The sequence below is a fragment of the Corvus hawaiiensis genome, chromosome 24 (assembly GCF_020740725.1).
Source record: "Corvus hawaiiensis isolate bCorHaw1 chromosome 24, bCorHaw1.pri.cur, whole genome shotgun sequence".
NCBI lineage: Eukaryota > Metazoa > Chordata > Aves > Passeriformes > Corvidae > Corvus > Corvus hawaiiensis.
In genome coordinates this window covers 2,435,393-2,504,183 of record NC_063236.1, presented here as the reverse complement: position 1 = coordinate 2,504,183, position 68,791 = coordinate 2,435,393, and the positions used below count along the sequence as shown (strand labels likewise).

General features: G+C 53.6%; 2 protein-coding genes and 2 long non-coding RNA genes across 4 annotated transcripts; 3 read left to right on the top strand and 1 right to left on the bottom strand.

Moving 5' to 3' along the window:
• The first annotated feature begins 7,225 nt into the window (after nt 1-7,225).
• On the top strand, nt 7,226-10,798 carry LOC125338024 (serine/threonine-protein kinase pim-1-like). Its single transcript, XM_048328335.1, has 8 exons — nt 7,226-7,573; nt 7,856-8,050; nt 8,122-8,231; nt 8,539-8,806; nt 8,898-8,948; nt 9,264-9,630; nt 10,032-10,208; nt 10,531-10,798. Exons 1-8 carry the CDS (start codon nt 7,226-7,228, stop codon nt 10,632-10,634), a joined length of 1,620 nt encoding a protein of 539 aa, XP_048184292.1. The 3' UTR covers nt 10,635-10,798.
• Nucleotides 10,799-28,832: 18,034 nt separating this feature from the next.
• LOC125338022 (zinc finger protein with KRAB and SCAN domains 1-like) lies at nt 28,833-32,712 on the top strand. Its single transcript, XM_048328334.1, has 4 exons — nt 28,833-28,919; nt 31,977-32,055; nt 32,241-32,600; nt 32,693-32,712. The coding sequence occupies exons 2-4, from the start codon at nt 32,004-32,006 to the stop codon at nt 32,710-32,712; spliced, it is 432 nt and encodes a 143-aa protein (XP_048184291.1). The 5' UTR covers nt 28,833-28,919; nt 31,977-32,003.
• Nucleotides 32,713-38,171: 5,459 nt separating this feature from the next.
• On the top strand, nt 38,172-40,939 carry LOC125337870. Its single transcript, XR_007208148.1, has 3 exons — nt 38,172-38,378; nt 38,718-38,878; nt 40,048-40,939. It is a non-coding gene; the product is annotated as an uncharacterized LOC125337870 (long non-coding RNA).
• Nucleotides 40,940-61,849: 20,910 nt separating this feature from the next.
• On the bottom strand, nt 61,850-62,517 carry LOC125337572. Its single transcript, XR_007208101.1, has 2 exons — nt 62,479-62,517; nt 61,850-62,135 (listed from the first exon to the last, which is right to left on the bottom strand). It is a non-coding gene; the product is annotated as an uncharacterized LOC125337572 (long non-coding RNA).
• Between the last annotated feature and the right edge of the window lie 6,274 nt (nt 62,518-68,791).

The window sequence follows — 68,791 nt, the reverse complement described above, 5'->3', positions numbered from 1 at the left end:
GCGACTGCGCGGTGATGTCACAGTGCTGTGGGCCAGGACAGCCGTGTGACATCCCAGCCCTGCCTCTCGCCAGCGCTCAGCCCCTTTGTGCCGTCACAGCCCTGCCTCACCCTAGCACTCTCCAGTGCCACAGGAGGAAGAAAGGGGCTCCCTGTGGGCACTTGAGGGCCCTCTGGAGCAGAGTGGGTGGAAGATTCTTGTCTAAGTAGGACACAGGGATGAGGAGGGGAATGATGATGGTGTCACCTCCTTGCTGGCAGAGCATGGGACATGGATTGTCCCATGGGACACTTTAAAGTCCGTGGGGAGGGCAAGCCCTGCTCAGCAACATCCAAACCACTCACGTGCTATCCACTGCATTTCCATCCTGAATCCAAATCCAACTCTATCCCACTTCCTGGGAAGAAAATGGATCCTATCCCATTGAAAACCAGTACATCAGCCAGTTCTTCACCCAGCACACCCTGTCCCTGCTCATCTCACATCTGGACACCTGCTCCAGAAGGATTCTGTGAGGGACAGAATCAAAACTCCTCTTAAAATCCTGAAATACAACCTGCAATGCCTTCCCATCACCCATGAGACAGGTGACCTTATGGCAGCAGGATAATCAGTCAGTTAGACTGGAATTTCCCTCTGTTATCTCACGCTGCCCCTGGCTGAGCTGGCATTGTCCTTCCATCACTTCCCAGTAGTGCCAAGTATGACCTTCTCCACCATTTTTCCTGCTATCAAGATTAGATTAAGAGGGCTGGAGTTTCCTGGAAAGTCCAAGCCCTTGCTGTCCAGTCGCATACAGCTGGAGAGCATTGAGCCAGCATGGACCTCCTTGGGCTTTCAGGAGCTTGGGTAGATGATTTAGGGGGTTCCTGCTGGGACATACTGGGATGAATCCCATCCAATGCCACAGCCTCATGGATATTGTTCTGGTCCAAGCTGTCCCCAGCAATCCCAAATGGAAGATCACTGTCCCTCGCACCACTTTGCCTCCCCCGTTGGACACCCTTCAGCACCCAGAGAAGCCGGTGGTACTTGGCAGAGCCAGGGTCTGCTGGGACAAGGACACTGGCAACAGCTAAAAGCAGAGAGGATGCCCAGAGAGCCCAATTCCCACAGGATTCTGCCATCCTGAGTGGGTCAGCCTGTCCTGAGAGGTGCCATGGCTTTGGGCATCGCGGTCCTGCTGGCCCTGGTGGCTGCACAGCCACGGAGGGCTGAGCTGAGTGTCAGCCACAGAAAGCTGGGAGAAAGACTGCGGACAGGACGTGGGATCCCAGCGACCTCCCACCCCCAGTGCAAACGTGGTGGCCACACCTGTCCTTCCAGTGGCCCCGCAACAACTGGTCTTCCAGTTGCTTCAGTGCCTGGAGGGACCCCTCAATCCCAACAAGGTGCCAAACCCCAGCGTCCTGCCATGGACCTGTCCAGGAGTAGCCACCGAGAGTCCATCCATAAGCGGCTGCTCCAGAAGGTCAAAGAGGAGGCAGTGAGGAGAGCCCAGCAAGGCAGGGAGGGGAGGAGATGAGGGGCTGGGAAGGGAAAGGGAGGACCACGCACTTGGTCTCAGAGGACCAGGCACTGCAGGCTTGGCACTGCTGGCTCTCAGGGTGCCCTGGATGGGCAAGGTGGTGCCAGGTGCCATCCCACCATGTGCCCCGGCTGTCCTCTTGTCCCCATAGCCATGACCTTGGGACAGATGGCTCTGCACGTCCTTGCCCTCCTCTTCTGCCAACACAGTTCAGGGAAAATACTTCCACTACTCCACCTCAGAAAGGGTCCCAGGTGGCTCCATGCTGCTCAGGGTGCTGGAGGTGGAGAACTCTGAAACCTTTAGGTGAGAGCCAGAGGGGCTGTGGCAGTGGGGTTGGGCATCCCACCACCCAGCCCGGAGCCCTCTTCCTGGCAACTTCTGGACATCCTGGGGCCCCATGGTGGTCTCCATCCACGAGCTGGCTTCCAGCATGGATGACAGGACGTACTGGCAGTGCCACAGTGCTGGGGACACCCTCGATGACGATGGGTGGCCCAGGGTGGGGGAGCACCTACAGACCACCAGCTAGGGAGCGCATCCAGGCCATCTTCAGCTCCTACTGATGCCACTGAAAGACACTGGGAGCCGCCATGGAGCAAGGAAGTGTCATTCCAGCATGTCCCTGGGTATCTCTGTGTGGCCCTGGGAGTGGCAGACAGTGCCACAAAGTAGGAGGTCCCTTGTATCCCCAGCTTCCAGGGCAGAGAAAACAAGGAGGTATTGTTCCTACAGTCCCACCCTGGCATAACTGGAGGGGGAACCCAGTACAAGACACGAAGAGCCCCTAGGACACAGGTGGCAGGGATCCAGCAGATGACCCTGCACCAGATTGGCTTGTGGGGCCAGGGTGGAGGATTTGGGTTATAAACCTCAGGGATCGAGGGGACCCCCAGGATCCAGGGGACGGGGTGGGCAGCACAGAGCAGAGCCGATCGAAACCGTGATGGGGAAGGGATCAGTGCCATCTGCAGGGCAGAAGGACACTGGATGCGGGAGTGACCGCAGAGCCACCGTTTGATGGAAATGGATTGTTAGGGGTGTCAGGGGCTGCCATCGTACCAGGGACTCACCACACTGGGGCCCTTGCTAACAGGCAGGGGGGGTGTGGACAGAGAGCAAGTCAGTTCCCTGGGACACACGGGACCTCTCGATCCACTCGCAACTTTAGGCCTAAGGGGGGAAACTGTCAAGAAGTTCTTTGATTATTCAGGGACCAATTGGGATAGAGGAGCAGGTGCATTTTATTCAACCACTATTGGTAAATGTGGGGGATAGGTTTGAAATGCATGAATTTCTGTTTGTTCCTGATTGTGATTGTAATTTACTGGGAAGGGATTTGATAGCTAAACTGGGAATGTAAATTAATATTGTGAAAGGTGATAAGGAAGCTACCACTGCTGTAACTGTCTGTCAAATGCCGGAGAAGGCCTATGCTGAACTAAACCCAGAAGTGTGGGTAGTGTCAGGGAAATGTGGAAAATTAGATATGGAACCTCTCCAAATCACTTTGAAGCCACCAGGACAAGTGGTGTTTAAAAAGCAATACCCTCTTTCAGGAGGGAAGGAAGGGGTTACAGCCTGTTACTGAGTCCCTGTTAAAGGCAGGTCTTTTGGAGCCACGGATGTCTCCCTATAACACTGCTATCCTGCCAGGTGAGAACCTGGCAGAATTTTAAAGTGTTAAAAAGCAGATGAACTGAGGCTCCTGCCCTAGCCCTTCCAGACAGGGAAAAAGTATTTGCATTTTATGTGGATGTTGAACAGGACCACACCAGAGGAGTTCTAGTGCAAGAACACCACGGGGCAGTACTTGAAGACCGATGGCCCATTCTTCTGAAATGTTAGACCCCTCGGCGAGGGGTGGCCCCATTGTTTGCAAAATTGTGCAGCCACGGCTTTCATGGTAACTGAGGGCGGCAGGAGGCTCTCTAACCCTTAAGCTTCACATCAAGTTAAGGCTTTGTTGACCAAAAGAGCCTCTCATGGAACAGGAGGATTTAGAATTAAGTAGGGGGGAAGAGTTTAACCCCACCTCCTGTTTAACTGGTCCCGAGGGAGGAGACCTGAAGGAAACTCATGACTGGATTCAGGTAATAGATCTCCAGATGCCAAGGAGATATTCAATTATCCCCCTTGGAATTAATGTTTGGGATTTTTCTTTTTCTGGAGCAGTAAATCAGGAGGTCTCTGGTTCTGTTCCCAACAGGGCAGCCATTTGGCGCAGCCCATGAACGCGGCATCGGAGTCCATGGAGGTGTAGGACAGATCTTTCCCTCTCCCACTCCCCACTGCCACCAGCTCTCCCTGGGCAATGAGGGGGCTCCCGGCTGAGCGAGGGCAGCGCGAACGTGCAGCAGCTCAAGGATCCGCTCCCTGCGCGCTTCCCGGCACAGGGCTGCCCTGGGCCTTGGCATGGACAGAGGGTCCCCCTTCTCTGCTCGGCGTGACCCTCCTGCCCCAGCCTCGCTCAGTTCGATTCATGTGCCTCCCGTGAGGGACACCCTCCACACAGATCCTGCTTCTGATTCCTTGGATCCACGGCACTGTTTTTCCTGGATTTTAGCCACGGCTTCCCCTGTGTAAAGGAGAGGGATACATAGGAGGAGTGTGTTGGGCTCCCCTCCACCACTGTTAGTGGTTTCAGGCCTCCAAGAGCTCTTGTGTCTCCCTTTTTCCCAGCAATATCCCTCCGTCCCCCCCTTCCCGACGCTTCCCCTCAGCAGCACCGAGCCTTTTCCCGCCCTTTTCCCCTCAGCGCTGGCCCCGCCCCCGCTCAGACCACGCCCCCTCGGCGCCGCTGAGGCCCTGGCCACGCCCCCTCCCCGCCCTCCCCTCCCTAATTAGCGCCCTTAGTTCGTCCCTCGTTAATACGTCACTAATTAGGCCCCTGGCGGCCAAGAGCAGGGGTTTGGAGGAGCTCTGCGGGACACCCTGGCTGCGTGGGGCAGGCCAGAGACGCCCGGTGTTGTCCCTCCACTCAGGGCAGGGATCCGGGGCACCGCGGCCACCCGGGGAAGATGCTCCGTTCCCAGCCCACACCTCCACGAAAGGGAGAGGAGGAAAGCAGGGTGCCAGAGACACAGAACCCCTCAAGACTTCCCCAGCTGGGTCTTCTCCGCCCCGCCCCGCTCCGCCCCCTCCAGCTCCATGCCGTGTTTATAGGAGCTCAGAAAGAGGAAAAAAAAGAGAAACGAGCTCCACAGTGAATTCCTGAAAGAAAAATCCATCAATGGCCAGGAGGCTCCTGTGGCTCCTTCCTGAAAATCAGGGCTGTGGGGAACAGGGCGCAGGGTGTCCCAGGACACAGAGCTGGACACTGATCCCTCCTGGATCTCCTTGGCACCCCTGTCCCAGGCAAGGATGGTCCTGAATATCCTCCTGGAGCTGTCCCAGGAAGGTCCCTGCTCCCTGGTGCGGGATGGGAGGGGTAGAGGTGGTCCTCTCACATCCCACTCATTCCGCCCTGCGCTGGCGTTGCCCCTGGGGTGTTGACCCCCCTTTTTAGGGTGTCCAGCCCTGTTCCCATGGGGAACCTTGGCAGCACCCATGGGCATAACCAACCTTTGTGGGAGGCTGGGAGCACTGGTGAGGGAGGGGGCTGTTCCTGGTGACCTGGAACTTGGCTCCTGCTGTGAGCCAGGGGCTTTCTGCCTGCTGGGCTGGGGGAACACCCTCTCTGAGCTCTGTGACACCCCCAGCCCCACAGCCACTCCTTGCCACAGCTCCTCCCAGACAGCATCCACTACGGACATGTCCCCCGCTACCATCCCTTGGCCAGGGGCCTTGTGGCTCATGCCAGACCCTTCTTCCTCCCCAGGGAGCCTCCTCCCAGGTAAGGGGGGAGCCCCCCACAGCCCAGGACTCTCCAGCTCAGCCCCCCTGGAGCCAGGCCACCGCCTGAGTCCCACATGCCCTGAGCCAAGTGGGGACTGGCGGCCGTCTTGGCCACAGCAACCACAGATAAATCGAGTTTCCAACCTCTGACAAGAGGAAAAGGGCCAGCAAAACCTCAGCTCAGGGCATGAGGAGAGCAGACTTCAGACTGCTCAGGGAACTGGTAAGCAGGGTCTCCAGGGACAATGTTTTTGCAGATGCTGGGGTCCATCAGTGCTGGTCAATTTTGACATCACCTCCTAAGGGCACAGGAGCAGGCGATTCCCAAATGTCGGAAGCCAAGCAGGAGAGGCAGAAGGCATCTTCTCTGGGAAAGAGGATGGAAAAGAAAGCTGTGTGCTCAGTGGAAGCAAGATCAGCAGAAGAATACAGATGTCAGGAAAATTAATCCACAAACACCACAGGTTTATGTCCAAACAAGAGACAGAGCAGTCCTGTTACTTTATTTGAATCAAGGGAGAGGTCATGGGCATTTCCCATGTGATCTCTCAAATTGTTAGAGGACGCAGCTTCCTTTTTCTCCTAATTTCCCAGCTGCATTTCCCTCTCTCTTTCCCCACTGGCTGAGGTACTTGAGAGGTACAGACTTCCCAAATGGCTTAATACAAACCCCCTTTCTAATGTGTACCCCCCACCCTCATTCTTTTCCTCATGTCTCTGTTCTTTTGCTCTAAATCCAGGGATTAGCAGAGTCTTGAGTGAGTAACATTCTGTGTCAATTAGTGGAATTCCTATGGAATTTATGGTTCCTCTCTTTGCTTCTTTCACCTATCAGTATCTGGCTTTATCTACCATCAGGCCCACAGATAGTTTGTAAAGACACCTCTTTCTCATTCCTTCCTCAGAGATGTCTCTTGCCACTGTAGGGAGAACTTTGGTGCAGTGAAAGCTCAGCTGGAGAGGAAGGTGGCCAGAAATGTGGGGCACAATAAAAAGAGTGTTTTAAAATATATTAATGGAAAAAAACATTGTAGAAATAACATTGTCCCCTTCCAGGATGTGGATGGTCACCTCACAAACAGGAACAGGGACACAGCACAGGTGTTTAATGCATTCTTTGCCTCTGTCTTCAACACTCCTCCCTCCCTTCCCAGTGGAAAACATGCATTGTACCAAGGGACACTGCAAAGTCCTTGAAGAGGGCAAGCCCTGCTCAGCAGAAACCAAACCACCCCTGTTTGATCCACAGCATTCCCATCGTGAATCTGAACCCAGCGCGTGCCAGCAATTGGGAAAAAAGGAACCCTATGCCCGTCAAAACCAGAGCAGTGGGAGCACCATGAGCGCTCCTTGGGAAATCCTGACTTACTTAGAAAAGAGGCAATGCAGAAGTTGGTGAGCTGTTACAGAAAACTCTTCCTGCCCTCAACAGCCAGTTCAGGAGAGCTCCCCAGAGACACAAGAACTTCAACTCCCTTTGTCTCTGGAAGATCTTCTCAGGCACAGAGTAGTGGAAGTTTCCAGTTGGTATCGCTGCAGTGTCCTGGGAGCCATGGGCTTGACATTGGTGGCAGCAGCACTCTTCCTGATGTGCCACTTGCTGTAGGGAATGACTCACTGCAGCAGGCTGAGCTCCTGTTCTTACTGCCAGGCTTTTTCTGGCCATGTGCATCTCCAGAGATGAGCTGGTTCTGCTGATCCCTGAGGTGGGCACAGGGCTGTGATGGCACAAAGGGGCTGAGCGCTGGCGAGAGGCAGGGCTGGGATGTCACACGGCTGTCCTGGCCCACGGCACTGTGACATCACCGCGCAGTCGCTACGTAACACAGGCCAGCACCTACAGCTGCCAGTGCAGTCGCGATGGGACGTGCCGGAGCCATGTGTGACGGTGGCGTCCTGGTGATTGTGCTTGTCCTGCTGCTGGCCACTGTGGCTGTCTGGTGGGCCGTTGGCCACTGGCAACCACGGAGGCGACAGGCATGGACATCGAAGAGACACAAGCGCCCCGGGGTGCAGCCCAGAGGCTCACGGAGGAAGCGAGGAGCCCCTGTGGCTCCCAGGTCCTCCAGGCCTCGGGCGACCCCTCGCAAGCGGCCACGTGCTCCCGCGAGCCCCCTGGACAGCCCCTGCAGCTGCGGCCCCTGCGTGACAGTGGCCCAGGAGCTGCAGGAACTGATGCTGCTGCTCTGGGCTCGCAATGGGACATGGGTGCCGCTCTACTCTGAGATGTGGCAGGCGTTGTGGAAAGAACTGGAGGAGCTGCTGAAGCGAGGCCACCTGCCCTGCTGTGGCTCATCCAGCTCCTCCAGGAGCCTCCATCCCTTCAAGAGGCTGCTCCCAGCAAGATTCTCCATCCCTGGGAGAGCCTCAACCCTTGTAAGGATGGCACACCACGAGGGACCCGCCATCCAGGCAAGAAGCTCAGGCTGTCAGAGATCCTCCATCCTGCCACAAGCCTCAGCTATCTCTGACAGCCTCCATCCCCCGCAGACGCTCAGTGAGACCTGTCAGCCTGCAGAAGGTGCAGAGCCTGTGGACAGGTCTCCCAGCTCCCTTGGACTCACGGACTTCAACAACACTGGCGCAACCCTGACAACTGACGTGGCCAGGGAAAGCCCAGAAGTCCAAGTGGGAGCCCAGCCCGATCCAGGGGAGCCTTCTCAGGAGCAGGCGGCGGAGCAGCAAGTGAGCTGGAGCCAGCAGTTGCCGGCCCACAGCTCCCAGGACGCTGTGCCGGCTGTGCCAGCTGGCAACAGCCCGTGCCTGGCGGCGGAGACGACCCTCAAGAGACCCTGGAGGTTCCTCCATCTCCAGGAAGCTGCTCCGAGACGGCCACCGACTACCAGGAAGGCCTTTCTGGTAGCAGGTGAGATCTTCTGAGGAGCTGTCTGAGGCTCCCTCGGGGCTCTTGAGGGGCATCCCCAGGCCAGGCCAGGGCCCTTGAGAGCAGCAGAGTCTCTGGCTGTTTCCAGTGCTTCTGAGGCCACGGCTTCAAAAAACCCCTCCCTGGTTTGCAGCTGCTCCTGACAACCCCCTGTGCGAGTCCTCGGGCTGTAGCCCCGGCAGTCCTCAACAGCAGAGTCCAGCCCACGACGCCGGGGACAGCGACGGTGCCGCCCTGCCCCGCTGCCCTCCGGCTCCTGCAGCCGCCTCTGCGCGCTCCCCTGCCCAAGCTCTGCCGCTCGCCAGCCCGACGGCTGCAAGGCGGTGGCCGCTGCCCGGCGCGCAGCAGGAAGCAGGTCAGAGCAACGTGGCCCGCGGTGGCTCGGCCCGCTTCACTCGCGGGCACTTGGCCGGGGGGGCCCTGGGCGCAAGGCTGATGGCTCGGTCTCGGTCGCAGGGCAAAAGAAGCTGCAGGAGCTGTACCAGCTGGGCCCGCAGCTGGGCAGCGGTGGCTTCGGCACCGTTTTCTCGGGCATCCGCCTCTCGGACGGGAGCCTGGTAAGTGGCCGGGACGGCGGGGCGCGGGAGGAGGGCCAGGGGCGGGGCGGGGCAGGGCTTGAGCTCAGCCCCGTCTCTCGTGGGCTTGCAGGTGGCCATCAAACGCGTGGCCCGGGAGAGCGTCCTGCAGTGGTACGAGCTGGTGAGTGAGCGGGGCCACCGCGACAGAGCGGGGCGCGGCGGGCAGGGATAAGGCCGGGCCCCGAGGGCGGGAGGCGGCGCAGGGCGGGGGGAGCGGGCGTGGGCTCAGCATGCGAGCCGGAGCATGGCGGGCCCGGGGATGCCGAACACCGGAGGTGGGGCCGGGCAGGGGGGCACCCCCCAAGCATCCCCTGGGCGGGAGGAAGCCCAAGCACCAGGGAGGCTGCCCAAGGGGGCACTGGGGCATCCCAGGCACGGGGCAGCGGAGCCACAGGGCGGCATCAGGCCTGCTGGAGGCACTGTCTCCTCCTCACAGCCCGACGGCACCCGTGTTCCCATGGAGATCGTGCTCATGGAGAAGGTGGGCTCTGGCTGCCACAACATCATCCGGCTCCTCGACTGGTTTGAGCTGCCTGACAGCTTCTTGCTGGTGATGGAGCGTCCGGAGCCATCGCAGGCTCTCCTGGCCTTCCTGCTGGAGCAGGGGTTCCTGTGCGAGGAGATGGCGCGCTGGCTTTTCTGCCAGGTGCTGGAGGCCGTGCGGCACTGCACCGCCTGTGGCGTCCTGCACCGGGACATCAAACCGGAGAACCTCCTCGTGGACCCAGAGAGCGGCGACCTGAAGCTCATCGACTTCGGTTGCGGCACCTTCCTCCAGGAGCAGGCCTTCACGCGATTTGCCGGTGAGCCCACAGGCCGGGCCCTGCTCCCAGTGCCAGGCACTGCACGGCCCCATTCCCTCCTGGGCTGCGGGGTGCGGCATTCAGCCGGCTGCCGGCTGCCCTTTGGCATGGGGCAGATGCTGTGCCCCAGGAGCCGGCTGCCGGCCCTGCCCACAGAGGGGGGCTGCAAAAGCCAGGGCCTGGCCGCTCGGCTTGGCAGGCCCGCAAGGGCTTGGGCTGCTCCGCTGGCCTTGTTTGCCTTGCGGAATGGTTTCCTGGCTTTGGCCAATTGGCTGGGGGACGCCGGGTGGCCTCGGGGGAAGTTGTGGCCACCGGTGCAGCCCCTGCTTCCACCAGGAGGCTGGCACCCAGCTCTGGAAGCCAGCAGCCTGCGCCTGGACAGCGCCGCCTGTGTCCCCTAGGAACACACATGTACAGCCCACCCGAGTGGATCTGCCTTGGCTGCTACCACGGCCATTCAGCAACTATCTGGTCCCTGGGCATGCTGCTGTATGTCATGGTCTGTGGGAACATGCCCTTCCTGGAGGACCGTGACATCGTGTCGGGGCAGCTCTTCTTCTGGCAGCAGGTCTCTCCAGGTTGGTGTCCGGCCTCAAGAAGGCAGGCTTTGGCAGATGGCACCACGCAGCCCAGCGTGGCCCTCATGTGGCTGCGTGGGAAGCCGATCTGCCCTCAAGGGCTGGCCGCAGGAGGCAGCCCGTGATGACGTGGTCGGTGTGGCCCGCTTGGCTGAAGGAGGTGGCCCGTGTCCTGCCGTGCCACTGTCCCGCAAAGGGCAGTCAGCCGGGAGGCCGGCACAGCTCTGAGCACACGCAGCACGGCTCGGGCCCTGCGGGTGCCGGGAGCAGCTGGGCAGGAGCCTTCTGCAAGTGACCGGCACTTTCTGGCTTCTCTCCCCAGAGTGCCAACATCTGATCCGCTGGTGTTTGTCCAAGCACCCCGCGGACAGGCCAGCGCTGGAGGAGATCTTGCGCCACCCTTGGGTGTGGGGCAGGCGTCTTTGATGCCTTGCCGGAGCCTCTGCAGCACCCGGTTACCGAGTCCCACGCAGGACTGAGGGCTCGAGAAATAAAACAACCACAAACCCATGCCGCGGTGTCAAGTCTGGTCCTGGTTAGCAACTTCAGCTAAAGAAATCTCTTGGGAAAAAGGGTAATCAGAGTGTTCCCTTCAGCCTTTGTCAAGCTTTTGATGCCTTTTCTCCAGGACGGTAGTTCTGTGTCTTCAAGCACAGGCTGTAATACAGGCAGGAGGGGCTGTAACCAGCCAAGAAAGGTAACAGTGAAACAACAGCCGCCCTTTCCAACTGACGCAGCCACTTGGGTTCACCAGAAGAGATACATGGGCTCATGTGTGCATTCCAAGGGCCAGCGGGTGGCAGGGACAGAGATGCTGCTCAGCTGCCAAAGCTGTGAGAAGAAGCAGAAGCGCCAAAACATCATTTCAGGTCAAGCCCTAATGAACTCTTGCTCTTTCTTCCCCTCACACTGGCAGCAGGCAAATGCAGCCCGGTCTGCCTGGATTCAGGGGATAGCAGCATCTAAAGGAGCTGTGCAGGGATGAGCAGATGCTGAAAGAGACTCTGGGACAGATGGACACGCTCCAGCAGGCTCAGCCTCCCACGCTGGGGCAGGGAAAGAGCGTGAGGAGACCCCCGTGGCAGAGGAAGGAGCGGCAGAGAAAGTGATCCCTAGGGACTCCAAGGGAACCCCCCTGGTGTTACCAGCCTCTAACCCCGTCTCACATTCGGGAGTTGTGTTACGTAACGGAGCGATTCTTGATAACTTTGTTGCACCGTGTAGCCCAGAGTATAGAGAATTGGCTACGTGACCGAGGACATGTAGACCCTTTGCAGCTTACAGAGCATGATTTAGCAGAATATCGCACTCATCTTGTATAATAGCTGAGCTACATGAGAAAGGATGCATGGACCCTCTGCTGCTGACCAAGGCCTTATGCTGATACAGCGGGGACATGCTGGCCTTGGTGAGCAGTACAGTTAACAATAGATAGCTTATGGTCAGGGCATGGGAAAAAGAGGGACTTAGGCATGGGAAAGAGGAACTTGCTGACCACAAAGGTAGAACTAGAGGGAGGGGTCGGTGGCAGTGCCGTAAACCACTCAGCTTGCGCCTTTTGGAATATGCATAAGCCTCATTAGTCACACTATATCTGTTATCCACGACTGATCAATAAACGGAAGCTTGTTGATCACTCATATTGAGCGTCCGGGCTCTCCCTCCGTCGCGACACCAGAGCTTCAGAACACTGGGTGGAAGGAGTGGTATTTCTCCCCAGCTCCCTTCTGGAGACTTTGCTATGCCAACAAAGAATCACTGAATGCTCGTAGCACCTCCTGTCCAGCAAGGGAGGGTTCTCCCTGCACTTGTGCACCCCAATACGGGATATTTTTGTCAGCTCTGAATTTTCCCTTCTCCACCTTCAGGATGAGAAAGAAGCCTGACTTTGTCTCTTAGCTTTCCTGCTCATTCACAACTGAAAGCTGTTGACATCCTGGACTTGCTCCCATGGTGTTGGGCCCATTGTGCCCCTCCCAAATATCTTCTTCTACCCTAAAAACAACTGATGGAGATGGAAAGTGCAGTAACCAGTGTAGTTACAGGAACAGGCCCGGGTGTCAGCTACAAATCTATGCTACCCTCTGTCTACTGCCCTGACCTACCGAAACAGGGGTCAGTAAAAAAAAGGGTTTTTTCATAAATGCACCTGCTCTTCCATTTTTCTTTTCTTTTCTGAGGGCTGCCAACCCTCTTGTGCCCTGAATGGCTCTCCAAGTCTCTACCCAAAGTCCTGACCCGAGCTGTGATGCTTCCAGCCAGGATCCCACCGTGAGGAGATAGCGAGAGTCCTGTCAGCCCTGGTCTGGAGGCTGAGCTGGGGGTGACAATTATCCCTTTTCCGATGGCCTGTGAGCGGTGACTGCCAATTCTCCAAGGGCCATGGCACGTTTCCTCTGGGAGCAGGAGGTCCATTGTTACAAAGCTTCCATTTTTACAGAGGAAACATCTTCAGTTTCATTTTCTGCCTGAAGTGGAAGAAGAAACATCACTTACAGCTACTATTGTAAATAAACCAAAAGCATTTCAGACAGATTTGTTAAGTAGAAGCTTCTACTCCTCAAGGCACAGCCCCACTCTTTTTACAAGGTTTCCATTGAATGCAGTGTGGAATCTGCTCAAGTAGGAACTGCTGGGTGATGCTTATTGAGATGTATTTTTTCTTTAGGATGCGACTGTCTCCAAACTGGAGGATATTTAACAAATGGTAAGTAAATCGGTGTTGTCTCATTTAAGGTATGGAATGGCAGAGCGATGCAAAGAACTGGTAGAAGCAGGATATGATGTTCACCAACCAGAAAATGTGACTCTTCTTCACTGGGCAGCAACAAACAACAGAGAGGAGCTGGTGAATTAAGCCAGGAGTCCCTGTGACAGTAACACAGGGTTTCTTTAGATGTGAAATCATGTAGTACATGAAATCATGAAATGTTCCCAGGTTTGGTTTTTATTAACAAAGTGTCCTGTTTTAAAAGTTAAATGTCTGCTAAGGAAGTGGGAACCTTCCTGGAATGGCAAGAAGACCATTTTCTCCAAATCATTATAACTTCGAAAATTATGGGGCTGAAAAAATGCAGGAAAGGAGTAGCAGTTCTGTGAGAAATGAGACAACTCTTAAATAAAAAATTAATTTATTGAAAACAGAAAAATTGAAAAATTACAGAAATTAGAAAAATATAAAAATTTGGGATCCTATGGCTCAGTAGATGCTATGCCCCAGGAGCGCAGGGATCTGAGATCTTCTGGCTGAGACAGCACTGGACCTCAGGTAGAGAAAAAGAACTTGCAGTGCTGGGCTGGCTTTTGGCTGGTCCAAAAGTAAAAAAATTACTAAAGGCTCCTTAATAGGAGTAAGGCTTTTAATGCCCAGCACCGACGTCCACCACAGCCAGCCTGCAGAGAGAAAGAGAGCCCGCCTCCCTGTCTCGTTGTTTTATAGTGCCTTTGCTCCACCCCACTCTGCCCACAGCCCGCCCACAGCCCGCCCACAGCCCACCCCTTCGGTTTAAAGTGATTGGTGCTTTCCCTTTGATAGATCATCTCCGTCCACCAATGGCTCATCGTTGTCAGAGGGGTGGTATTAGTTGAGATAAGGGTGCTAAAATGCCTTTATTAAAATTCAGGTTGCCATGGAGCTTGCCTACAGAGTAATGGTTGTGGGGCTAAAAATAGCTGCTGGCTGTTAGAACTGGGGTTTTTGGCCTTGGAACCAAAGTGCAAGTAGAAACACCTAAAAAAAGTATTAAAATACATCCAACACATTTTAAAACACTTGTAAAAGTATACAGTAAACACAGGAAAGATAACTCTTATGGTGTACAGGTGGTTTGAAGTTTGAAAAGGGGAGCATAAGTTGGGATTTTTAACTGGGGAATTTTTAACTGGGAAGGGTGCAACTCTCTTAATAAACTACTTTGAACAATTGAAAACACTGATAATGGAACTTGTTTTTTGTACCTGGGTTGATGGGTTAATTTTAACATTCAATTTAAAAATATTTAACTCAAAATTAATTAATTAAAGCACTTAATATGCAAAGACCAAGCACAAATAGGGATTTCATGTATGACAGTTCTTTAGTATAGAATATGCACAGAACAAACCCCAGCACACGCACAGGAGGTTCCCCCGCCCAGGGCCGTGTTTGCCCTTTGCTGCAGTTACGGCCACGACCGGCAGGGGCCGCTGGCGGCTGCGGCGGGCGCGGGGCGGGGCCGGGATCCCGCGCGGCCGGCGGGGGGCGGGGCCGGGGGCACTCGCGGCCGGCGGGGGGCGGGGCCGGGGGCACTCGCGGCCGGCAGGGGGCGCTCCGCTGCACGCTCGGCCCCTCAGCGGGGCGGAGGCAGTGGCGGCTCGGACACAACGGAGCGAAGGGAGCGATTCCCCGGGCACTCAGGGGACGGCGGACACAGCCCCGGCTCCAGGCGAAACACCGTGCACCGTCTGTGCATTCCCGAGCGGCAGGGAGGCAGGGAAAGCAGGCACATTCGATCACATTGCCGAATTGCAGCGTAGCAAAGTCCCGAAGCCGAATGCACAAAAGCTCCCGCAGCAACCACGCAAGCGACTGCCCCGATCCGCCGGCGGAAGGGAAGCAGGCAGTTTTACACCGCAGTCACTGAATTCCAGGATGCCCGTAAGTCTCGCGCAGAGCGTACACCTTTTGCACAATGTGCGACTGCCTGGGCAGCCTTTAAAAACACCTGCCCTAAAGCAAAGCCCTCCATCCTCCCCAAGGTTTCCCGGCTGCCAAACCTAAAGATACAGTGACAATCTTCTTGGCGCAAAAGATCATGGGATAGATACCTTATGGTTAGGATTCCCCACCCAAGCCGCTGTCCTTCCAGGGAGTTGGAGAGAGAGGGAAGGTCCTCCCCAAGCCTCCTTTTCTCCAGGCTGAGCCCCCCCATCTCCCTCAGCCGCTTCTCCTCAGACTTGTGCTCCAGAGCCTGCCCCAGCTCAATTCCCTTCTCTGGACACGCTCCAGCACCTGAAAGTCTTTCTTGCAGCAAGGGACCCAAAACTGACCCCACGATTCGAGGTGGGGCCTCAGCGGTGCCCAAAACAGGGGGACGGACAGTCATTGCCCTGGTCCTGCTGGCCGCACTGTTGCTGACCCAGGCCAGGATGCCAATGTCTTTCTTGGCCACCTGGGCACACCTGGGCTTGTGTTCAGCAGCTCTTGGCCACCACCCCCAGGTCTTTTTCTGCGGGGCCATTGGAAATTGCACAGAACGGTCAGTGCAACGTGGGGAGTTTAGTAACAACTCCAGGCAGCCCAATCGGATTTAGGGACTCTGTGGCCGCTTTGCTAGCAAGTCAAGGCGGCCCAGTTCCCTTTAAGGGCTCTGTGGCCGCCTAAAGTAACCAGCCCGTAGCGCTGCAGGGGGATGCTGCGAGCCAAGTGCAGGTGTAAACTATGTCCTTGGACACCAATTCCCACTCTTGCAGAACGTTTGGGTTTCTGCAGTGATCCCTCTCCTGCCCGGTGGCCGAAGTGCCTTCACCAATGGGGAGCCGCGGGACGGGCGGGGCTCGGCGAGGATTGGCCGGGGCCGCGGGGCGGGGGCGGGGCCCGGAGGGGCCGGTGCTGCTGAGGGGCCGTGGGTGCGGCAGAGCGGGAGCGGCGGCGGCGGGGCGGGCGTGGGGAGCGGGTTCTGGTTCTGGTTCTGGTTCTGGTGGGGAGTGACCCCCGGCGAGGGAGTGACCGGCCCCCGGCGGGGGACTGACAGAGCCCCGGTGAGGGAGTGGCCCCGGGCGTGTGGGTGGGTGCGTTCCTTCCTTACCGTGGGTGGGATCGGGCCTGGAAGGGAGCCAGCCGTGTGGGCAAAGGGGAGCGGCGAGCCGCCTTCCCCTCACATCGCTTCTGAAAAGAAGCCTACGGGCTACTAGAGGGAGTGGCCTTCAAATGAGACAGTGGGGATTCGGATGACATATTAAAGGGTTTTTTTCGCTGTTGGGGTGGTCAGGCGTTGGCACAGGTTGCCCAGGGAGGTGGTGGTTGCAGAGGGTACGGTCAGGCTCAGTCAATGTCCAGAGAATGGATCAGGGTGGCGGCGATGAGGCACAGCGAGCCGGGAAGTCAGTGCGTAGTTCGGACTATAGGATGATGATCTTTACCGTAAGAAGTGTTTGATCAGACCGAAAGAAAGCTGTAGTGCATGTTGCACAGAGAGAAGCAGGTGTTGCCGAGTAAGTCATTCTCCATTCCCACTGATTTTTGCTTGGATAGGATTCTGTCTTGTTTTCTGTGGTGTAAATGACATATATGGAGCAAGGAGTCTGGGCAAAAGCATCCAATTGGTCCAGTACAGGTAATGTTATAGCAGTAGCAATTTCTCAAATTAAGAAAGGCAGTTAAGTATACAGGACTTTATTTCCAGAGGTTTATGAGAATGTGGTGAAAGTTGTTTTTTCCTTTTGCCTGTATGTGTAAGTAATGAGCCGTATAATATCTATGCATCTTCAAAGAAATTTCCAGTTAGCAGGAAGTTTAAGGGATTACTTTGACGTCATTGAAGTGCTCCAAGCAGTGTCCCACTAATGTCACCCTTGAAAACTGGAATGTGAAGGACCAACAGCTTGCTCATCTTCATGCCTGCGTCACTTTGTTGCATTCATGGCAGTGCTGTTAAATTTGTTTATTCCAGAATAAAAAAAAATTTTAAAATAATTGGAGGATTGTTGGGGGTGTGTATTGGATTAACTTTTGTCCTGATATTTCCTATTTATTGCTACTCTGTGGTCAATGTCACCTCTCAAGTTTGAAGATCACCTCTCAAATCTCTGTAGTATGCTGGGAATTTCAAATATAGAAGTGTCAATATTTGCAAAATATTGGGTTAAATAAAATCGAATGGGAAAACACAGCCAAAGCTTCTGGTAATTACTTGGAGCAGTAACCAAGTAGTTTGGTTGGATTATTGTAGGAAGAAAAGTTACAAATGCTCCCTTGAGGAGGGTACAAGAGGCTGAGCGACTCCCAGACTGCCTTAGATCTGCCTAAGGAAAAGAATCCATGCCAGTGTTGTAGTGTGTAACCTTTATGGATTGTCAGCATTCCATTTCCGGATGGAATGGAGTGGGGAGAGGGGAACTTGCAATACCTCTGGGAAGGGAGGATGCCTTCCCACCTGGGAAACCTCTGTCACAAATGGCATTGCTGAGCTCAGGGCTCCATCTCTGCAGCATAAGGGTGGTTGCAAAGGAATGGGATTGCTCGGTTCCAGTTTCACTCTGACCGTGAGAATGTCAACAGGACAATGTGCTGTTGCCTCGTGGTGGCAGCCAAACTATTTCCTGCTCTTCCTTAGCAGTCTAAGGTTCTGATCATGTGTTAACTAGAGCTGCACTGCCTCAGTTGGTTCTATTCCATAATGCAGAGCCTTCACTCAAGGTTAGAAGTGATGTGCAGTTGAAGATAAAACTGTAATAGCATATTTTTTCTGCTTTATTTCCTACAGGATAAAGTCTCAATGTGTGTATCAAACCAAAAGCTGGCTTTACTTTCAGATGATGGATACAGATCTATGTTATGGCTACTGGGGAGGTAATGAAACTAATTTTTTAAATTATGCTCTCCAAACTTTAAAAATATTTTTTCCATTAAAAATGCAAAAAATTTTTGCCATCCGAGGAAATGAAAAATACGTGTTTTATCATCTTCCTGTAGTATAAATCAAAACAACAAAAATTATCTAATAAGTGTCTGTTGCACCAGCTACATCTCGATAAAGTAGCATGGAAAGATTGGAGAATCAGTACAAGAATAAACCAAAGGAAAGGTCTTCTGACAAGAGGGAGTGAAAACAGGAAACAGATGAGTTCCGAAGGGGAAAATATAAAGGAGAGAAACAATTGCCAATGTGTTTGCAAAAATAAAAAAGGACAAAGATGTGTGGTTACATCTTGTAGCTAGAGGATATTGAGAATTGTATTGTATATTTTAAAATTCTAATCTGGACAGAGACGATGTGTAATCCAGGTTATGAACTAATAAGAGTTGTAAGAGTTATGAGGCATAGTCACGATAAAAGTTGTGAGAATGAGCTTAAACAAACTCTGTGTCCACTATAAAAGAGTTACAGAAGAGATGATGCACTCATAGCTGGCATAGAGCAGTCAAGTTACGAAGCCTTTCTTGTTTCAGCAGGATATAGAAAAGAGGAGGCCTCCAGTAAGGAACTCCCAGAAGCCAGAGGCAGAGCAGCGATTGTCCTGGAGCCCCCAGTTCCCAACCAAGGTTCCAAGAACGATGTGGCAGTACCAGAGGAGAAGACTTTTGAGTGTGGTGCTGGACAAAAACCTCCAGCAGCAAAGGCAGATGTACGCATCTGCAGGGCACTTAGAGCCATCAGCAATGGAGAAGAAGGATGAGGATGAATTCCACACGTCGGATACTCCTGGCAGAAGACTTGACCATACCCAGTACCCCTGTGAGAGCTGCAGGACTGGAGACGGAGGAAGCCCTTTGGACAGGACTCGCTGCTCTCTCAGAGCCGCGGCTCTCAGCAGAACCGTGTCATTGCTGAGGATGCACCTGGCCAGGAAGAGCCTTGCAGAGGAATAGGAGGCCAGCTCATTGCAGTCAGGGAATGGCTGACGGATGTTTCCCAGCAGAACTTTCCTGAAGGTGCCAGTTCCAGTCCGTGACTCTCAGGATGCTGCAGCGCTGCCATAGGAGAAGGCCTTTGGCATGGTGCTAGAGAAGATCCTCAAGCAGCAAAGGCAGGTGTTGGCAGCTCCAGGGAATTCCCTGACGTCAGCAGTGGAGGAGCAGGATGAAGAAGATCTCCACCCTTACCCCTCCTCATCCTCCACCACCTCGTCCTCCTCCTCCTGGTCCTCATCGTCCTGTTCCTCCTCCTCCTCCTCCTCGTCCTCCTTGTCTGCCTCGTCCTCATCTTCGTTCTCCTCATCATCGTCCTCCTCCTCCCCCTCCTCATCATCGTCCTCCTCCTCCCCCTCCTCGTCCTCGTCCTCCTCGTACTCGTCCTCTTCCTCCTCCTCCTCCTCTTCCTCCTCCACCTCCTCCTCGTCTTCTTCCTCCTCCCTCTCCTTCTCCTCGTCCACCTTGTCCTCCTCTCCCTCCTCCTCTTCCTCCTCCTCCGCCTCTCCCTCCTCCCCCTACTCTTCCTCACCCTTGTCCTACTCGTCCTCGACCTTGTCCTCCTCCTCCTCCTCGTCCTCCTACACCTCATCCTCCCCCTCCTCCTCAACCTCGTCCTCCTCGTCCTCCTCCTCATCCTCCTTCTCCTCCTCGTACTCCTCCTCATGCTCTTCATCCTTGTTCTCCTCCTCCTCGTTTTTGTCATCGTCGTCATCATCGTTGTCCTCGTCCTCCTCCTCCTCCTTGTCCTCCTCCTCTTCCTCCTCCTCCTCCTCCTCTTCCTCTTCCTCCTCCGCCTCCTCCTCTTCCTCCTCGTCATCCTCGTCCTCGTCCTCCTCCTCCTCCTCTTGCTCCTCCTCCTCCTCTTCCTCATCCGCCTCCTCCTCCTCTTCCTCCTCCGCCTCCTCCTCCTCCTCCTCCTCCTCTTCCTCTTCCTCCTCCACCTCCTCCTCTTCCTCCTCATCGTCCTCGTCCTCATCCTCCTCCTCCTCCTCTTCCTTCTCCGCCTCCTCCTCTTCCTCTTCCTCCTCATCCTCCTCCTCCTCCTCTTCGTCCTTGTCCTCCTCATCCTCCTCCTCGTCCTCATGTTCCTCCTCCTCATCCTCGTCCTCATCCTCGTCCTCGTCCTGGTCCTCCTCCTCCTGCTCCTCCTCCTCTTTCTCTTCCAGGTCCTCCTCCTCGTCCTTCGTCCTCCTCCTTGTCCTCTTCGTCCTCCTCCTCCTCCCTCTCCTCCCCCTCCTCCCCCTCGTCATCCTCACCCTCCTCCTCCTTGTCCTCGTCCTCCTTCTCCTCCTCCTCCTCTTCCTCCCCCTCCTCCTCATCAAAAGAGAAAAATCACCCCAGGTACCTGATTGGGGCAGTCTTGGGATCCCAGCTGGGATATAAAGCGCCTAAACCAGAGATGGAAAGACTCTGGGAGATTCCAGGAGGAGTTTCCAGTGGACCTTGGAACAGAGAGCTGTTTGTAATCACAGGGTTATAAAAGGCAGGATGGGCATTCTGTGGGCGAGCCTCTGGCACCCAGCCACGCTGCCAGCGCTGCCCCTTTTGTTTTGCCATTTTTATTGAGTTCTCAGTACATTTTAAGAACTCATTTCCATATCAGATCTGGGTCGTTTATAACAGTTCCAGGGGCCCCCGCAGTGTCACAGTGCTCCTTGCGCACCCTGAGGCCCCACATCAGCCAGCCCAGGCCATTGCCACGCTTCCAGTCACTCCCAGCACGATCCCAGTGACTCCCAGTCTCTCTCAGCATATCCCAGTTGCCCCCAGCATGCTCCCAGTCATTCCCACTTCCTCCCAGTTGCTTCCAGCATGATTCCAGTTGCCCACAGGCACTCCCAGTCACCCTCAGTGATGTCCCAGTTGCTCCCGGTATATCCCAGTTGCCCCCAACATGGTCCAAATTGCCCCCAGCATGCTCCTTGTCACTCCCAGTATGATCTCAGTCACCCTCAGTGCAATCCTAGTTACCTCCAGCATAGTTCCAGTTGCTCCCAGTTGGCCCTGGTATAGTCCCAGTGTCTCAGTTTTGAAAGACAAGTGTCTGCTAAGGAAGGCAGAAGCCTCCCTTGAAGTGGCAGATATAACCCCTTTTCTCTCTGAGTTATTATATTTTGAAATCAAGGGCCTTTAGGCAAAGATGTGGGAAGTAGGAATAACAGTTCTTCACTATATATATATATGTATAACCAGACAAACAAAACAACAACAACTATGGCAGTAACAGCAATCACAAACCCAGTGCCAGCTTTCTTGGCTGTCAGGCCCTTTCCCCTCGGGTGCAGTTCCGCTCGCAGCCGGCAGGGGCGCTGGCGGCTCCCGGTGAGCAGGGCAGGTGCGATGGTTCCCCCGCGGCTGCAGGGGGCGCTCCGGAGCGAGCTCGGGGAACACGCGGCACCGGTGCCCCGGGATCCCGGGAAGGGATGGGACAAAGGCTTCACAAACCCCTGGGCAGCCGATCCCGGACTCTCAGGAACAGCAGGCTGGAACGGCAGGCTGGAACGGCAGGCTAGAGCAGCAGGCTGGAGCAGCAGGCACAAACACAAATCCCGGGTGGCAGACGAGATGTATCCAAAAGGGGAACCCCCCGGAGGTCCACGCAGGCAGGGAGAGCACAGCTACAACGCAGCGAAAGCTCGAAGCAGCAGCGGGGCAGGGCGGCCACAGCCTGGCCTCCAGCAGGGCAGGGAAAGCGGCTTTGGGATCCCGGCATTGTTTCCAGCAGAAAGAAAAACGGTCGAAAAAAAAGAACCAGCAGCTCCTTTCTTTGCAGCTTCTCTCTCCAGACACTGAGAGCGAACTGACCCCACACCCAGGTGTAAACAAAAGAGTAGCCAGGCCCGCCCCACTCCCCTTTTTGTCTTTCTTAAGTACAGCTATTTGTCCCCTAGCAACATGCATATGGGAGAAAATTCCTTTAACAGGAAAAAAAACTAAGACTAAACTAAAACCCCAACACCCAATCACTGCAAGTATGACCTCAGTGGCCCCCAGCACAGACACAGTCACTCCCAGTTGCTCCCAGCTTCCCCCAGCATGCTCATTCCCAGTCACCCCAGTTGCCCCAGCATGGTTCCAGTTGCCCCCAGCATGATCTCATTCATTCCCAGTATATCCCAGTTGCCTCCAGCACACACCTGCCATTCCCAGTTGCTCCAGTAGCTCCCAGTAGCCCTCAGTGTGGTCCCAGTGGCTCCCAGTATTTCCATGGCCGTGGTCCCAGTGCTGCTCCCAGCCCTGATCCATGGGGATGGGAATGTCCCGCTCCCTTCCCGGGACAGGGTCACACCTGAGCCAGGTGTGCAGGGCAGGACCTTGCCCTGAGCCCAAGCCCTGTCCCCCCTGCAGGATCTGCTTCCCATCGGCCTCTTCCTCCTGCGGCCCCAAGCCCAGCTCGGTGCTGAACGAAGGGCGCTGGGCCGGGGTCATCCCCCGGTGGGGGCTGCGCACCCCCTCTGCCCCCTCCCCAAATTCCCTCCCGGGGCAGCAGGGGCTGGCTCAGGAGCCCTGGGGCTCCTGGGGCTCCATGATTTCCTTCCTAAGGAAAAGAACCGTCCTTCTCCTCCAGGCACCCATGGCCAAAACTGAGATTCTACCTCCCAAATTCTGTCTATCCAAGGATTGCTCCCAGACAAAAGCTGCCATGAGAGACAGGTCTGGCTGCCCTCGCCCATGGTGGCCACCTCTCATCTTCTCCCAAAACACCTGGACTTTGTGCTTTTCTTTCATGTGGAAAAACCCCATCCTTCTCAGCTGTTGCTATGACCCAGCCCACTGCTGGGCTGGGGCAGCGAGATGCCGATCAACCCTGGACCCTCCCATGGATCGAATTTCCCCGGGACACAGACTCGCAGGCTGGGTCGATGGACAGCTCAGAAGCTTAAGCCGCATCCCCCCGGGGCTGTGCCAGGCTCCAAACTGCCTTTCCCTGTTCGGGAGAATTCCCTCTTACTCCGTTGTTCACTGGTTCTTTGTTGTGTCTCCCAGTAGTTCTTGTTGAATTGTATCCTCTCCCTAGCTTGTAACTCATTGGCTGTTTTCCCCTTTCCCCGCAGTTTTCAACCCCCCTCTAAAACTGAAGGAAAAGCCTCTCGGCGGGATCCCAGATCATTGCCATGTTCTGGTTGCTAAACTTCTGACAATAAACCTGTTGGAAGCCAGACCAGAACCCTCTCTCTCTTCCTTTATCTCCAAACTAATGTGAGCCGATATCATCAGCTCCTGCTGTGTCTGCTCTGCAAAGAAGCCAGCGAGCTCAGGCAGCAGCACTTTTCCTGATGCCAAAGTTGCTTCTGCGACGCACAGAAGTAACGCAGCTGGACTCTCTCTGACTGAGGGCACACCAGAGCTTGTGCAGCGAGCACAGAACTGTTACTTGACAAGGTGCCCATGGCCAAAACTGGGATTCCACCTCCCAAATTCCCAATATTCAAGGGCTGCGCCCAGACAAACCTGGCAGGACAGACAGATGTGGCTGGCCTTGGCCTCTGGTGGCCGTGTCTCATCTGCCCCTGAAACCCTGGGGCTCGGTGCTGCCCTTCCTCTGGAGACCACTGTGACCCTGCGTGGCCTCGTGGAACCCAGGGGCCGTTGTGACCCTGCAGGGCTGGTGGCACCAAGGGGACCATTGTGACCCTGTGGCGTTCCATGGAACCAAGGGGGCACTGCTGGCCCCAAAGAACCGAGGGGCCTTTGTGACCCTGCAGGGCCCACGGAACCAAGGGAACATGGAACAGCTCTGGCTGCCTTGGGCTCCTGGGGCCGCCTGGCAGCTCTGGCTGACTTTGACATGGAGAGAGCTGCTTCTCACCTGCCCTGGAGCGCTGGGGTTCCGTGCTTTCCTTCCTGTGTGTGTTGGTTTGGCACGGCCTGGTTTTTGGTAGTGGGGGGCCACAGAGGTGGCTTCTGTGAGAAGCTGCTGGAAGCTTCCACCATGTCCGGCAGAGCCAATCCCTGATGGCTCTGAAGATGGACATGGCACTGGCCAAGGCTGGGCCACTGAGAGAGGCTGGTAATGCCTCTGTGATAGCAGATTTCAGAAGGAAATGAAAACAAAATGGGACACAGTGTTTTTGTAGTCAGAGAAGAGGAGGAGGGAAGAACATGTGAGGGAAACAACAGGGAGACACCAAGGGCAGTGGAGAAGGAGGGGGAGGAGGTGCTCCAGGAGCCAGAGCCGAGATTCCTCTGCAGGCCGTGGTGAGACCATGGTGGAGCAGCTGTGCCCCTGCAGCCCATGGGGATCCACGGGGGATGCAGAGATCCACCCGCAGCCCCTGGGGATCCCCGGGGGATGCAGAGATCCACCCGCAGCCCTGGGGATCCACGGGGGATGCAGAGATCCACCCGCAGCCCCTGGGGATCCATGGGGGATGCAGAGATCCACCCGCAGCCCTGGGGGAGGTGCCCATGCCGGAGCGGGTGGATGCCTGCAGGAGGCTGGGATCCAGGGGCAGAGCCGCTGCAGAGGGGCCCTGCTCCCAGGCTGGAGCAGCCTGGCCTTGAAGAACTGACCCCATGGAAGAGTGACCCACGCCGCAGAAGTTTTGGGAGGACTGCTGCTCGTCAGATTGGACCCACGTCAGAGACGCTCACGGAGAACTGTCTCCCGTGGGAAAGGACCCCACGGTCTCACAGGGGAACAACTCCTCTCCCTGAGCAGCGGGAGAAGCCACAGGAGATGAACTGACCACAATCCCCATTCCCTGTCTCCTGCGCCATCGGTGGGAAGGATGGAGGGGAGGGGGAAGGTGTTTTGAAAGCTCTTCTTTCACTTCTCATTATCCTGCTCTGATTTTGTTATGAATAAATTCACTTGATATCTGTAAGTTGAGCCTGTTTTGCCCAGGACGGTGTTGGATGAGGGATCTCTCCATGGTCCTTATCTCAAGCCATGAACCCTTTGTTATATTTTCTCTCTCCTGTCCAGCTGTGGACAGGAGTGAGAGAGCAGCTTTGGTGGGTGCCTGGAGTCCAGCCAGCATCAATGCACTACAGACCTGAACAAAAACTCCCTGGGCAATGATTCCCCTGGGATCTAAAGCCCCCACCCCTCACACGACAGCCCCGTCCCACAGAAATGTCAGCCACTGAGCCTCTCACTCTCCACGGCTTCACTGCTTTGGTGCCCAGTGGTCGCCACAGGGCCACCATGGCCCCTCTGAGCTGGGTTTGGGTGGGGTTTTGGTGGGTCTGCAGTCCGTGTTGTAATGTGGTTGTTCCAGTTCACAGACCACGATCTCTGGGCTGGCCACTCTGGGGATTTATTTTTAAGTCATGTTTAAGCTGCAGCTCTGTCCATTCTGTTATTCATGTTTAGGTTGGCAGCTCCAGGACTCACTGTGATCCACCTGTGACTCACATGCCAGGGCCATAAAATTCTGAAAAACTTCACTGATCAGCCCAGCAATTCCAGCCATGCTGTCTACTTTTAAATAACACAAAACTGTCAACCCCTCCTGTGCTCACAGGAGCGCCACAGAGCAGAACAGCAGCGCAGCAGCCAGAGCTGAGGACTCCCGCAAGGACAGAAGGACAGCGTGGAAGGACAAACAGAGCAGCTCTGAAAGCCCTGGCGGGGCCGGAGGCGGCTCTGGGGGCGGGGCCGGGCTGGGGGCGGGGCCAGCGGAGCAGCGCGATGGCTCCAGCGCTGGGGCCGGGGGCGCCCCTGGGGGCGGCGAGGGGCGAGTGGGACCCCCGGCACGGGAACCCCCGAGCCGCAATTCCCGGGCACGGGAACCCCCTGAGCTCCCATTTCCGGGTACTAGAACACCCTCCACCGCCATTCCCGGACACTGTGACCCCCCTGCCTCCCCTTCCCCAGCATCAGGACCCCCCTGTTCCTCCTTGTCTGGCCCCGGGGCCTCCCTGAACCCCCCTGAACCACCATTCCTGGGTACTGTGACCCCCTACATCCCCCTGCCCAGCACCGGGACCCTCTGTTCCCCTTACCTGGCACGAGGACGTCCCTGAAGCCCCATTCCCGGGAAGGGGACTTCCCTGAACCCACATTCCCCGTCCCAGGACACCCCCTGAGCCACCGTTTCTGGGCCCCGGGACCCCCCTGAAACTCTATCTCCGGGCCGGGGACTCCCCCCTGTCCTCCCCGTTCCCGGCACCGGCACCATCTGAGCCCCCATTCCCGGCACTGGGACCTCTTTGCACCCCCATATCCAGGTCTGAACCCCTACTCCCGTGCACGGGGACCGCCCGGCACCTCCATCCCCGGCGCTGAGACCCCCCCGAGCCCCCTTATCCCGCACCGATACCCCCTCGCACCCCCTCTTCCCCCGCCCCCGCGCTCCCTCGGGCACTTCCGCGGCTCCCAAGCTGCGCCACCGGGATCCGCCCGGCGAGCGGTGACTGCCCCCGGCACCGGGACCCCCCTCGCGCCCCCGGCTCCTCCCGAGGCCTTCTGGAAACAGCAGCGGGAAGAGTTCAACAATTCATCATTATTTCAATTGATTTCGTTGGTTTCCCGGGGACAACCGGGGGGAGAGCACCTCACCACAAACCTCCGGGAAGGAAACAAAGGCGGGGGGGGGGGGGGGGGGGAACAGAGGACAAAACCGATGTAATAGAAGGAAAAAAGAAAAACAAAACTAAAATTAAAATAGATTTTACAGTACAATAGCATAAAATAACTATGGGGAAAAAAGAAAATAATAGCAGAGCTTGTTCTGTTGGGACTTTGGGTCTCTTCTCCAAGCTCCGAGCTGGGTCTGAGCCAGGAGCCGGCGGGCTGGGAGACATCGCTGCTGAGGGGCTGAATATTTCCGAAACTAAAGTATCCAGTGACACCTTGAGGTTCCAGTAGTCCCCGCGCACACGTTCGATTCCCTCCTTTCAAGCTGAAAGCTCAGCTCCACTTGTGACTCTGCTTTGTAGCGATGAATGGAAACATTCCCCGCAATTCCCGTAGAAAGAGCCCGGGAAGGTTCGTGTCGGGAGAGCTCCCTCAGGACAGCCCCGGCTCCTGCCCTGCTTGAGTCCCTCTCGAGCCCGCTGTGGTTTCCAGCTGCTTCGCTCCAGCTGCCCCAAATGCCCGTGAATTGCACGGAACTGGAACAGATCCGAGTCCTCGTGGCTCGGGCTAAGGGCAGGGAGAGGTCACTCAGGGATCGCCATGGCGGCCACAAGAGCCCCGCCGTGGGGAAATGAACTGGATTTGGGACGGAGCGGATCAAAACAGGAGAGTGAGGAGTAAAATAAACCCTGGAAAAGAACCTTCTCGCGACCTCTTTCTCCTTGCCGGAGTTCACTTTATCCCCGGCTGTTCCCTGCTGTGCCCAGCGGGGCAGGGAGAAGGGATGGGAGTCGCGGTCAGTTCGTGCCGCTGCTTCTCCCTCGGGGACAGGAATCCTTCCCTGCTCCGGCCAGCGGGGTCCCTCCCATGGGCTCAGTCCCTGCCCTGGCCAGCGGGGGGTCCCTCCCCAGCCGTGCGGTCACTCCCCGGCCCGGCCCTGAGGCGCGGGGCAGTCGCGGGGCAGCCGCGCTCCGGCCCCGTCAGCGGCACCACCGCTTCGTGCCGGGCAGGAGCGGCAGAAGGAGCCGGGCGGCGGCGGGGGCTGAATACCGGTAGCAGCGAGGAGGAAGAAGAGGAAGAAGAGGAAGAAGAGGAAGGGGCCGGGGCCGCCTGCGGTGTCCGATCCCCGGCAGCAGCGGGGAGGCCTCGGGGAGCGGCGGCGGGCGGGGCCCTTTGGAGCGGGGCCCCTGAAGGAGCCGCTCCGCGGGACGGGCGGGCTGGGAACGAGAGAAAACCCTGAGAAAAGAAGAAAATCCGATCAAAGAGCCGCACCGAGGGGCGTCTCCGGCGGCCCGTGTCCCTGAAGGAGCTGCACCGTGAGACCGGCGAGGAGCCCGGCGCTGAAAGAGCCGCGCAGGAGGGCGTGGGATGGGAGGTGCGAATGGAATAAAATAAGGAGAATGGAATAATAAATTCTAGAAGAACTGCACGGGGAGTGGCGGCTGCGCAGCGACCGAAAGAGCTGCAGCGAGGGAGCGTCGGGGCAGCAGCGCGGGCTCTCGGCCGCTCCGTGTCACCGAAAGAGCCGCAGCGAGGGACGGGCGGGGCGCGGCTCGGATCGAGCCCTCCAGCTGCGCGAAGAGCGGCGACCCCGCGGGACCGCGCCGGGGCCGGGCGGCGGCGGCAGCCGGAGCCGGGGAAGCGGCTTCGAGCGGCGGAGACGAGCGGGGTGTTCCCGTCAGCTCCGCTCAGCCCTCGGGCACCGGGGGGTTCCGGGGTTGTTCCCGTCAGCTCCGCTCAGCCCTCGGGCACCGGGGGGTTCCGGGGCTTGTTCCCGTCAGCTCCGCTCAGCCCTCGGGCACCGGGGGGTTCCAGGGCTTGTTCCCGTCAGCTCCGCTCAGCCCTCGGGCACCGGGGGGTTCCGGGGCTTGTTCCCGTCAGCTCCGCTCAGCCCTCGGCACCGGAAGGTTCCGGGGCTTGTTCCCGTCAGCTCCGCTCCGCCCTCGGGCACCGCGCTGGGGCCCTGCGCACTTTTCCAGCCCGGCCGCCCCCACGGGCGGGGCCCCGCGGCTCCCGCTGCCGCCGCCTCGGCCCCGCCGAGCCCAGAAATCCCGAAAAATCACTCTCATGCGCTAAAGAACCTTTTCGTGCGCATGCCAGGGGCGCAGAGGGGGGATCCTTATGAAGTCCCCTCCCCTCAGTCCCTCCTGGGCACGGCCGGACATTAGCGCAGCTCCCGGGGCTGTGTCCCGGCACCGGCTGCTGCCACAGGGCACGGGGCTGCCGCGCTTGGGCATTAAACGCGACCGATTTGGGGAGCAGGGACAGCCACAGAAACCCGAGGGGCACAAAGGATGCCCTGGACACAGCGATGGCCCCAGCAGCGGCTCTGCCCCCCAGCACGGGGCTGTGTCCCAGACCCCACGGTCCAGCCCGAGGTTTGGGGACGGCAGCGGAGCTGCTGGAAGGAGAACAGACGGAGGAGCAGGAGCGGGAGGAAGAGGAGAGATAAAGAGGGAGGGGCGGGAGGAAGAGGCGGGACAGAGGAGGCAGGAAGAGGAGCCTCCACGTGCATCCATCGCTCTCTGCGTCCGCAGCTTTCGGCGCCGGGAGAATCGCTCCCCCCATCCCGCAGGTGACCGGGGAGGGGCAGCTCGCCCCAAATATCTTGGGCGGTGCCTGGGTTTGTTTTGGGAGAGGGGATTTTTGGAGCTTGGAGGACTCCAGCACCGAGCCCCAAATATCTTTGTTGGTTCCTGGGGGAAGGGGGATTTGGTGGGGCGGGGGAGGGGAGGCGGATGTTTGGATCTTGCAGGACTCCGAATGTGAGTCACAAATGCCCCTTGGGGGATATTGGGGAGTCCCCGGCACGCGGGGTTTTGGGGGTGCCGGTGGCGGCTGCCGGGAGAAATGGGATGGGGTGGGATGGGGCCCGGGAAGGGTGGGATGTGGATTGGGGTGTGGGATGAAGTGTGGCGGAGGGGGATGGGTGGGATGGGGCCTGAGATGAGGCAGCCGAAGGTTGGGGATGATGAGGCCGGGGGGACCCCACTCCTCAGGGGCCTGCGGGGTATCCGCCAGCTCGGAGGGAGTTTTGGGGCACCCCTAATCCTGAGGGGGTGGTGCTGGCAGCGGGGGACACGTGGCTCCGGCAGCTCTGGCCCCAGCTGAGCCCCCCCCGCCCCCAGCGCCCCCCGGAGCGGAATTTGGGGAGGGGGAGGTGGGGGCGGCCAGGCCGGGCCCCCCCGCGCTGTCCCGGCGGGGGCCGAGTGCGGGCGGGAGCCTCGCGGGGCCCGGCCCTGCCCGGGCACGGCTGATGCCGCCCGCCCGCGCTCCGCACTGGTCCGGACTGGTGCTCCCAGTGCCGTGCGGGGCGGGGCCGCTCTGGGGACCCCCCAGGGCACAGCGCGGCTGCTTTGGGGCTGTGGGCACCGCCCGGCGCTGGGCATGGGGCGTGTGGGGGCAGCTGGGGCCGCACTGGTGGCACTGGTGGTGCTGGGAGCCCCCCCGGCCGCGGGCGAGGAGCTCTGGGGTGAGGGGAGCGGTGGAAAAGGGGGGACCCGTTGGAAAGAGGGGGAGAGCAGTGAAAAAGGGGTCGGACTCCTCAAACTGAGTGGGAGAGGGGACTGAGAGCCCCAAACCAAGCGTGTGGGACACTGAGGCTTTGGGGGAAGATGAGAAAGGAGAGGGGGATGGGGGAGAGAGGGAGGAAAAAGCGAGTGGGATCCTTCCCCTTAGTGGGGTCGGTTGGTGGATGAGGATTGGTGGATGATGGGAAAAGGGTGGAAGAGGGGAAAGAATAGGGGGTGGGACCTCCAGATATGTGGGAGGTTTGTGGAGAACCCCAAAGTTGCTGTCATGGCAGGGGACTGATCTCCTGTGGGAAGAGCTTTGGCCGGAGCACGGAGCTGATCTCCCAGCGCAGGATCCAAGTGGGGGAGAAGTCCTGTGTCTGCCCAAGCTTTGCCCAGAGGTCCCATCTCGGGGGAGAGAGACCCTACAGGGGCCAGGAGTGCAGGAAAAGCTTTGGTAGGAGCCCCAACCTCAGCAGGCGCCTGTCGATCTGCACTGGGGAGCCCCTATGGATGCCCAGACTATGGGAAGGGCTTCACCGTGAGCCCCAAGCCCCTGGAACACCTGTAGGAGCCACCTGGAGGAGGGTCCCTACAAGTTCTCGGCTGCAGGAGAGCCCCAAGGAGCCCAGGTCCCCCCAGAACCACCACCTGAAGCAGAAGGTGGTGACAACTCTCCATCCCGGGGCCCTGGGAACACTCTGAGGTCTCCAGGCTGACCCACCCCAACCAGGGGCTCACACCAGCCCTCGTCCTGCCCCTAAAATCCCTTGGGATCTCCTGTCAATCTGTGCACTCCCTGCTCCCGTCTCCATCCTGAGATGAGACCAGAGGGGTGGAAGTCCCCACCCAGGATGACCACAACCTCCAAATTTTGATTTCCACCCACCAATTTTCCCTCTTTTCCCCTATCTGGATTCCTCCCCAGTGGGTGGGAGCAGCCCAGAGCCCTGCACTGCCCATCCTGACCTGTCCTGGCTCCATTCCCATTCCTCCTGTGGGGTGTGAAGGGTTTGGGGGAAGAGGGGAGGAGGAGGAGGGATGGACGAGAAGAAGGGGGGAAGAAGGAGCGGGAGAAAGGATGGAGAGAGGAGGAGCAGAAGGTGGGATTAGGAAGGAGAAGGAGGAGGACAGATGGAGGAAGATGAGAAGAAGGCGGAGGAAGAGGAGGAAGCTCGTGGGTCTAGCACTCCCAGAATTTGCAGGCCCCTCACCCCAAGGAGCATCGATCCCCCCATCCCACCTGGTACCTGGGGAGGAGGAGCTTGGCCCAAATATTCTGGGGAATCCCTGGGCCGGTGTTTTTTGGGGGGGATGTTTGGATCTTGCAGGACTCCAGAGCTGAGCTGTAGGTGCCCCTTGGGGGGACCTTGGGGGGTCCCAAGGAGGTGTTTTTGGGGGGTCCCTGTGGCAGCTCCTGGCAGAGCCCTGGCGGGGGTCGGAGGCAGTTGGGTCCCTCCCAAAGTGGGGATTGGGTCTGCCTGAGTCAGGCACCGCTGCCTCCGTCCGGGAGCCAGAGGCCTGTGGGACCCCCCAGTGGAGCCAGAGGGGGAACCTCGGGACCCCCAGAGTGAGGAGAACAGAGAGGGGCAGTACTGGGACCAGGGGACCCCTGGCAGTCTGGAGGAGGGAACCCTTGTGACCCCCAGGACCCCAAAGTGGAGAGCCCAGAGAGGGGGGAGCGCCGCCATTCGCAGGACCCTCAACAGCCTGGAGAGGGCGAGGGGGGACTCCTTGGACCCCCTGCACCCCAAAGCAGAGAATAAGGGGAGAAGAGACCTGGGGACCCCATAACCCCCAGCATCCCTAAGTGGGGAAATGGAAGAGTGGGGAACTTTTCAGATTCCTGGGACTCCCAGCAGCCTGGGGAGGGCGGGAACCAAGTAGAGAGGGGGACTCCCAATAAAAGAGGGACCCCCAGGAGCTGGGACAGGGGAGAATCCCCAAACACCAAAAGGGGAGAGACCAGAGATGGGGAACTCCTGGGTGGCTTTTTCAGGGCTGAATCTTGGTGTTTGGGAGGTTTTATGGATGGCCAGGTTTTGCATGATGCCCGGTGACTTCTAGAGATGGATTTGGGCAGAGGGACCTTCAAACTCAATGTGCTCATCCCAAACCAGGATTTTCCATTCCCAACCCTTGGCTAGATGGAGGAGGAGGCTGTGAGGAAGAGGAAGATGCCCCGGGAGCCCCAGGCAGGTGAGGAGGAAGTCAGTGCCCCTTTCCCCTCTCTCCTGCTCCATCTCCCAGCCCAGCATCGCCCCCGGCTGCAGGACAACCCCGCTGCCGACGCCGTCCTGCCGGGGACGGACTGGGGGGATCTCCTTCCCCTTCCCTGTGGCACGGAGGCAAATCCCATCCTCTACTTGTCCTTCCTCCCCCAGACAAGGAGCTGAGCACAGAGCCCAGGGAGGACAAATCCCCGCGGCAGAACCTGGTGGAAGAGGCCGTTTTGAGTAGCTCCACATCGCAGGAATCCAACAGGGAGGAAAAGCCCTGGAGATCCCACAGGAGGAGGAGCTGCAAACGCAGCCCAGGGTGCTCTGAGGAGGAAAGACCCACCCTGTGCCGGGAAGGCGTCCGGAGATCCAGCCAGAGCTCGGATCTGGTGGTTCATGAGCAGCTTCATGATGGGAAGAAGCCCTATGAGTGTGGGGAATGTGGGAAGAGCTTCAGCTGGAGCTCCAGCCTGATCCGCCACCAGATGATCCACACCGGGAAAAGCCCCTACAAGTGTTCCGAGTGTGGGAAGAGGTTTCACACCAGCTCCAGTCTCCTCCTGCACCAGCGGATTCACACGGAGGAGAGGCCCTTCCGCTGCCCCGACTGCAGGAAGGGCTTCTGGTACAACTCTGAACTCGTCAGGCACCAGCGCATCCACACCGGGGAGAGGCCCTACGAGTGTCCCCAGTGTGGGAAGAGCTTCTCACAGAGCTCTCACTTGACCCAACACCAACGGAGGCACCACTAAGGGAAGCCCTGCGAGTGCCCCGAGTGTGGGAAGAGCTTTGTCCTCTGCTCCAACTCCATCCCCCATCAGAGGACCCACGTTTGGCAGAGCCCTGGTGACCCACATTCCCTGTGATCCGTGTTGGAAAGAGCCCTGGCTGGTGCTCTCCACGTTCTCCTGGATCCCCGTAGGCACCTGGGTGAATGCAAGGGCAGGAACATCCATCGGGACTCAGATCAACATTGGAATGTCATTGGGAAGAGCTGATTTTTTTACCTTTACACTCTAAAAAGTTTCATCTGCTCTGTCCCATTGTTTCTTCTGGTGGCATCAAGCAATCCTGGATGATCTTGGAGGTCTTTTTCAACCTAAATAGTTGAACCTAACTCCTTCATCCTGTCAAAACAACCAAACTTGGGGTAAAAATAAAGAAATTAAACAAAGGTATCTAAAGCTGCACCATTTAACCAAGATTTAGGCTTTAGGGGAATATTTGGGAGGATTTGGGTGCTGGGGCCGCAAATTCGAAGTTGTGCTGGCAGAACATATCCACCTGAGCCCGTCTGTTCTCCAGGAATTCCGGTTGTCTGTCCCAATCCCTGGCCTGGGTCTGCCCATCCGGGGTGTCCCCCCCAAAGTGCCCAAATCGCTGCTGAAGTGCCCGAGCTGCTCTGGGCTATGGATGTTCCTGTCCCCCAGCCTGTCCTGGTTGGTGCCATGGGGGGTGGGAGGGGGTCTGGGGGCTCCTTGGGGGATTTGGAGGGGCTTTTGTGGCTCTTGGGGCCACTTATGCTGCTGGGAGGGGGTTTGGTGGGCTTTTGGGGCAGTCTGTGAGGGAGTTTTGGGGGTTCAGGCAGGGCTGTGTGGCTTGGAGAGAATTTGGGTGGGTGTTGGGGGAGATGGGAAGGGGTTTTGGTGGCTCTTGGGGCCATTTATATTGCAGGGAGTGGTTGGGGGGGTCCTGGCTGGGAGCTGTGGGGTGGTTTGAGGGGTCTGGGAGTGGCTGTGGGGCTGGGAGGGGGTTTTAGGGCAGTTGTGACCTCTCCCCCAGACCCCAAAGCTGCCACCAGACCCCACTCCCAAAATGCTGCCGTCGTTGGGGGTTCCATGAGGTTCATCGTCCTGGCACTGCAGGAGAAGGTGAGGGGGGGTCCCCACAGGCTGTGTGTGACCCTCAGAGCGTGTGTGACCCCCCCCACCCCGGTGTCACCCCGTGTTCCCTGCCCACAGGGCTCCTGAGCCAGCCCCTGCTGCCCCGGGAGGGAATTTGGGGAGGGGGCAGAGGGGGTGCGCAGCCCCCGCCGGGGGATGACCCCGGCCCAGCGCCCTTCGTTCAGCACCGAGCTGGGCTTGGGGCCGCAGGAGGAAGAGGCCGATGGGAAGCAGATCCTGCAGGGGGGACAGGGCTTGGGCTCAGGGCAAGGTCCTGCCCTGCACACCTGGCTCAGGTGTGAGCCTGCCCCGGGAAGGGAGCGGGACATTCCCATCCCCAGGGATCAGGGCTGGGAGCAGCGCTGGGAGCACGGACATGGAAATCCTGGGAGCCACTGGGACCGCCCTGGGGGGTGAATTATCCCCCCCAGCACCTTTCCAGGCCTCCCTGTGAGCTGAGAAATGCTCGCTGGGCCTCGGCCTTGGCCAAGAGCCCCCGGGCTCAGCTGCTCTGAGCTCAGGCGCTGCCAGCTCCCGCAGCCCGCCCAGGGCCGCCCTGCCCGTGCCGGGGCTGTGCTGGAATTCTCTGCTGCTGCTGGGCCACTCGGGGGGTCTGGCCCAGCAGGAAAGGTGACCCTGAGCCAGGAGCTTTCCTTGGCCGCAGCAAAGCCTCGGCACGGAAAGACCTTCCCAGCGCTGTGCCCTGGGCCGGGAGGGATTGTGCCACCAGAGCTGTCCCTCCATTTCTTCTGCCAGGCAGCTTTAGGATAAGGAAAGTGGAGAAGCCACTTAGAGGCCCCCAAATTGTCAAAAGCTGACTCTCAGCTTTCCGCAGTCCTCCAGAAGAATCCTGTGTGGGAAGCACCCTGGGAACAGAGTTTAGGGCAGGGGAATTCAGAGCCCTTTCCTCCCCTGTGGGCCCAGGCTCTGGCCCTTGCCCTTTGCAATGGCCCTGCAGCTGCCAGAGGGGCCTTTTTGGCTCAGCTGAGAGCAGTCCTGCTGCAAGGCTGTCCTCGAGCTGCTTGGGCTGCACGTGTGCCCAGGGAATGCTCATTGCTTGCAGTCTCAGGCGCTGTGGGTGTGCAGGTGTAACTACTGCAGGAGGGAACAGCTCTGCTGGGGGCAGTTCTCTTTTTCTTGGTGGTTTTTATGTTTAATGAACGTTCTCTGCCAGCTCTGGGCAGAGCTCTGTACCTGTATGTGCCACTTGTCTGTGGCACTGTGGCTCAGGAGGTGGCCAAGGGGAGCTTGGCCGAGGTGTGGGCAGAGGAATGGCCATCAGGCCAGGCTGGGGGGTCAGCGGCCGGTCAGTTGCGTTGCGTGGCCGCGGCTCTGGAGGCTTGTGTGGGAGCGTGTGCAGGGCTGGAAGGCTGGGGCTGCCGCCGCTGTGTCCCAGAGCCGGGAAGGCCGGGGCTGGCCCGGCCCTGGCCCGGCCCCGCCAGCTCTGCCAGCTGCCGGCGGGGACACAAAGGGCAGCTCCGAGCTGCGGCCGCTGCGCTGCGGCCGCACAAAGGCAGCGCCCGCAGAGCTCCAGGGCAAGGTGCTGGCCCTGGCTCGGGGCTGGGCCGGGGCCAGTGGCAGAAAATCAACTTGCAGCTTGGGGCCCGCAGCAGGGAGGAGCAGCAATTGCTGGCTGAGAGAGACTCTTGCCAAGGGCCTGCGGGGCCGGGCCCCAGGGAACGGCTTCCCGCTGCCCGAGGGCAGGCTGAGATGGGATGTGGGGCAGCAATGGTTCCCTGGCAGGGCGCTCAGGGCCTGGCACAGGCTGGCCTGAGAAGCTGCGGCTGCCCCCGCATCCCTGCAAGTGTCCCAGGCCGGCTCGGCCATTGGGGCTTCCTGCCCAGGAGGGCTGGGCTGGGCTGGGGCTGCTGAGGGCGGGATGGGCTCTGCCTGAGACAGCTGAAGGCTGCGCGTGATGAGGCCGGGGGGACCCCGTTCTTCAGCGGGTTCTGGGGTATCCCACATTCCTGAAGGGATTTCAGGGTATGTCCCGTTCCTGAGGCAGTTTTGGGGTCCCCTCAATGCTTAGGGAGGGGTTCTGAGAGGGGGGTCTGGTACTTGGAAGGGGAACCTATTGTCAGGGAGCCGGGGAGCCCATTTTGGGAAGGATGCTGCTGTTTCTGGCAATGTTGAGAGGTTCTGAATGGGCTGTGGGGCCCTGGCTCTCATTTTGGGACTTGAGGTGAGCCCATGGGCACAGCAAGGGCTCAGGAGAGGTTCCAAGCTCCCATTTGGGATGGAGGGATTGAGCGGGTGCCTCCAATAAACTCAATGCCAGCCCCAATGTGTCGATGGCAGCCCCAAATGGCTCGATCCGTCAGCCCCAAGGCTCGGCTGTGGGGAGTCAGGAACCAGAGAAGGGGAATTGGTGTCCAGGAGGGGTGGGATGGGATGGGATGGGATGGGATGGGATGGGATGGGGTGGGGTGGGGTGGGGTGGGGTGGGGTGGGGTGGGATGGGATGGCATTGTGGGGGTGGGATGAAGTTTGGGAGGGATGGGGTGGTTTGGGCACTTGGAGTGAGGCACTCCAGGGAGGGAAAGCAGGAGCTGCTTTTGGGGAGGCTCCTGCTGCTTTTTGACAATTTGGGGGCCTCTAAGTGGCTTCTGGGAGGTTGCAGTGAATTTGGGGAAGGTGCTGTAAACTCCCCGCAATTTGGGGTGCTGAGGTGAAGTCCCCCATATTTTAGGAGGTTGAGAGGACCCCAATTGGGAGGGGATCCAGCTGCTTTGCACCCCTTCAATGGGGTGAGAAGTGGCTTGGGAAGGAAGGAAGGAAGGAAGGAATTCGGAAGGAAGGAATTCGGAAAGAAGGAAGGAAGGAAGGAAGGAAGGAAGGAAGGAAGGAAGGAAGGAAGGAAGGAAGGAAGGAAGGAAGGAAGGAAGGAATTCGGAAGGAAGGAATTCGGAAGGAAGGAATTCGGAAGGAATTCGGAAGGAATTCGGAATTCGGAATTCGGAATTCGGAAGGAAGGAAGGAAGGAAGGAAGGAAGGAAGGAAGGAAGGAAGGAATTCGGAAGGAATTCGGAAGGAAGGAAGGAAGGAATTCGGAAGGAAGGAAGGAAGGAAGGAAGGAAGGAAGGAAGGAAGGAAGGAAGGAAGGAAGGATTTCGGAAGGAAGGAAGGAAGGAAGGAAGGAAGGAAGGAAGGATTTCGGAAGGAAGGAAGGAAGGAAGGAAGGATTTCGGAAGGAAGGAAGGATTTCGGAAGGAAGGAAGGATTTCGGAAGGAAGGAAGGAAGGAAGGAAGGAAGGAAGGAAGGAAGGAAGGAAGGAAGGAAGGAAGGAAGGAAGGAAGGAAGGAAGGAAGGAAGGAAGGAAGGAGTGAAAACAATGTAAGTACTGAATGAAACAAAAAAAAGGTAAATAACCGAGTTCTCTTTTAAAAAATATCAATTACCTCTGAATCCAAAGGTGCAGAAGACTTTTCACTCCACATTTGGGTTTTGTTTTCATCTTTCATACTTCTTCTGGTTCTTTTCTTTTTCTCTTTTTCTCTTTTTCTTTAATAGATAACACCTGCTAGGAAAGGAATGCAGAGCAAAATGAGACCCATTTCTGGCAGGCAATGAAAGTGTCGGCTTCTGGTCTGGTTCCTTTTGTGTGGATCCCTCATCTCTGCGGCACGGGGGGAATAGCAGTGCTGGGAGGCAGCAGCGGGCTCAGGAGCATCCCGCTGTGGCAGCTCTGAGCAGGTGGCACGTCCTGCTCTCCTGCTGCCCTCCAAAGCACAGAATCCATGGGCAAGTTTAGGCACAGCTCTGGGCACAGCCAGCATGGCCTGGGCACGGGAACGGGGGGCAAAGCGGGCGGGATCCTTCTGCAGCTGCCTGGTGGTTTCTGGTTTCTGTGCCCAGAGTGCCAGGATGTTCTTAAGAGGTGCTTGTCCATGCAGCCCTTGGCCAGGCTGTCCTTGGAAGAGCTCTTCAGTGAGCCTTGGCTGCAGGGTGTTCATGTGCCCTAGAGGATGGCAGAGCCCCACGGGCACAGTGTGATCCAGGGGCCTGGCAGGGAACAGCCCCACCCATCTCTTGGTAATCAGTGGCAAAGCAAAGCAGACTCTTTTGTCCTGCCTGTAGCTCTGAGCAGGGAGCATCAGAAGGGAACACGCAGCTCTTGGGCTGCAGCTGAGCTGGAGGCCTGCTCTGGCAAGCACTGGTGGCCACCATCCCCCCTGGTTTTGCTTGTCTGGTTCATTGATGGCTGGGGCCCTGGGCAGAGCCCTGAGAGCCTGGTGTGGCCCCAGGGAACGAGAAGGAGCCCCTGGAGAAGCTGTACCAGGTGGGGCTGCTGCTGCTGGAGCCACCAAGGACGAGCTCAAGGACAACAACCTCTTCCTGGAGCTGGCCAGCGGCAGCTGAAGATGATGGCCTTTGATTCTGGCACCTTCTCCAAAGACACGCTCCACGGCCAGTGTGCAGGTGAGTCCAGAGCCAGGGGGATGCTGCCAGAGCTGGGCATGGCACGGCCTGGCCGGGCACCAAAGGTCCCCCCTTTGCTGGGGCGGCTGCAGGGAATTCTTCAGTGGCTGCCAAGCTGCTTTTGGGCTCTGGGCAGCTGCTGAGGAGGTGGATGTGCCATGGCTGGCTGCAGGCTGGGCACATGTCCTGCCCTGCTGCTCTGCTCCCAAAGGCAGCAATGCTGGGCAGCTTTGGGCCCAGCTCTGAGCGCACCCAGCACGGCCTGGGCACTGCAGGCGGCTGGGACAAGGGGACAGGAGGCTTCAGCTGACGGGCGGCTTCTGGTTTCTCTCCTCGCAGCCGGGCTCTGCCGATGCTGAGGCTGCTCCGGGCTCTGCCAGGGCTCTGCTGGGGCTCAGCCCCGGGCACGGCTGGGCCCGCTCTCCCCTCACAGGGCTCTGACAGCTTTGCATCAGACGAGCCCCTTGCGAGCACAGCGATGGAGCTTTCTGCTTTTGCAGGTGAGTGAGACTCTCGTGCAGGCCAAGAGATTGCAGTCAGGGACACACATCCCACTGGCAAGAAGCCAAACTGCACAGTCCCAGCTGAATGCCTGGATCTGCACAGGGTGTTCTGTCTGTCCCACTCTTCCTTCCTTTTGGGCTGGAATTGTGCCATTGCACTTTCTTCCTCCTCTGGAAGTGCCACAAGTGGGCCCAACCTGGCGAGTGGGCCGTGCTCCTGAGGCAGTGCAGTCTGGAGCTGATGGATGAAGAATTGCCCTTCTCCAGTGCCAAACCAGAGCAAAAAGCCCTGAGTGGGACTTTGTGTCTTTAAGAACACCCTGACAATTTCAGAGAGAATGTGCAGCTCATTGGCAGGGTGAGAAGGAAGGGCATCTTCTCAGTGAGTTGGGGTGGGACAGAGTTTAGATTGCCAGTCCTGCTCGGAGCTGGCAGGGCACAATCAATTTCCTATTGCTTCAACCACAATTTAAGATAACAATGTTGGAAACAAAGCCCAAAATCTTTAAAAAAGGGCTGCTGAGGTCAGTAAGATGGATCAATGCCATCAGCATATTTACAAATACCTAAGTTGTCTTTTTGAAAAGATCAGTTACCTCTTAATCCAGAGTTAGAAAAGATTTTTCACTCCACATTTGGGTTTCGGTTTTATGTTTCATAATATTTTCTGGGGTTTTTCTTTTGTTTTTTTCTATTAATTAAACAGAAAATATGTCCTAAATGATGGAGCAACACTGCTGAACACGGGGACACGAAGAGGGACCAGAAGCAGCTGCCTTTGTTCCCCTGCAGCTCCAAGGCCAGCAGGGACTGGAGATGGCAGCCCTGGGCTCCTGGAGGGTGTGCAAGGAGCAGAGGTGGGCACTCCCTGTCCATGTGGAGCTTGCAGATGGAAAAGGCTGCTGTGAGCAGGCAGCTCCAAGGGCAGAGAAAGGAGGGTCTCGAGCACTGGATCTGTGCCAGTGCCACAGCCCTGGGCAGCAGCCACCGAGCCCCGGGGGCACAGAGGGCACAGCAAGAGGGACAAAAGCAGTCAAGGGCAGAGACTGGGAACAGGAACAGCTGCTTCATTGCACTCTTGGAGAAAGCTCTTGGCTGTTTCAAAGCGCTGAAAGGCGTGAAGGGCACAGAGGAGGCCACAGCAAACAATGCTCCTGTTTTCACAGCTTCCCCTCTCCGTGTGCCAGAAGGAATTGGATGAACTGTATTCTTCTCTCGAGTCGTCTCGTTTGGCATGAGCAGCTCAGCACCAGGAGCTGAAGGAGCTGAAGCCTTAGGCCACAAGAGCTGAGCAAGAGGAGACTTTTGGGCAAAGTAATGCTGCTAACATGGACCTGGCTGAATCCTGGAATTACAGAATCCTTCCTGTTGGAAAAGACCTCTGAGCTCATCAAGTCCTACCATTAACCCAGCACTGTCAAGCCCAGCACTAAACCACATCCCTGAAGTGCCAAGGCCTGAACAAGAGGCCCTGAGCCAAAGGTGACCTCTGGATGAACCTTCCAACCAAAGATTATCTTTGTATCTGCTCCTTAACGAAATTTGCATGATCATTAGCACTGTGATAGATGTATCCTCTCATTAGTGAAACATGTATTGACCTTTCTGTGTTTAGAAGCTGGACAAGGCCTGAAATCTGACATCTGACCTTGTTTGGGGCTGTATGGTCAAAGTCAGCTCCCCTGGCTCCTCCTTGAGCCCTGGCCAGGCTTAGGAGGAAGCCAAGAGGAGGATGAAAGCAGATGTTCCCGCACTGGAAGTGCTGTCAGTTTGTTTCTCCAGCACTGTCAAAGCTGGGCCCTCTCCCAGCGGGGTTGGAGCCTCAGCTGTGGCTGGAGGCAGCTGCAGGAATTCCCAGTGTCCGGGAGTGGCTCTCCAGTCCTTGGCTGGGACAGCTTCCCCCAGCTGATGGGTGGCTCTGGGTGACGGTAAAGTCTGGGGGGAACTGGGGCTGGATCTTGGTTAATCACTGCAGGCAATCTTTGGCAGGGATGATTGGGGGCATTGCTGAGCTGCTCCTTCTGTGATTCTTTGTGAATGATTTTGTGTTTTGCTGAGCTTATGCTTTTGTAATTCTTTGCAGATTTGCATTTTATAAATTACACAATTCCTTCAGTTGGTGTCTGTGTCTTTGGTGCTGACCCTGCCCACCAGCAAAACAGGGCCCCATCCTGCCTGAGTGTTACCTGGGAAGACAAAAACCTTCACTCGAAATGTCCCCCCTTCCTCCTTGATCCCCCCACTTTATACACTGGCCATACACTGTGGTCAGCTGGGGTCACCTGTCCTGGCTGTGACCCCTGCCAAGCTCCCCCGCACCCCCAGCCCCTCCTCTGCGTGGCCGGACAAGGGGCAGGAAAGGCCTTGGCTCTGTGCAAGCTCAGCAAGAACAAAACCATCTCAGTGTGAGCAACGCTGTGCTCAGCACAGAGCCAAACACAGCCCCAGAGAAAGGGCTGGCAAGGAAATTCCCTCTGGCCCAGCCCACAGCAGCACCCCATGGCCACCCAGCATCACCACGGCTCCACGGGTTCCTTTCCATGGCCCCGGCCCTGGCCACGGGACCTTGGGCTGGTGGCCACGGCAGCCGCCTGTGGCCCAGGGCTCCGTGCCCGTGTCCATGGCAGCAGTGCCCGGCCACGGGCCCTGAGTGCAGGTGACCGTGCCAATCCCCATGGCAGCGGGGCCAAGCGTTGGTGTCCGTGGCACCAAAGTGAGGAACGGGTCCCTGTGGCCGCTGCCGTGGCACCTGAGGGCATCAGCGAGTGTCACTGCAATTGTAGCTGGCACCAGCCCCGGCACCGCTCTGTCCTGAGGGCTGCCATGGCAGCCGAGGGCAGCCACAGCTCTGCGGGCAAGTGGCCACGGAGCCTGACTGCAGCAATGGGTCCTGGGGGGGTTTCCAAGGGAACTGGAACTGCTGAGGGTTGCCATGGCAACCAACCGCCTGGGATGTCACACAGCCACCCTGGGATGTCACAGCCTGCTCTGTGATGTCACACCACCCAGCTATGATGTCAGTCCTCTCTGTGATATCACACAGCTGCTCCAGGATGTCACAGATGACTCCATGATGTCACACAGCCACCCTGTGATGTCACAACCCACTCTGTGATGTCACAGCCCTGTCTGTGATGTCACAACTCTGCACTGTGATGTCACACCAGCACCCTGTGATGTCACAGCCTGCTCTGTGATGTCACCATTGCTCTGTGATGTCATAGTCTGCTAGATGATATCTGACCTCTGCCCTGTGATGTCAGAGCCCACCCTGTGATGTCACACAGCCCCTTTCTGACATCACAGCTGCTCTGTGGGTCTGTGACACAGGCACAGAGGTGTTACCAAAACTTCAGTGAAACAAAACCTCCTCAGCACCAGCGCAGCACGAAGCAGCAGCATTCTTTATTGGGCCGGATGCACGAGGGGAGAGCCCCTCCCAAAGTCGCGTGTGCCGAGTCCAGGAATGTTCCTGTTTGCAGACTGTGTTTCACAGACACATTCCCAGATTGTCCCACAAGAAACACACACACAATACTCATTGCCCCAGAATCATTGCATGTCATACATGAAATCCCTAATTAGCTTGGTCTTTGCATGTTAAGTGCTTTAATTAGTTAATTTTGAGTTAAATATGTTTTAATTGAATGTTAAAATTAACCTATCAGCCCAGGTACAGAAATCAAGTTCTGTTATTAGTGTTCTAAATGGTTCAAAGCGGTTTATTTGCACCATTCCCAGTTAAAAATCCCCCAGTTAAAAGTTTCCCAGTTAAAACCCCTTTTCAGACTTTAAGCCACTTGTACGCTATAAGAGTTATTTTTCCCATGTTCATTGTATACTTTTACAAATGTTTTAAGATGTATGAGATGTATTTTAATATTTTTTTAAGGGTTTCTACTTTGCACCTTAGACGCAGGACCAACTCCAAAACCCCAGTTTCTAACAGCCAACAGCTATTTTTAGACCCATGGCCGTTATTCTGCAGGCAAGCTCCGTGGCAACCTGAATCTTAATGAGGGCATGTTAGCAGCCTTGCTTCAGCTGTTACTACCCCCCCGACAACGACGAGCTATTGGTAGACAGAGATGATCTGTCAAAAGGGAAGCACCAATCACTTTGGACCAAAGGGGTGTGCTGTGGGCGGGCTGTGGGCGGGCTGAGGGCAGACTGGGGCGGAGCAAAGGCACTATAAGACAACGAGGCAAGCCTCAGACCAGAGCAGAGATTACTGCAGATTAGATGTAGTGGATGCCGGTGCTGGCTGTTAAAGCCTTACTCCTATTAAGGCGCTTTTAATAATTTTTCTTGACTTTTGGATTAGCTAAAAGTCAGCCCAGCACTGCAAGTTCTTCCACCAGAGGTCCAGTGCTGTCTAAGCCTGAAGATCTCTAATCCCTGTGCTCCTGGGGCATACCTCCTGAGCCACTAGGATCCCAAATTTTTATATTTTTTCTAATTTCTGTAATTTTTTGATTTTTCTGTCTTTAATAAATTATTTTATTTTTTCTAAGAGTTGTCTCATTCCTCACATTGCATATTTCCCCCACCCCTTTGCACATCCGTTCTTCTGCCCTAGGGGTCTCTTTGGGGGTCCCTGGTGGTCGGTGACCCCAAAGCCAGCCCTGACTGCCCAGTGAACTGGTGAAAGTTGGCACACCTGGGCTGGTTGCTGCCTACAGAATCAACACTGTGTGGTTCCATGGCCAGTGGCTTTTGGAGAAGAAGCATTGTATGAACCCAGTAGGTGCAAACGGTTTTTCATCTGGCGAATTTCCCCTCTTGGAGGGTTGGGAAGCTTCTCTTCCTTTCAAGCCTTCGTAAGCCTCACTCTGCTCCTTTACTCACATCCCACGAGTTCCTCAGCTGCTTTCACAACCATGTTCTTTACACAGCTCAAAGCAAGGGTCATAAGCACAAGTATTGCTGTGATCCCAGTTAGACTTTGCAAAAGTGAGGCCAACTATCAGTCAGGGAAAATCCAAGTCCTCTAAATATTTTATTCAACCAGTTACTTTAAAATTCTCCCCTGAATTGCCTGCTGGATGCAGCAACTGATTTTATTCTCTCTACCCAATCATCCAATCCAGCATCACATTTGGAATGTGCACGCAACAAGTGTTGCTGTTTCAGTTCAAGAATCCACATACTCCCTGTTCATGTCACAGCAATAGGGCTAAAGCCAATCTGTTCTGTAAGGTCATTTTAGCTGTGGCTGGCAATTGTTCCTTTATTTCAGCAAACCCCAAAGGAGCTGCATTCACTAAAGTTTCCATCTGCAGAGCCCAATGGTGTGGGGCTGGTCTGTTCCTAAAGGCAGATCTGTGCGGAGCAGAGATGGATTCTAAAATCCATCCCGCTGGAGTTCCCGCACTGGGATGTTTCCAAGTTCCATCCCCTTTAGCTTTTCCCCACAGTCGGGCTCCCGTACGTTCCTCCTTGCACGAGGGACGGAACGTTCATACCCCCAGTGGCCATGGTGCTCCTGATTCTCCCAGGGGCAAACGTGTGCTCCAAATTCCATCACTTCCCACCCATCCTGTGGACCCTGAGGATCTGACCGTGTCCTGCTGACACTCTGTGCCTCTCCAGGGCACGTTGTTTGTTGGCTGAGCCCAGGTGTCCCTGAGAAAGGCGGAATCATTTCTACAAACGCAGCCCAGCCTCAGAGCCTGGGCCACAGCTAGGAGCCGCTGGACCTCAGGATTCCAAATAGCTCAAGTGTCTGCCCCAGGGCAATCCCACTTTTCCTTGGTCCTGGGATCCTTTGGCCTTGACCTTGTTAAATCAGGATATTTTATACCCACCTGTAAGGGGTCCTGTGGGAGGCCTGGGCTCCCTGCCCAGCCCAGACACCCCTGAACTGGCTGGAAGCATTCCCATTGTCCTGTCTGAGAGCGATTCCATACTTCCGGAATTTGACAGCCCCAGGGGGTATCAGTGCAATCTGTCAGCTGATCAATATTTCCTGAGGTAATTTCCAGATCTAGTTTGGAAATGTTACAATTCTCAGCAGTATTGTTCTGATGTGTCCATGGTAAGGAATATTCTCCTTCCATCCCTGTCCAGGTGCCCTGGGTGCTATTTCCTTCCCACACGCATTCCCAGATTTTTGTCAAATTGCTGACTGAAGCTCTCCACGGAGCTGGATTTTCTGCAGAGGTTGGTGTTGGCAAACAAGCTGTTACAGGGGTTACGTTCTGTAATCTGCCAACATCTTTCACTGACTTTGAAAACTGCATTTCCCTTCCCAGAAGTCAGGAACATCGTTTCTATTACTATTATAGATACACAATTATTGATCATCTTCATCTAGATCCAATAAATAATATCCCCTTAGAAAATCATATTCAATACTTAAAACAATAGGATTTGTGTAAAACCCCAAACTCCACGGTGTCAGTCAGTCTTGTTTCTGCTGTGTTTAATGTGTGCTCGCTGGATTTACCCACATGTGATGGACTCCAAGTTGGATTCCTTCTACCTTGAGTGCAGGGTAGGTTACCAGGAGGACTTGATATGGTCCCTTCCACTTTGGCTGGATTGTTCCAAAATTCCAGGTACTGGTGCACACCGGATCTCCTGGTTGGAAAGGATGTACAGGCGAGTCCAGCCCCAATGATCTGTTGAGAACCATGCACCTTTTAAGGCTTACAGGAGTTAGTTCAGTGCTATTAAATATTCATTTCAGCAAAACTTCTGAGACTTCCCTTGTCTTGTTGGTGCCACATGGGAAAGCTTCTGGCCATCCAGAAAAAGTATCCACCAATACCAAAATGTGCCAGTCCCCCTTCTGCCTGGGCAGTTCTGCAAAATCAGTTTGCCAAAATCACCTGGTGATTCCCATTTAACTAGCCCTGGAGGCAGCCTTCTTCCTTCAAAACCAATCCCATCTTTCTCAGCAACTGATCTATTATTTTTTGCCATTTTTGTGCTTACTAGATGCCTTTGTAAACTGGCCACCATATTATATTCTCCATTTCCTAATGTGTTTCCTCATGTTTTAGTTCCATTCTACATTAACTGTGGAGCTACAATTACCTGCCCACACAGGGTTACCAATCACCTGCTGGGATTTTCCGTAGCTGCTGCTGCTGCTGGGGCTGACTGCCTGTCCTGATCACTGGAATCTGGTTTCTGTTGCAGAACATTCCAGGTTTTTGCTAGGTATTAGTGCAAGGAGAGCTTTTTCAGCACCCTCTTGAGCTGTTCGGTCAGCCAATGGATTCCCTGGATTAACTGGGGAGTCTCCAAACCCATGGGCTTTACAAGGGCATCAGGGCCACTTCTTTTGGCTCTGGCACACTCTGCAGTAGGTGACTGATTTATTTTTGTATTCACTGGAGACCTCTGTGCCCTTTCTTTCCATGTGGCTCCCTGGGCGTGTATTATTCCAAACCCAGAGTTCAAATCAGTCCATATATTCACCCTTTTTCCTTCAGTGATTTCTAGGAAAGGTCATTCATTCTGCTTTTTGTGCTGCTGTGTTCAAAGCTAAAGCCTGGGCTTCTGTGACCTGGGTCGAGGTTCCCACTGCACACCCAGCTGCCCGTTTCCCATCCGTACCACGCTGCTCCCACCAAGGTGCAGGGCCAGTGCTGGCTCCTGCATGGGATTGCTCTCGAGGTCCCAGAGTCTGCCAGAACACACTTGTTCCATGGATCCCAGGCAGTCATGGCACAAAGACTCCAAGCCTTCTCTTAGAAGGGACTCGAACACTTCCCTTGTTCCAACCTTGGGTACCTTGAACCAAACCCTGCAAAGCTTTTGCTGCACCTTACAGGCAGGTCAACAGTTTACACCAGGAAAAGGAAAAAGGAAAAGGAAAACGAAAAGGTGCCTTTATCTTACCAGGGGTCTTTCTCTGATTTCCTTTGGAGCAGGGATCAAAGGTTCTCCCCAGAATCCTTCAGTGCTGCCTGCAGGTGCTGCCATCCCTCAGATCTGTTGAAATTCAAGAGGATGAGTCCACGGGGTGTCCCAATGGTGCCTTGGTTCCATGGACCCCACAGTGTAACCATGGTGTCCTTGGTTCTGCAGTGTCACAATGGACCCTTCATTCCATGAGGCCCCACAGTGTGGCAATGGTCCCTTGAGTCCATGAGGCCCCACAAGGTCCCAATGGTCCCTTGGTTCCATGGCCCCGCACTCTCACAATGCTCTCCTTGGCTGCAGAAGGTCCCGTAGGGGCACAAGGGTCTCCTTGGTGCAGAGACCAGGGCAGAAGGGCTCCACAAGGCCCCAGAGTGTCACAAGGATCTCTTTGGATCTGCAGTGTCAGAACTGACCCTTGGTTACACGAGATCCTCCTGTGTCCCAAGGGCTCGTTGGTTCCACAGGGCCTGCTTCTCTAACACTTCAAAGATGGTGTTGGACAGTTTCTATTTTCCCGCAGTTTGGTGACGAAAGGAGCATGCTGGGCAGAGCATGGAGATGCTGCTGCTGTCTGCTCAGGGAAAGGGCCCAACAAGGCTGAGGGGCTGGGAGGCTGCTGAAAGGACCGTGCCCCACATGGTGCAGCTTTCCTGGGAGCGAGGGAACAGCAGGAGAGACGCACTGCCCCACAGAGCAGCTGGGCAGGGGGACACTGGGCATGAGGAGGAGGAAATGTCCCTCCCAGGGCAGCGCTGGGGCAGGAGAAGATCCCAGAGGGAGGATGAGCTCAGGGCATGTGTGTGTGCCCAATGCACAGAGGGTGAGGGTGGGCACAGCTCAGGCCAGGGCTGGCAGTGGCAGGGCAGAGCTGGCGGGGCAGCGAGATGGGAGTGTGCAGCCTGCAGGGACACAGCAGCAGCTGTGGGACAGCGCAGGACAAGCTGTGCTGGACATGGCCAAGGGCCCTGGCAGGGCCAGCAGTGCCCAGGAGAAGCCAAGCCTTGGTGCCCTGGGGACAGCAGCGTCTGTGCCACCAAGGGCTGGGAGGAGACACCTTGTCCTGAGGCCCTGGGGCCTCCTGGCACAGCCCCAGCAAGGCTGGGCACTGTCAGCCCCTTGTCCTGCCCTCAGCATCCCCCCACATCCCAGTGGCCTCAGGGATCTGCTGGAAGGAGTCCCTGGGGAGCCTTGGTCAGGAATGGCCCTGGGGGCTCCTGAATGCTCCCAGGGACTGCAGGGTTTTCAAAGGACTTTGGCTTTGGCTTTTGCCTGGGAGTCCCTGAGAGCTTTGTGCAATCCTGGCCCCCAGTTATCTGCTCTAATGAGTCCCTGGAGATTCTTTGTCAGTAACAACACTCACTGGGGCTCATTCATGCTTCAGGGTACTCAGCATTAATATAAGTACTTCTTTTTGACAGTGAGTCTCTGAGAGGTTTGTGCAATCATGGCCTCCAATTATCTCCAATTACTTTAACGAGTCCCTTGAGAGCTTTGCATTGACACTCAGTGGGGCTCATTAATGCTCTGAGATACTCAAGGTTTTTAAGGTTTTCCCTTTCCACACTGAGTCTGTGAGAGCTTTTGTTCAATCCTGGCCTCCAATTCTCTCCTCCAAGGAGTTGTGAAAAATGAGGTTCACTTTTTGTAAAATTTTTAAAAGGTTTAATAAAAGGGACCATTAGGAGACAATAGCAAATAAGGGTATTATGGCCGGCTGCTTTGGCAGAGAGCCAAAGGCACACCTCTACATCCAAAAGATCATCTTTAAAAGTACATCTCTTATTGCATATTCAGCACAATCATGCATGATTCATAAATCCTTTGGAGTTTCTGTGTATCATCCCATCAGCCTTATCTTCCTCCTTGGCTCCATTCCATCTCTGCTCCCTCCATAAATTCTTCTCTCTGGTTTCTGGTTTTCTTCTTCTCTGATAAGATACTCCAGGAATGTGAATACTTTCTCTGCCTATCTTTTCTAAATTGACTACATAAACAATAGACATTCTATATCACGTATTACATTACAGAACTAAGTAAAGTTTTTCTAACATTATGTAACGTGCGAAAAGCCAACATCACAATACATTTATAACAATACCTCCCTTTTTCTTTCTTTACAGATCATTTGGCTTGAGCAGTATCCCTTGTTTTCTAGCCTTTAATTGCTCACTTTTTTCACAAATCAATCTTGCTTCTTCAAAGGGATCTTTGATATCATTTTGCTTCTTTAACACCATGATCTTTTGTGCCGTTCCAGATGTGGCCAGTTTTGCTTCCACAGGCATTGGTACTATTTGCATGCCTTGGACCACAGTAGATACTAATCAAATAAAACAGGGGGATCAGGCAAGGGAGAAATATCAAGCCTGCAGTGGCACATAAAAGGAAGAAGCCTCACTTCTTCCACCATTCTATTCCCAATACATTATCCCACCAGCTAAGTTTTAGTGTGGATTCCCACTTTTGGACTGGTACATGGGCTATTTTTCTGACATTTTTGGCTATATCTAGGACAGCATCCCCATGGTCATCTATCTTCAAACAACAGTCTGATGTATTAAATTTTCCACAAACACCTCCTTCTTCAGCCAATGGATAGTCTAAAGCCAACCTATTCTGATACACCGCAGCTCTTTTTTGGCTCTGTTGGCTAGCTAGTAATTCCAATGCCTGACCAGTTTGATTCATTATTATTTCTACAACTCCTTTGAGTCTTATAATCTGATTCAGCATGTAAATTGGGGTTCGATACCCCCAACTCCCATCTTGTGCCCAGGTGGCTGGCCCATACGTTTCAATTATGTGCTGAGTGGGCCATTCCTCATCTCTCCATTTTTGAGATCCTCCAATCAATTCTCTTTTATTCCTTTTCAGATCCTCATACACTGGTATTCCTAGTTGATCTTCGTCTGGCTTGGGTAAAAGAAAGAATCCTGGGTGTATGATTCCCAGGGTACAACTCCCTTTCCACCGAGAGGGGAGCTTTGCATATGCCCTTTTTCCACGTATCCAAAATAGGCCATCTGGTGCCCTCCAGTGATCAAATTTTTGTTGATTTGTGTTTTCCCAAAAATTTGATATATATGGGATCCCAAAATAAGGATTTTTGTTTGTATCATTGTATTGAAAGAGTTTGACCTTATTACTGTACTTACAATTCTTTTCCTTTGTTTTTTCCTGAGTCCAGTACAGAGCTGGTTTCTCAGGGACTGTAGCAGGTTGGGTTTGTAACCGGGCAGAAACACCAATTTAGTGTAGTGGTTTGGTCCAAAATACTCATTACTGTTCATCTTCTGTGAGATAAGAATTAGGACAAATGCAAAGCAGGCACCAAACTTGAAAGAATATAAAGAAGTTTATCAACAGACCTAAAAGAAGGAAAAAATATTATACCACCTTCAGAACTCTCCTCCTCCCCCCACCTTCCTCCCTTCTCCCACTGACAATGTAAAAAGACAACCCTTGAGATGTTCAGTCTGTTTACCACTTCTATAATACCCTTGTTCAGTCCATTTAGAAAGAGAAGTCTCTTCTTGCTCGTGCTATGAAAACATTATCACAATGAGCCAGTCGCCCACTTCCAAATATTGTTCAGTCCGTTTAGGAAGAGGAGTCTCTCTGCCTGCGTGTGAGTCCCTTCCCCCAGCTTGCAGCTTTTCCCGCAACTGCTTTCGAGGGTCCACTCTTGAAGTTTTTTGGGGTACAATTTTAAGGTTGAGCCATTCAGAAACAAAAACAGAGGCCCTTCTCCTTCCCTGGGAGCAAAGGGTCTTCATCATCTTCATCTTAAGGACTATCTCTGGGAGCATCTCTAGGAACTGAGGTTTCTCCTTTCCCATTTGGAGCAAAAGTCCTCATCTGGTCCATCTCTCCCTGTCCAAACTTCTCATGAAATTACAGCTGCATCAGCATCTGCCTATCTCAGCGCAGGTGCTTTTGCTTACGAGTTGAACACTCCACCCCCCATATCTTCATGAAATTACAACAGGATACTCTGATATATCATAGCTTCACAACAGAATTTCAGCTTTAAGCATCTCCTCTCTCTCTTCCCTCAGGGTTTCAGCTCTCCACAGCAGTAAAAGGGTTAATCTCACCTCAGCCTTGGAGCTTTGCAGCTGGAATGTTGAATTTTTCTTATCGCAGTGGAGAGGGGGGGAAGCCAAGCCGCTCTGGCTGCCCACGGCAAGGCAGTGGTGGGGGGGGGGGGGGGGGAGTTCCACGGCTGGAACACGTCCATTGACTCCAGGATGGCCGTGGCCTGGCCCGGCCTGGCCCGAGCAGGGCCTGGCCGGGCCCGCTGGCCCCCACACCGGGCCCACAGTCACCTGTCCCAGCACTGGAAACGAGAGAGAGAGAGCTGTGGGAAGGTTGTCTATTCTTAAGTGTGGATCACAGAGGCGGTCACAACTTCAAGTGGCTTAAAGAACTGGCCGCTGATAGGTTCTGTCAAGTCCCAGAGGAAGCTGTAAGCACCCCTTAGCAAGGACATCCCTTCCAGGACTATGCTTGCTAACCTATGACAGGGACCCACCATGTAAAAGTTCCATTACTGACTTTATATCTCTTACAAGGAGTATTTCCTACTTTGTAAAGGAAATTGTACCCAGTATGCCAGAGACACTCCTCTCCTATCACTGTTGAACTCAGTACCCACCCTTCTGCTCTGTTTTCTCCCCTGATCCTTGTCCGATTCCACTTAAGGAGTTCTGTTGGGCTCAAGCTACTGCCTTTCCATGGCCATTCCTCTGTCATCAGAGGCCCTCCACAGACCCAACAGCTGGTTACATTAAGCTCCTTACCTATCCTTTCCCCTAATTCCACAAACAGGTTTTTTCCAAATTTTGATATTTCCTTTTCATTTTCTAATTGTTGTTTGAGTTTCACATACATGTCTTGAATTGGGGTCGATATAGAGTTAGATTGCTGTGCTGGCTTTGCCTTTTTGTTTACCAGTTGTTCTTTTACTAAGCCTGAGACTTTACTCCCAGCAATATATGTGAAACAAATCCATCTTTCTCCTTTTGGACATTTACTTCCCAACCTGCTACCACTTGTTCCTAGGTTTTCTGCAATCCAGTACTTTTTCCCATTTTGCATACAGTTTTCTACTTTGGATGGGTTGTAACAGTGACTGTTGACATGGGTATGCACAATGAAAAAGGAACCTCAGTGTTTTTCCATATACAGCTTTCAGTAGCACCTATGGCATGGCTGTGTCGGTATCCCCAGAGGGCAGAGACAAAAGAGGAGTGACAGATAAAGGAATAACAGAGGTCCGATATGGCTGATACCTCCACCTCCCGTGCCTATGGGGCTGCTGCCCACAGCAGGGGTATGTGATCTTCTTGGTGGCAGTTACAGTGGTCAATTCGGTCTTGCCCTCTATTTCCTCGTCACTTCCTCTTTGCTAGTTTCCAGGCAAATTACTTTTGACACTTCTTAATTGCAACTTCCCACCATTCCTCAGGTATCTCCCATTCAACAGGCACTAGTAATTCCCATCCACAAAGCAGGGTTAGTATTTCAGCTGTTCTTTGCTCTACCTGGATGGGGAATAGATGTGGTGTTTGACACTTCATGCAATGAGAGCGTCGTTTTAGTGAACTACGATACCAATAGTTTTTACAGTCTACACATTTACTTTTAACCCAGCTAGCATGTCCAGTATTGGGATGAATCAGACAGGGTATATGGTATGGCACTGTTGGAGGTAGCAATTCTTCCTCCTTTTTAAGTAAGTTACAGGCTAAGGCCAGAATATGAGAACCCTCAGCCCAAAATAGTCCTGATCCTCCTGTTTGGAGTGGAAGGATTCCTCCCCAAGAGGGTACCGGAGGTGTCTCAGAATTTGTCCAGGTGACACTTGAAACCACTGATATAAGCTTGGCCTTATTTCCCAATCAGGTGTGATTCTTGGTGCATCCCTTGGATCATTTGGGCCTTCCCAGTGCACTACCCCCCAGTTCCCGCTTAAGAATCAACTTGGTATCACCAAGCTGTAGTGGTTTTGGTTCAAAATACTCATTACTTACTTTACTAGTTTGAAAACAAACCAGTGGGAGGCACCAAGTCAGAATAACAATTTAATGGGGAAGTTAAAGAAAAGGAAAGAAAAAAAACTAAAAGAAAACACTGGTTCAAACTGACAGAGTCAAGATACAACCTGAGTCCCTGTTAGGCAGGGTGGTGTTAGCAGTCTGATAGAATGGTGGCTGCAGTCCTCCTGAAGCAGTGATCCAGTAGAAAAAGGGTCTGCTCTTCCTCAGAAGGTCCAGTGGTGGCTGTGTAGCTCCTGTCCTCTGGAAATCCAGTGGAAAAGCATTGTCTCTGGTGTTCAGTCTCAGCTTATATCCACGATGGGATGCTTGGTTCCTCCCTCTGGCTGGAGCATCTCACAATGGGGTAATGAGTCATGAGGCCAAGTGTTGATTAGGCTCATTAACAGAAGATAGTCCGGAGGGAGTTATCTAGGAGTCATGCGGCAGGACAATGATGGGCCATTAACAGCAAGATAGTCTGGGGGGAGGACGCAAGGAAACATTGCCCCACCTGATTTCAACACCTCATGAGGATGGTAATAGAATACACTGCAACCCAGGACACTTACTTATTTACCTTCTGTGAGATAAGAATTAGGAGAAAGCAAAGCAGGCACAAAACTTAAAAGAATATAAAGAAGTGTACTAACAGACCTAAAAGAAAGGGTAAAAAATTCAGACCAAACTTTCGGAACACTTCTCCTCCCCCCACCCTTCTCCCTTCTCCCACTACAATGTAAAAAGACAACCCTTGAGATTTTCAGTCTCTTTGCCACTTCTATAATAACCTTGTTCAGCTCACTTAGGGAGAGGAGTCTCTCTTCCTCATGCTATGGAGACATCTCCACATGAAATTACAACGGGTACTCTGAGGTATCATAGTCCATCACCACCATAGCTTTACAACAGAATTTCAGCTTCTAAGCATCTCTTCTTTCTCCTCCCTCAGGGTTTCAGCTCTTCCTTCTTCACTGTCTTTGGTGTCTCTCCGGTGTTCTCTTCACCTTCCCTCTTCCTCAGACTTGGAAGAGGATTGATGTCTGCAGGCTTCATCTGTTCTGGAGGAAACTTACAGCACTAAAAAAGGGTTAATCTCACCCGGGCCCTGCAGCTGGAATTCACTTATCACTGTTGGCCACATGATCTTTGCCGTGCAGTGGGCAGCTTCAGCTGAATCTTCAGCTGCACTGGAGGGGGAGGGGTGTAGAGCCGGGACACGCTGTCTGCACGTAACAGGGCTGTGGGGGGCCGCAGGTGGAACAGGGCCGCAGGGCTCCAGGATGGCTGTGTTCCAGCCCGTTCCGGGCCGAGCAGGGACTGGCCCAGCCCCACTGGGCCACACGGGCTCCCCCCCCCAGTTACCTGTCCCAAGGCCAGAAGCAAGAGAGAGCTTTCCTGGGGTTTGTTCATTCTCAAATGTGGATCACAGAGGCGTGTCAAGCTCCTTAAGTGGCTTAAAAAGTTGCCCATATTCAAACTAGCCAGTTGATAGGTTCTTTCAGGTCATAGAGGAAGCTGTAAGCGCCTCTTTGCAAGAGAATCACTTCCGTAGCTATGCTAACCCATGACACAGGCTTAGATGTTATAGTCCACTCCTTAGGTTCTTCCACGGGTCCTTTGATTCTGCTGGCGTGGATCCACCCTCGCTCCTTGGTCCGGATCGCTGCCTCAGTCATCAGTAGCACCTGAAAAGGACCTTCCCCTTGTGGAGTTAAAAATTGCTCTTTCCATGTTTTTACTAGTACCCACTCCCCTGGATGGATATTGTGGATTTTAAAGTCTAAAGGTGTGGTTTGAGGAATTATCCCTTTCAACCTCATATCTTCAAGGGTCCTTGCAATTGTGTTGACATATCCTTTAACACTCATTTCCCCTACTTCATAGGTAGCAGTTTCATGTTGGGTGGTCAGAAAGGGTAACCCAAACATCATTTCGTAAGGTGACACTCCCAGGTCTGACCTGGGTTGTGTCCGAACCCTCAATAAAGCCAGAGGTTGGCATTTTACCCACGACATTTGAGTTTCAATTATTAGTTTAGTTAAGGTTCTCTTTAAAGTTTGGTTCATCCTCTCTACCTGTCCTGAACTCTGTGGCTGCCATGGGGTATGTAATTCCCATTTTATTCCCAAGGCTTGAGTTAGTTGCTGCAGAACTTTTGACGTAAAGCGTGTCCCTCTATCTGAGTCTATCCTATTAATCATTCCATACCTGGGAATAATTTGTTCTAAGAGGGTTTTACATACTACATTGGCTGTGCCTCTGACAGTGGGAACAGCTTCCACCCAATGGGTAAGATGGTCTGTTATTACTAACAAGAATTTCCACCTCTGTATTTGGGGGAGTTCAGTAAAATCCACTTGGATACTTTGAAACAGTCAGAGAGCTAACTCACGACCTCCTGGAGTTGTTTTTCTCATCACCTTTTTATTTACTTTTTGGCAAACCATACATCTTTCAGTTATTTGTTTAGCCAGTCCATAAATTCCAATGCGCCCATAATTCCTTAGAAAGTGATCACACAAAGCCTTGGTACCCCAATGAGTTTTTTAATGCATGTCTTCTAATATTTTTCTGGTGAGAGATTTATTACGTAACTGTCTTCCATCAGGGAGTTTCCATTTTCCACATTCGTCTGGCTTTCTCCCTATCTTACTTAATTCTTTTTCCTCTGTTAACGCAGTTCTGTGCTCGCTGCACAAGCTCTGGTGTGCCCTCAGTCAGAGAGAGTCCAGCTGTGTTACTTCTGTGCGTCGCAGAAGCGACTTTGGCATCAGGAAAAGTGCTGCTGCCTGAGCTCGCTGGCTTCTTTGCAGAGCAGACACAGCAGGAGCTGATGATAACAGCTCACATTAGTTTGGAGATAAAGGAAGAGAGAGAGGGTTCTGGTCTGGCTTCCAACAGGTTTATTGTCAGAAGTTTAGCAACCAGAACATGGCAATGATCTTAATCTGGGATCCCGCCGAGAGGCTTTTCCTTCAGTTTTAGAGGGGGGTTGAAAACCGTGGGGAAAGGGGAAAACAGCCAATGAGTTACAAGCCCGGGGGGAGGATACAATTCAACAAGAACTACTGGGAGACACAACAAAGAACCAGTGAACAACAGAGTAAGAGGGAATTTTCTCAAATAGGGGGAGGCACCTTGGACTGGGCCACAGCCCCGGGGGATGCAGCTTAAGCTTCTGAGCCGCCCATCGACCCACCCTGCGAGTCTGTGTCTTCCACAGGAGGGTCCGGGGTCAATTGGCATCTCGCTGCCCCAGCCCCGCAGTGGGCTGGATCGGCAACACTCTGTTTCACTGAATTTTAGAGTCTCCAATTCTTCGTTCTTTGAGGTCAAAATTAGCATAACCCTTTTTATCCAGTTTTCTGCAGCATCCTTAGCAAGTCCTTCATGTATCAACCCCTTTCCCTTTGAATTAAGTAATCCCCTTTCTTCCCAAATTTTCCCAAAGGTGTGTACTACTCCAAAAGCGTACCTTGAATCAGTATCTGTAGTTCCTTTCTTGTGTACTAAATATTCCAGTGCCCTTTTTAGGGCATATAATTCACAAGTATGAGCTGACCAGTTTGAGGGTAATTTTCCTTTTTCAATGGTTTGCATAGTCCTCCCATCAACTAAAGCATACCCTGACATTCTTTTTCCTTGTACACATCTGGAAGAACCATCTACATATATTATTTCTTGTGGATGCTAAAAGGCAGGAGCAGAGGAATTTTCCAGCTGCTGAAGAATTTGTGAAGTTTTTCCTTTCTCATGCTTTAGCTGAGAAACAGAAATCCAGCTTCTCACAGCTTCTCTGTGAAAGCTTTCACTCTCATGCAAACTGGATAGACAGCAGTTTGAGAGAATGTAAACCATTTCTACACCTGCAGGCTGTTGTGAGAACAGTGGAATTGTTTTCAGTCTTGTGAGAATAATATTTTGAAATGGGTGGTTATACCACTCAGCTACTCACTGTGGTGCATGGCTAGCCAAGGGCCAATCATGTAATTTCTCTTTTGTGATCCATGCTATAAAAGATGGGGTTTTGGCATGAAAGGAGGCTTAGCTCTGCTTTGGCCATATCATCTGACCTGGACTTATGTCGTGATTTTGCCATCTCTCTGGGGATAACAGCGACAATTTCTCCTTCTGAAAGGGCTTGTTCCTTGAGATCTTCTCAAACTTTGGTTTGGTATTGGATAATTTCTAAGCAGTTATGTGTCAGGTTATCTTTTGGCTCTCCATATAAGAATTGAGCTGGATTTAGGCTCTTACTCATTTCTAATGCCAAATCATCACTATCTATCAGAATTGCTTCATATTTTAGCACCCTAGAGTCTGTTAACCATTTTTCAGCTTTCTGGTTTAGCACATTTCGAACTGCATGAGGTGTGTATACTATCAGCTTGCTCCCAAAAGTAAGTTTACAACTTTCTTCTCCCAAGACTGCAGTAGCTGCTATAGCTTGAATACATATTGGCCCACCATGGCTTACTGGATCTAACATCTTTGACAAGTAAGCTATTGGTCTCTTCACTCCTCCCCACTCCTGGACCGGAACTCCATGAGCTACTCCATTTTCCACATTCACATACAGATGAAAGAGTTTTTCTAATGAGGGTAAGCTTGAAGCTGGTACTGAGGTGAGTTTTAATTTCAATTCCTCTAATTTCTCATTATCTTCTTTGGTGCGTTTTATATCATCTCCTTCTGTCAACTTTCCATACAGAAATTTTACAGCTAGTGTGGATCCTTCGATCCATAGTCTACAATATCCCAATAATCCAAGTAGCTTTTTAATTTCTCTCCTTGAAGAGGGAGGGGAAAGGGATAGAATCCCTTCGATTCTCTCAGGGTTTAATTGTCGACTTCGCTTGCTTATTAAGTGACCAAGATATTTTACTTCTGATTCTACAAATTGAAGTTTCCCTTTTGATACTCTTAACCCCTTTTCTCCTAGAAAATTCAGAAGTTTTATCGTTGCTTCTCTGACTTCACTTTCACCTTCCCCAGAAAATAAGAGATCATCCACATACTGGAAGATTTGTATTCCTGGTGGAGTAGGGAAAGTTTGTAATATTATTTCTAAAGCTTGTCCAAATAGGTTTGGTGATTCTGTAAATCCCTGCGGTAATTTTGTCCATCTCAGTTGCTGCTTTCTCCCGGTATTTGGATCCTCCCATTCAAAGGAGAAAATATCTCGGCTTTCTTCAGCCAGTGGGCAGGTCCAGAAGGCATCCTTTAAATCCACTACACTAAACCACTGGTGCTGGGCTAGGACTTTACTCAGGAGAGTATAGGGATTGGGTACCACAGGATAACGAGCCCGAGTCGTCTCATTAACTTCCCGTAAGTCTTGCACTCATCTATAAGTGCCATCAGGCTTTTTTACTGGTAGAATAGGGATGTTATGAGGAGACATACAAGGTTCTAATGTCCCATCCTTTATTAGTCGCTCTATTACTGGTTTTAAGCCTTCTCGTCCTTCTAAGGATATAGGGTATTGATGTACACGTATGGGACATTCTTCTTTCTCAATCATGACCCTTATGGGGTCAATGTCCAGTCCTCCTCTATTCCCTTCTCCAGCCCACACCTCCTTGTTAATTTTCTTTTCATCTTCTTGACCAAGTTTTAAAATTCTAGCCGTCATTTTCCCTTCTTCTGGTATAACTCCTATTCCCAGCTCCACCTGTAAATCCCTCCCTAATCAATTGCCACCTGCCCCAGGGACTAATGAAACATCCCCCGTCCAAATTCTGGTTTCCCCTTCGATTACCACGTCTTTTATGACAGGAACTGTAAAACTTTCTCCTTTTGCCCCTGTTACTTTTATGGTATCTTTACTTATACTACAACCTTTTGGAGTATTCACTAGGCAGGTTCTTTCAGCCCCTGTATCAACCACAAATTCTGACTCCTCCTCCTGGAGACCGACTTTTAACATTCTCACAGGCTCTAGATGGTATTTGTCCCCCAGAAAATAGAGCCGGTGACATCCCTATTCCTCATCTGGGTTTATTTCTCGGAAGATTTTCACATCCTTCTTTAAATGAGGGCATTCTCTTCTAAAATGCCCTTCCTCTCCACAGTAATAGCAAGCAGTTCTAGAATGCTCCTGACTTTTTGTTTGTACTGAGTTCCTGTTTTTTCCCTTTTCCCCTTTTCTAAAGCCCAAATTTCTAGGAGTGGTATCCAGGGACTTCAGGATTCCTTTGAAAGTTACTTTCTCTCATAGTGGCTACCATAATTTTGGCTTCTACTTTGGCTTTTTCTTCATCTCTCCTGACATAAACTTTTTGAGCCTCTTTTAATAAGTCGTTTAATGATCCTTCGTGCCAGTCTTCCAAATTTTCTAGTTTCTTCCTAATATCTGGCCAAGCATGAGTGACAAAACTGACCCTTAATAAAGCCTGCCCAGCTACTGTTTCGGGATCTATCAGAGAAATTTTTTCCATATTTCTCCTAAGTCTCTCTAACCATTCAGTTGGAGACTCCTCCTTTGCCTGTTTCTCTTCAAAAGCCCTTTTTAAATTCTGCCCCCGAGGTGCTGCCTCTTTTATTCCTTTGATTATTAAATTACGGTAATCATTCATATTCCTTCGCCCAGCCTCTTCATTGTGATTCCAGGCAGGAGGCGTCAATGGCATCTTCTGGTCCCCTGGTGGTCCCTGCTGGTTTTCTCTTTCCCAAATTCTCATACCTGCAACTCTAATTATTTCTCGTTCCTCTTGGGAAAATAATATTTTCATTATTGCTTGCATCTCTTCCCAAGTGAAAATCTTTGGGCCTAAAAACTGATCTAATTGTTCAGCTGTACCTATAGGATCATCCAATAGTCCTTTGATCTCTTTTTTAAAATTTCTGACCTCTGAAGAAGTGAGGGGGACGTTTACAAATCTTGTTCCACCGACCCCCATTGGAACTTCCCTTAAAGGGAACAAACGGACCTCCCGATCCCAGTTCTTGTGTCCTGTATCTCTTACGATATTTCTTTCCTGTCTTGGGGGGGTGTCGGGAGGGGGCTGTTCTGTAAGTGAGCTCCCCATGCTTTGGTCGTTGCCAGGGGAATGATTCCTCCAGGAGTGGGGGGACATAGGTGGGGACAGCCACCGGAACCGCCAAGGGGACAAGCTCTGCCGGCCGATCCCAGAGCCTGGCGTGGAGCCTCTGCACGGGTCCGCAGCAGCCACGGCGACAGGACTCTGAGCTGCCGGCGGGCCCAGCGCGGCCCGCGGGGCCGAAGCCGGGTTCAATGGAGCCGCGGCAGAGAACGCAGCGGGGGCAGGGGCTGCTGGAACGGCTGCGGACATCGGAACCAGGGCTGGAGCCGGGACCGGGGCTGGAGCCGGGACCGGGGCTGGAGCCAGCGTAGGGGCAGGGGGAACCCCAAAAGTGGCGGGCTGGGCTGCCACGGGACCCGTGAGGGCTGGAGGGGGCGGCGGGAACAGCGGGGCTACCGGCGGAGCCGCCGCCGCCGGGACAAGCGGTGGAGCCGCGGGCGGTGCCTGAGAGCCGGCACAGGCGGGACCTCGGGCTCCGGGAGCGGCGCTGCAGCTGCGAGCGGCGCCACAGGAGCCTGGGCTTGGGGCGAGGCAGCCGGGAATGGAGGGGGCGATGCTTCCAGGGGCTCCCAGCCCTTCTCTTTCTTGTTTTCCCTTTGCTCCTTTCCTTGGGTCTCTGATAACTTAAAAATTCTTATCCCCTTAGACTCTATGTTTCCCGCCCAGCATGAAGCGTACCTGCCTTCTTCTGTGTTAAAGGGTTCTTTTCAATTTACAAATCCTTGTAAAGCCTGACAGATCCAGACTTCAAAAGAGCCATATCTGGGCCAGAATACATGGTCAGATCTTATTTCCTTCTCGGCCCAATCTAACATACAAAACTGGATCATTTTGACTTTGCTCTTTTTCTTTGTACTTGGGTTTGTATTCCAGTTAGCTAACATAATTCCCAGAGGGCTTTCCTGCGGTATCTCCACTGGCACGCCTCTATTCCCTTTTTTATTCCCCAACTCTTGCTTACTAGTTTTATGTCCGATTTTCTCAGAATCTTATCTCTCCTTCCCAGGCCTTTGTTTCCCACTTTTTTTTTTTTTTTTAAAACAATCCAGACCCCACCTTCTCTTTCCCCTTTCCTTACCTAGAATACAGAAGTTCCCTCCTCTTAATACAATATGCCTCTCTCCAGAAAATAAAGTTATATTTCAAGGTTTAGCATTTCTATCACATACATTTTCATTCATTCTCACTCACTCCTTTTTATTGTTCCAATATCTCTTTCTCAAGCACTATCAGTCGCAACCACACAAGATAAAGGTACCTTTTAATTTCAAATCGTTGGCCAATATTCACCCATGGGCCCAGTGTTCCAGGTTTCTTGGATTCAATCCTCAACTTGGCAGAATTAAGCCCGAATTTCTTAGATTCAGTCCTCAATTTGGCCGTCTTAAAACCCAAATTTCTTGGATTCAGCCCTCAACCTGGCAAGTCTTTAGAGGCCCTCTTACTTTTTGTCTCGTTTCCTCGTGGTTTGTACTAGGAAACTCTTGACTCCCCTCCTTCAAGGAGCCCAGTCCCTCCAGTGAAACCCCATCCCAGTTAAACTGGGGCTTCTCTCACTCCTTTTATCTCTTGCTTCGCCTCTTCACTGACTGCTTCCCTCGCGGGAGAGCAGAACTGCAGCCTCAGAGGCTCCACACTCGCTTCGCAGGTCTGGGGGTAACCAGCCTGCATCTCATTACACACACTTTCATCCCCTGTATCTGCTCCCCCCCCAAAAAAAAGAGGAAAGAAAAAATACCTTTCTCTGAGTCTTCGTGCACAAGATTTTACGTGTTTAACTGCCTCAGTATCTTAGGGAGCCTTTTCTTTCCTTTCTTTTTGCTTTGTCTCCTCTCTTGTCCTCCGGGTGTTTGACTGCAAACTCCCCTGACCCCGCTGGGAAGCACAAAGCGAGGCCGCCAAAAGCGGGTGGGGCCCCCCCGCTCTGGGTTCCCCAGGAGGTCTCAGAGGTGAGGCCTCTTCCCCGTACGGGCCACCAAATTTTGAAAAACGAGGTTCACTCTTAGTAAAATTTTAAGGAAAGTTTAATAAAAGAAACAATTAGGAGACAATAGCAAATAAGGGTATTACGGCCGGGTGCTTTGGCAGAGAGCCAAAGGCACACCTCTACATCCAAAAGATCATCTTTAAAAGTACATCTCTTATTGCATATTCAGCACAATCATGCATGATTCATAAATTCTTTGGAGTTTCTGTGTATCATCCCATCAGCCTTATCTTCCTCCTTGGCTCTATTCCGTCCCTGCTCCCTCCATAAATTCTTCTCTCTCTGGTTTCAGGTTTTCTTCTTCTCTGATAAGACACGCCAGGAATGTGAAGGCTTTCTCTGCCTATCTTTTCTAAATTGACTACATAAACAATAGGCATTCTATATCACGTATTACATTACAGAATCTAGGTAAAGTTTTTCTAACATTATGTAACATGCAAAGAGCCAACATAACAATGCATTCATAACAATTAGTAACAGTTCTAGAGAACTAATTGTTTCTTCTGTTACTTCACTCCCCATAAGTTCCTAGCCTTGTCTACAGGCAGATTCACACAGTCTGTTTGTAAAGACTCATCCATCTCATTCCTTTTAATCCCTCCTCTTTTTATTTGATCTGTATTTGTCTTTACAAACCTTAATTACCATTGATTTAATTTTTTCTTCTTGAGTCTTCTTGGCTTTTGCTATTATTTGCAGTGAAATCCTTTTCGGTCCTTTTGTAGTCATTTCTGGATCAGGTAGGCATGGCTGCTAGCGGCATCCCCTTGACCACCTGCTGAAAGAGCTGCACCCAGCATGGTGTCACACATGCTCAAAAGATTAGAGTTGCTATAGCATATAAAAGGAGAAATGGTATTCATTTAGCCCATAGCTGGCCAGTTAACCATGAAAACATGTCCCATTCCCATCCTTTCCACGTTTGGACAGGTCCATGAGCTGAGGTTATTTCCTTTGTTATTTGTTTGACCACATTTCCGCTGTCCTCTGCTTGCAAACAGCAGCTCGAGTCATTGAATTTCCCACAAACTCCTCCTTCTTCTGCTAACAGATAATCTAATACCATCCAATGTTGAAAATACCGCTTTCCTCATTGAAGTGGGTTGGTCAGCAGAAGGTCAAGAGCTGTGGCTGGCTGGTTGGTAATTATTTCTGAGACAGCTTGTAACCTAATTATCTCATTGAAATGATAAATGGGTTCCCAGGCATCTGGGATTAATTCCTTAGCTTTCCAAGGGGCTGGTCCATTGTGTTGTGTAACTTGTTCTGGTGGCCATTCATCTTTTCCCCATTTTTGGGTGCTCCCTGCAGCCAAGGCTGCCTCAGCTGACTGCTTTTCTCTAATTAAATCATCACAGATTTTGATTGCTAAGCGATTTCCCTGAATTTGTAGTAGCAAAAAGAACAACGGTCTAATATACCCCATATACCATATCCCTGACCAGTTTGGAGGTAACCTGAGCTAAGCATGTTGGCCACAAACCCAATAATGTCCTTTCAAAGCCCGTTAGCAAAGGGGCCTTGTTGGGGTTTTGGGAGTTCCCCTTCTGTTTGTTTTCCCTCTTGAGGAATTTTCCCCATATATGTTGCCGGGGCAACAAATTGCTGGGTATCTGCGGAGGACAAAGGACCTAGCCATTGAGGGTGTGGTCCAACAGCTACTCTCTTTCAACTGGGTGTGCGGGCGGTGGGTGCTCAGCATTGAGACGGAGAGAGAGGCTGCTGCCATCTCATCAGCACTGCAGGCTTTCTGCTTTCAGCTGCCTTCTTTCTACTGGAGAAACCCCGGGATTCCCAAACTTGCCTTTCCCTGCCCCTGCTGCTGCGTTTGAACCTTCGCTGCTCTGTAGCCCTGCACGTCCTGCCTGCTGAGATCTCCGGGGGGTTCCCACCGCAGCTCCTGAGTTCGATACATCTCGTCTGCCACCCAGGATCTGTGCTCGTCCCTGCCGCTCCAGCCTGCTGCTCCAGCCCACCACTCCAGCCTGCTGTTCCAGCCTGCTGTTCCAGCCTGCCGTTCCAACCTGCTGTTCCTGAGAGTCCGGGATCGGCTGCCCAGGGGTTTGTGAAGCCTTTGTCCCATCCCTTCCCGGGATCCCGGGGCACCGGTGCCGCGTGTTCCCCGAGCTCGCTCCGGAGCGCCCCCTGCAGCCGCGGGGGAACCATCGCACCTGCCCTGCTCACCGGGAGCCGCCAGCGCCCCTGCCGGCTGCGAGCGGAACTGCACCCGAGGGGAAAGGGCCTGACAGCCAAGAAGGCTGGCACTGGGTTTGTGATTGCTGTTACTGCCAGAGTTATTGCTGTTTGTTTGACTGGTTATACACATATAGATATATAATAGTAAAGAACTGTTTTTCCTATTCCTCATACCTTTGCCTGAAAGCCCCTTGATTTCAAAATTGTAATAACTTGGAGGGAAGGGGGTTGCATTTTCTTTTCCATTTCAAGGGAGAATCCTGCCTTCCTTGGTAGACACCTGTCTTTCAAACCAAGACAGGCCTTCCTGCCCTTGGTCATCAATTTGTGGGTCAAAATACAGCGGATTCTTGGGCCTAATAGTCCTCCAACAATAGTTGTTGCACCATAAGGGTCACAGTATTTGCATTTCCAAGCTCCCACACAGGGTTCCCATCTATGTTTACATCTGCAAGCTGTTTGGTTGGATTTGGAGCAGAACTCACTAAAATGGTTTGAGTTCCAATCTGGTGTTGCCATTTCCACTGATAATCATGAACGTGTGTTATACTTGTGGAATTTTCTCAGGGACATCTTAAAAATAAGGTGGTCAAAAAAACCCCTTGTCCCTCCCCATTGCTTTACAGGCTTCCAAATATTTTTGGTAAGTCTGGTAAGAACACCTTAAGCAGTTACCATTAGTGAGCTGAACAGGTATTTGATTGCATTGGCCTTGATATTTGGAACAACTGTAAGGAGGGCAATTGGGGGTCCAAACCCAATCATTTAAACCCAGAGGGAAAGTCAACTCACAAACGCCTTTTCCTACATAGACATGCCCTGTCCTGTTTAGGCAATAAGTGCCTGTTGGAGAAGAATGAAGTGGCCATGCACTTCCTTCTTTGGCCCAAAATCCCGTCCTACTATGGACCTCACATCGGGTGTTGACCCACCACTTAGGTTCAGCTGGGCTAGCCAACCACGGCCACTCTTCAGATCCTCCTGGCCCTCCACAGAGCCAGCAATTGCTAAGGTTAAAAACTTCTGCTACTTCTTCTCCTAAGGCTGCAAATTGATTCTCCCACTCCTGGCCTAAACTTAGCTGACCATATAAAAGTAGAATTAGTAAGGAAAATATTTTAATAGTGTAATCGAATTAGCTAGTCTAATTTTCCCGTTGTCTTCTGCACCACCTGTGGCAATTGAAGACACAGAAACCACTGAACATAAAACAATCCAGCAAGTATTAGCCCCCAAGTGAGTGGAGATTGTAGAGGAGGGATGCCTATACAGACTATTTCAGCAGATGGTCTGTGGGTCGGCACTCAGGGCTTCCTCCGATGTCGAAGCACTGGCTACTGCTCCGGCCCACTCCTGCAGAGTGTCAGTCACGGCCTCCCGGCCTTCTCCTCCAGCTGAGATGTGCAAATCTCCGAGGCTTCAGAGACCTTGACCCAAGTGTGATGGGTCCACCTGTGTTCAGCTGTCTTGATGGCTGTTTCTATCGTCAGTGACACTTGGAATGGGCCACGCCATTTCACAATCACTGGCACTTCTTTCTACTCCTTAACTAGGACTCAATCTCCTGGTTGGATGTTACAAGCAGCAAAGTCCAAAGGCGGGGCTTGTGCCAGCTGAGCTTTCTGTTGAAGGGGTTTCACAAGAAGCAGTATCCTGGCCACAGATGGTTTTAAATATGCATCACTTGCCTCTACCCCTCCACTAGGTTGAGACTTACCCGGGTAATTCATAACAACGACGGAAAGGGGGATAACGGAATCTCTCTTCTGGGTCGGGCTCTCATTCTCGCCAAAGCCAATGTCCAAAGCCCTACCCATGGCATCCTGGTTTCTATTACCAGCTTCAAAAGGTGTTTATTTCTCTATTCATTTTTTTCTACCCTAGCCGAGCTCTGGGGGTGCCAGGGCCTATGGAGGTTCCATTGTGTTCCTAAAGAAGCCAAAACCCCTTGAAGGATCTTTCCTGCAAAATGAGTTCCCCTATCTGAGTCTATTGCTTCTACAATGCTGTATCTTGGAATGATTTGTTCCAAAAATGCCTTAATAACTGATCCTGTCATTGCTGAAGCAGTTGGAAATGCCTCTGGCCACCTTGCTAGCTGACATACGATTACCAGAAGATATGAAGCCTTCCCACTTGGGGCATCTCAGGAAAATCCACCTGGCATCTTTGGAAGGGACATGCAGCCCAAGGCCTCCCTCCCCTGGCAAGTTACTTTGTAACTCGGCTGTTTGCTTTAGCACAGATCAAGCAACCTTCAACAGCTCGTTTTGCCAGTCTAAAAAGACCCCCAGCAACATACAGCATGAGGAAGGCTTCTGCCAATCCTCAGGAAGTGCAAGGACTCTCTTCACGGAGTTGTTTTAGTATTGGTAGGGCCAAAGCTTCTGGTATCTCTTGTTTGCCATCCCTTGTAAACCAATTATTGTCTTTTTTCTCTGCCACACGGCTTTTAACTGTATCTCGAACTCCTCTGGTAGAAAAGACAGCTTCCCGGGCAGTGATGGAGTCACTGGGAGCGAAGGGGGCATCTTGGAGAGCTCTGGCAGAAGTGTTGCTTTCTGAATTTCTTCATCCACCAAAAGGGAGACAGAGGAGTCCTGGAACATTCTTCAACTACAGGGAGAGGCCATGGGGCTTTTGCCATGGAGTCTCTCAAATGATTGTGGAACACAACCCCCTTTTTATGCCAAGTTCCTGGCAACAGCACCCTCTTCCTTTTCCCCACTGGCTGAGGTACTCAGGAGGTACAGACTTCTCAAACTGCCTACTCTATGCCCCCCTCTAATATGCACCCCCCTTTTGGTATGGAAAAGGAAGAAAAAGAAACTATTCCTAATGCTATTAAGTCTTTGCTGCCTTGCTCTAGGTTCAGGAATTTAACACGGCCTTGGCTGAGCAACAATCTCTGTTGATTAGTAACATTTTCTAGAACTAATACTTTCTTCTGTTACTTCCCTCCCTGTAAATTCCCAGCCTTGTCTAAGGACGGATTCACACGGTCTCTTTGTAAAGACACATCCATGTTACTCCTTTCACTCCCACACCTTCTTGGAGGTGGGACGGCTCCCCCTGGCACAGCACCTGGCACAAAACCCCCCTATGCGCACACGCACACCTGCACTTACCCTGCACTCCGCTGCACACACACACACACACACCTCCCGCACACTAACACCCCCCTCCACATCCCCACCATGCTACTTGCAGTGGCCCCGCCCCTGCCATCCCGGCCGGCTGGCAGCGCCCACTCCTCACATGCTTCCCCATGCCTTGCGTTTCCTTGCTGCCCCCTCTGTAGCCTTCCGTCAACCTGCCTTTTCTCCCCTGCCTTGCATTGACTTGCTCACCCATCCCCCACCTGACTTCCTTTCACAGTCGTCTAGGTCTGGCCTCACCTTTCCTTTTCCTTCTAGGACCCTCATTGCCTTGCCTCGCCTCGCCTCGCAAAGCCACCACTTGCCTTGCCCTGCCCTTGAACCCCTCCCTTGCCTTGCATGACCTTGCTCACCCCTCCCCCACCTGGAATTCAAGACCCCTTTTCAATGACATTTCATGGCCTTGCCCTGCCCCTTCTGCTCCTCCTAGGAATCTCAAAGCTCTCAAGCATCTCCGGTGTTTCAGGATCACAGGAGAGGAAGACCAGGGGAGGACGCATGTTGCCACACTCATCTCCATGGGCAGCCTTTGTCTGGGAGCAATCCTTGCATGTCTTGAATCTTGGAAGGGCAATTCACATTTTGCCCTTGAGCTCGGGGACCAGAATGAGAGTTCTTTTGCATACAAAGGAAAGCAGGTAGCTCAAGTCTTTGAGGTGCAGAGGAGACATGACCCACGCGGGATCAAGGCCACACAGAGCACTTGGTCCTGGCCACTTTTGTGTACCAGCAGTCCTTGAATGTACTTCTCACCTGCCTTGCCTTGCCTTGCCTTGCCTTGCCTTGGCAACACAGCAGTTTCCTTGTCTTGCCCTGCTAGCCCTCTGGAGCCCGCCGGAGCCTTGCATTCCTTTGCATGGCCATGCCCCGCCCTTGACCTGCCTACTGCTTTCCTCCAGGGCCTTGGCTTGCCGAGCCCTTCCTGTTTCTGCCTGGCCTACCCATCAGTGGACTTTCCTTCCTACGGCCAGCCTTGCCTCTAACTTCTGGGCCTTCTCTTGCCTACCACTCCATTTGCTTTCCCCTCACTGCTCTGGTCTTGCTTACCTCTCCCTTGACTTGCCCACAATTGCCTGCACTTGCTTTGCAGCGCCTTGCCTGCATGGAAGGCAAGGGCAAGAGTGGTAGGCAGGGCAAAGCAAAGCCAGCAAGTTGTAGGTAGTGCGAGGCAAGGCAGACGTAGGCAAAGGAAGCAGAGCAAGGGTAGCTTAAGAAGAACTCGACAAGGTACTGAAGGCAAGGCAAGGCCAAGAGACTCGGAGTGCCTTTCCTTGGGAAGGCAAGGACATAGTGCCGGTGTTGCTGGAGCAGATGTTAAGGTGGCATGGGGAGGAATAGTCCAGCAAGACATTTCTCTTCTGGCCCCTTCCACGTAGGGGCAATTGTGGGACATATTCAATCCTGGAGGTGGATCAGTCCCTGGATGTGTTGTATTTTGGAGGAGGGGATGACTTTTTTTGGAGATGGGCTTGTAGTTGCTCTCTTTGGCAAGGAAAGCAGGTTTGGATGGGCACATCAGGTGCTCTTAGGGATTTTAAAGGCTTTTCCCAAGAGGCAGAGCTCTCTCTGGGTTAGAGCTGTTGAGCTGTCCGTGGGAATGCAAA

Coding starts and splice junctions, on each gene's coding strand:
- LOC125338024 (XM_048328335.1), top strand. CDS start 7,226: ATGGGACGTGCCGGAGCCATGTGTGACGGTGGCGTCCTGGTGATTGTG. Junction 7,574..7,855: donor GGGCTCGCAATGGGACATGG/GTGCCGCTCTAC, acceptor CATCCCCCGCAG/ACGCTCAGTGAGACCTGTCA. Junction 8,807..8,897: donor GCCTCTCGGACGGGAGCCTG/GTAAGTGGCCGG, acceptor GTGGGCTTGCAG/GTGGCCATCAAACGCGTGGC.
- LOC125338022 (XM_048328334.1), top strand. CDS start 32,004: ATGGAGGAGGAGGCTGTGAGGAAGAGGAAGATGCCCCGGGAGCCCCAG. Junction 32,056..32,240: donor GCCCCGGGAGCCCCAGGCAG/GTGAGGAGGAAG, acceptor TTCCTCCCCCAG/ACAAGGAGCTGAGCACAGAG. Junction 32,601..32,692: donor CCCCTACAAGTGTTCCGAGT/GTGGGAAGAGGT, acceptor GACTGCAGGAAG/GGCTTCTGGTACAACTCTGA.